This window comes from Patella vulgata, chromosome 7 (assembly GCF_932274485.2).
Source record: "Patella vulgata chromosome 7, xgPatVulg1.2, whole genome shotgun sequence".
In the NCBI taxonomy this organism is placed as follows: Eukaryota; Metazoa; Mollusca; class Gastropoda; family Patellidae; genus Patella; species Patella vulgata.
This window is the reverse complement of record NC_065885.2, coordinates 34,718,848-34,779,795: the sequence shown is the minus strand read 5'-3', so window position 1 is coordinate 34,779,795 and position 60,948 is coordinate 34,718,848. Positions and strand designations below refer to the sequence as shown.

Genomic DNA, 60,948 nt, shown 5'->3' with positions numbered 1-60,948 from the left:
ACACTAAATAGGTAATATTTTTATCTAGATAATTTAAAAAATTAAGAATTTAATTTGCAGAAGAAAAAAGGGTAGCTCCGATGCCATTCCTTTCAGTGCTAGTAGCGACCAAGCGATTATTTATTGCTGATCAATTTGAGCGTTAATTGTGTGACAAAGCTGTTGGTAGGCCTACGTTTATACTTGTCAAACTTCTTTGAAGCGATAGAGGTAGTACAGAAATCTTTTGTTTATAACACTGCCCTAAGAGTTTATTTTTTTTATAATTTTGAAGGAGAATAGTTCAGCATTAGACAGTACACTACTTACAGTGATGAACATCTTTTCTAAAAACTCCATCTCGTACCAACTCCTGAGCTAACGTGCATTTAGTAAAGGTCTTTCCTGATGCTGGAAGAAAAAAAAAACCCCACCATTATTAGGTGTTACTGTGCGTAATAATAGACTTCCATCTGATATTATGCTCATTAAATTCAGAATTCTCCAATAATTCATTTGGCCTGTGACCGATGAAATCAAAGTATTGGTCATGAAAAATGTATGGCACACCTTTTTGATAGCGCAGTGTAATAATATTAAATATTTTGGTAAATACGGTAATCTGTATAATAAAAGAGATGGTGGTTGACATACAAGCTGTTTAGTTTTTTAAAATATCGTGAAGCTAACTAACAAATTACCCCCCCCCCCCCAAAAAAAAAAAAAACCCTCAATTTTGAAAATAAATGCGGTTATATTTATGTCTCATGACTGTCTGGTGCGAAATATTACAAGATGACATATATAGTTCTGTTTATCAAAACGAATGCATATGAGGCTTCAAATAAAATTGATGCACAAAAAGTTTTGTGTCCTTTCTAATTAATACATTAACAATGACGTTATCAGTAAAAAAACCCCATCTCCTTTTGTGGTTAGGATTTGGAATATGTATTTTACAGTTATATATAGTTGTCACCGTCGTCCGCCATCCATTCACAATTTCCTCTGAACTTTCTACAGACATTTACGAATTTTTCCCCAAAAACGCAGTAACTGTTTATTGGCTCACAAAGAAGTCCCCTGTCAAAATTCACAATGGCACCGTGGTGGCTCAGTAAGTAAGATGTTGACTCACTATAGGTCACGTCTTTAATCACTGTGTTGTCTTAGAAAGTTCGTTGGTTATTACGGCGTGGTTCCCACGTGTCAGCGGCGCATGACGGGGAATCTGACAAAGCGCACTGTAGATGGGAGGAAAAAAAACGAGGTCCCGCGTACACATTGGCCGTAGTGCCGCGGTCCAGGCAAAATTTCCCTCACAGCACACTGTATGTCTTCATTTATATCCCAGTCGGCGTAGAAATACGTTAACCCTTATTTCATTTCGAAATTCATAAATTATAATTTTTTCGTTCGTAAATCATGGATTTATCTACCCACTTACGTTTAGATTTATGACATCGTGTTTATCGTGGCATAAAGAAGAAACCCCACTGAACTCAACAACTATCAGACCATTTAATGTCAAACGCGTTTCTCAGAGATAATATGCTGTTGATGCGATTAGATTAATGTCGAAGCGACCCCACCGTTTCGTTGAAGAATGGGATGACTTATTGTCGTTTTCCATTTATCTGATTGATTCTATCTGAGATAATTCTTTGTGGCAGTATATTATATAAATCAAAAACCCATCTCCCTGTATAATATGTAAAATATTGTTTTGAATGTAAACCTGACCTAATTGAAAATGCATGATATACTCTGAAATAAGGAATCAGCATGAAAAAATGTAATAGGTTATATTAGAAAATAAATCTTCATAGTGAAACTTTAACATCAATATATATTGTCACAGCTTACGCATTTTATATTTATCTATCTTGAGAATCCTACAAGATGGTCTGAACCAACTTTGAGTGAGGTCAAAACAAAGATTTGAATTGGGTCGATTTATGTCTTCATTTTTTAAATACAAATTTTTTCATCTCGTTACCACCAAAATGAATTTATCCGATCTGACCAAAGTAGAAAATAATTTGTTGTCAGAACAAAAAGTGACTGTTGAAATTTGCGTCAGTACTATAGTGTTCACCAGAGCCCTTTAATCTGACGTGCATTATATCATTATTGCTTATTGGCACAGACAGGTCAATTACCCGCATGCTTACGGGATGTGAAGCGAAGATAAGATTTGATCTTATACGAAGATAAGATTTGATGTTAAATGGATTTTGATGTAACAGACTCGGCCAATGACATCAAGTTTACTTAGTTAATCCCGGGGATCAATCTCTGACGCACCCAGTTCCTGGGGACTTTATTGCATTTAGAGTATGTGAATTGCATAACCCATTGCTGTTGATATAGCAGTGGAGTTATTGAAATTTATACACATAGATTTAGATCTCTACAGTTTTCCACGGTTTTATTTGTTTATGGATAGCGTGACAAAGACTGCTGTGTTATGAAAGACCAGCACTTGGAAATAGAGAATTATTTTATTTAATTGTTTACACTTCAAAAGTTGCCGCTATCTTTTTGATGACAACTAAGTTCATTAATTGAATTATTGAATGAAGATTTACCATAAGGTAGTACCGAAATTACCTAGTTTGTGTTGATTAAATGCGAAAGCAGGTAGCTAGTAGGGGTTTTACGCCCGTTTCCACCGCGGGTGATATCGCAGACAAGACGCTAAACCATTTAATGTTCAATACATTAGAATATGATATTATGGACAGATTGATTTAATTAAATTTATATTTAAAGACGTATTATATATATAACAAAAGAAAATGGGTAAAACACAAAATAAAAAAGTTCTTGTACATCAAAAAGTCACATTAAGACACAAATCCGCTTGCTATATGTGGAAGCCGAAGTTCACATAGCTGGAACCGTGGATTATTTACGTATTGAAAACTGAAATAAAATGAAATGGGTTTAACCTCCTAATGTTTTGCTCCGACTGGGCTAATGAAGACGGACATTCACCATACAGTGTGCTATGAGGGAAATATTGCCCGGACAGCGGCGGTACGGCCTACTGTTATATCGAATTTCAACTGACAAGGGGTCTTTTACGTGGACGCCAATGTGTACACGGGATCTCGGTTTTTGGTCCCATGCGAACGACTAGACAATAATAATTGTCCTTGTTAGGACCTCCGTCCTGCAACACTGACAAGGGGAAACCACGCCGGAAAAACCCAATGAACCAATGAACTTTCTCGACCAACAGCGGGAGCGAACCCGCGACCTCCAGACTAGCGAACCAGCGTCTATTACTGTTCGTCCAATTAGTTCCATATAGTTAGTTAAAAGTCCTTTAAAATGGTTCACAATTTCAGCGTTTAAAATTTATATGCACTGTCATTGTTAATAATGGTTGTGTAGGCCCCTATTGCTTTGTCATTATTTATCCCTAATATATTATTATATTAAATCATAAAGGCGACTGAACAGCCGTACTGCTCTACAACAATAGTTCCTGGCTTTGTAACTAAATATGTAGTTCCTAATTACCTTAATGTCAAGTTATTCTGATATTATTAAAGCATCCAGGTGGGCGGCATCCAGGTGGCTAAGCCGCCCACCTGGTTTACACAACAAGTTATCTTTCCATGACAAGTGCTCTTTTCTTCGCAACTAACATAACATTTTATTCCCGATTCTGCTATATGAATTTTGAGATCGCCTCATAAATCTTATATGACATATTCCGAAAGGGGAAATAACATATTTTGGAAGGTGAATTGAAGTTTGACATCTTCCATTAAACTTCTTACAGGGAGACTTTTCCAATTTATTGCAGGCAGTAACGACATGATTAAAGGTTAAAGCTGAACTCCGATTACAAAACTACAGAAATAATTAAATAAAAAAGGTAACGCCCAAAACAACCACCATACTTGTTTTCAATTTGTAGAACAACAATGACAATCGCTTTGGACAGACAAACGCATAGGCAGGCCACGCCCACTTCCAGTAAACGCCGTATCAAGCAAGGTGTTCACATCCGGTTACCTAGTCAACTACCAATTACCTCTTGACTGATTGAAGTTTTTTCACTATCAGCTCACAGAAAATATTATTGCTACACAATTATTATGCCTGATCAGGTACATATTATTTTACTAATTAGCCGAAATTAATCAACCACGTTGTACTTTTGCTCAAAAAAAAAGAAAGAAAAACTACCTTACCCCAAACAATAACAAATCTACCAGCACCATCCAATTGTCGGTTATTAAATCTTTAGTTTTCAGTCTTGTGATTAACCCACAAATTTTGCGCGACGGATGATTGACCCCCGTCTTTACAACCAAATCGTTATTTAATTTGGATCTAAAGGTATTTGCTCTGGCCAACCCAAATTTTCATTCTGATTTAATTTTAGTTTTAACAATGCTATCCATGTAAATTCTACGGCTTTATTCTTATTTCGGAGAGAATAAACACTTGCTCGAATATTTTGAACAATTTCTGGTCTAGAGGTTGTTTTGTTATATATTATTGACTCTATGTTGCTAAAGACATTTGACAATATGGCGGCTCTTTGAACGATGGAAGACAGAAGCCACCCAAGAGCTGTTGATATTGCCTTTAATTCTGCTGTATAGAGTAGGCAGCTAGCTGATGATTTGATGTATATCAAAATGAAGTAAAGTGGTTGATTTTATTTTATTTATCTACCGTAGGTATACTTTATCTACTTTAATATATATAGGCTGTTGCAATATATGGGGCGAGGGGTAGACAGTGCCTGATTAACCTATATTCATCATCCCCGGGTTTACACAATTGTGTTTAAAACACACTTTCATCTTTCTCTAGTCATGAGCGTGAGGGATTTGGACGAGCCTCATAAGTGGGATAGCATAGGACCCTTCTTCATCTATATCCGGTCGTAGTCAAGTGGTTTATATCCGTAAGATTTACCATACTGAAATCCTTGTGTGATCTTTCAAGGGTTTTGGAGAACCGTTTCAAATGTTCTCGTGATAAAAATGACAATGGCTATGCCTGTAAAGGATGCTTTTTAAAAACGTTTACAGGCAAAACTACTAAGCTATTTCGGGACTAAACAAGGCAACTCTATATTTCAGCTGTTTGTTATGTATACGTAAAGGGTTTTTCGGTAGTGGGGAAACACACAGGTTTATCATATTCTTTAGCAAGTCTTGGATCCTTCTTCCATTAAAACTTCAAAATGTTACGTGGAGGTCGAAGGAAACCAGTAGGCCCGAGAGCCCAGAGCTACCAAGCGCGGCCCCATGGGAGGAGATGTTATCTAAGCCGAATATAAAGACGACGTATAACTGCAAAAACAACACTTTATTAAAGAATTAATAAGAACATCCACTGAGATAACTGGCGGTGGTTCCGTTACAATGCGTCCTATAAGCATATCTGAAGAGAGATGAATACATTAGCTCAGTAATAAATAACATAAACTTGATAAACCTAGTTTCAGTTTATATTTAGCAACAGATAAGCCATGGAAAAGCGCGTGCGAAAAGCGCTTAAAAAGAACGAGGGAAAACACATTAATTATATTTTCGTATAAAGTTACCAGCAGCAACATCAACAGTAAGAAATGCGTTCAGAAAAATTATACTTCCTGCTATTTATTTATAGAAGGGCAATGAACTATGGAATACATTTCAATGTGAAGGCATCTCGACTATTTATTTAGAGAATTTAATCTAGCCTGGAAATAGGACACCTGTCACAAACAATGTCAGGCACAGATTAAGGCTTTGTCTGGCACAAAACCTCTGGTGCATGTCATTTTTTACTGATATTATTAATACATGTCCGACACTAAGTTGAAAATGTCAGGTACTATTTCATTATTGACTGACATTTTGTCAGGTACATCTAAAACCGTTATTTTCAAGCCTGCTTTTAATCTATTTCTCTGTATTGTATTCCCAAAATTATGACGACGTCGAATTTGGTTAACGCATGAAGGAGGTTGGAACCGAGCACAAGAAATCAAAGATGAAAGGTGTTACATTAATGTGTGGTATAATCTGTTTGAAAATTAGAGGCATTAAAGTATACAAATATTTTCCTAAAATGTCCAGATGGATCGTCCTTTTAAATAGTTTGCACCTGTTTTTTCCCCAATATCACATTCGCTGCATTAGATAAATCATATGAGCACTGGGTTATATAGTGACTGGAAATCCGCCGAAATTCACAAGGTTGGACTGCGACCACACTCCTTGTTTTATGGTTATGCGTATAACCGTGGGATGGAATTAAGCCTTTATAACAATAGCGTGTCAGCGTCATATAAGTCGAAACTACTTACAGAATTACAAACATTAAAAATTGAATGTAGCTTATGTAAATATTTTATTTATTTGATATGAATACTATTTACATTGTCATATTTTATTAAACAATGATAATCATATAATGTCTATAAAATTATTTTTAAAATATAACTTCATAACTTCAAACGTCTGAAATAAAGTGCTTTTTGGCGATATGTCGATAAAGACGAAAGGGTGTTAAGATCATAATCAGCACATTTATAACAGGCCAAATTTAAATCGATTAGGATATTGACCAATATATTGTTGCGGTAAAAAGTTCACTCTTAAATCTTAAAGGTCATAGAGCCGTTCCGAGAAGCTTTTTTATGATTTCTGTCATTGTAAAATACGATCGACAAAAGATTTATATTTCATAAATATCACGGTTGTCATGTTGAAAGTCTTCTTTATCAGTAATTGAAATTTGAAATGATTCTTCATATAGATGTTTTAATCGGTATACTGAAATATTTTATATATATCTATGGAGGATCATAATCATGATCTTATTACTGAATAAATCATTATCACCTTATGTGATATATTACAGTTACTGACATATTATGTAATAAATAATATCATTAATTGGCAATGATACTTTTCTGCACCAGACTATCTTTATAAAATTGCCGACAAGTTTTTATAATGATGAACTTACGAGTAACGAGTGAAGTCGCGGGGATGCCAGATCATTATCTGTTTGACACAAGCGACATCATCTTCCAAGTTAGAATCTTCGAAATCTGAAAATTAAGAATTTTATAATTCCCATTAAAGTACAAATTTGTACATTTATTTATTTTGTAGATCTTGATTGAAGAATCTTGACATTTACAGGTGGACGAGGCGATAGCAGGGGTTGATTTTTCATGAGACAACACACTTTTAAATTAATTACTTATCCTCATTTCGGGACAAACATATGATACAATGTTATTTCAATACTTCACTTGCGCGTAGGTGTCTTTAGAAGTGGGAGGTTACCGGAGATGGACATCCTCATTGGTCCTATAATCCGACACCCGTTTGTTTGATACATTTTAGTGCGATAGCCATTCACTCATTTTCGACATCGGTTCTTAAACAGCCGAATTATTTGACCTTAGGGTATCCGAGCTAGCGACGGTCAACTATGACCAGTCATAATACATAAATCCGAAATATGCAAAACTTACCAGAACAAGAGTGACCGCATGCGTTTTTGCTAACTCTACCATTGCTTGGTCTACAGCTCCAGTAATCGTTGATACGGAAGATTCCGTGATCAGCTGAACCATCAGTGTTTACATTGGAAGCTGTTGTTGACATACCAGATTCCGCTTGTGCCAGGCAAACCCCTTAAAAGAAACAGTAATTGTTATATTGAAAACTGTCACTGTAAACCATACTTTGAAAAAATATTTTATCATCTCTATGCTATCCGTGTTAATCCAATTACCACACGAAACATATTGTAATCACTACCAGTATTAGTCTACACTTCATATAAATATATTTTCCACTCAGTTACAAAACAAATGCTTTCTCTGTCAGTTAAACAGATAATGAATTGGAATGAGGTCAAAAGTCCTGTCTACATTTTCGTAATATAATACATATTCAAATTCCAACATTGTCAGAATGTAAATTCCAAGTATTATACGCGTGGGAAATTGGTCAGAAGAGCATTAATTATAGTATTGGTTTTTATGTCGACAAAAGCAGCAGCTGTATATGCCTTCACTCTTCCTGTCTTGCAAATTTCCACCATGTGATCATTTTTCATCTAAAGCGATTCTTATATGCTCCAGTATATAGACTGTGAATTAAATCGATGCTGTTTTGTCGGGGGTTTAGAATAGTGTGACATTGACACTTCATGGACCAATGGATGGACATCTGTAGAATGAAACTATTTGGATTACATTTTGTATCTTGATTCTGGCGTTTTATCCACCGACTTGGATTGGTATCTAGTAGGTTAGGGCAAATCTTGACATTGTCTATAGAAACCGGGGTATAGTCCGATTATTTCTATACTTGTACACGTAGTGAACGTAATGGAGCTAAATCTCTAATATTTAGGACCTAGAAATTGACACAAATGGGTCGTAACGCATAAAATAATGTAATATGAATGTTTATAAACTGATTTACACTCAATCGTTTCTGTTTAACTATAATGTCTAATCAGTTATGCCAGAAGTCTTAATGAAACGGCTAAGTGGGTAAGACGCGGCTCGCTAGTCTGGAGGTCCGGTGTTCGATCCCTGCGTTGGGCGAGAAAGTTCATCCAGATTTTCGGGCGTGGTTTTCCCTTGTCGGTGATGCAGGAAAGAGGGCCTGACAAGAACAGCTGTCTAGTCGTTCGGATGCGACGAAAAACCAAGGTCCCGTATACACATTGTCGTGCACGTAAAAGATCCCTTGACTGTTGGAATTCGATATAAGGGTAGACCGTAGTGTCACTGTCCGGGCAAAATTTTCCTCATAGCACACTGTATAGCGTATGTCCGTCTTGATTAGCCCAGTTCGGAGCAGAACAGTAGGACGTTAAACTCCATTTCATTTCATGTATTCCAGTCTACACCGATAGTATTTATTGCGCATGCTCTCAAGATAAGACTATAACGTCACCGTTTGACATTACTTGTGGAATATGTCTAGTGGCATTCTTCGAGTCCCTTGTTACAAATGGCGCCGAAGGGCAGTATGGTACACGATTCGTGTACCAATGGTAAAATGTTTATTTTGTCTTAAATATTGGATATCAGAAGCCCATCTTTTCCCGGTAAGATCACAACATCAATCTTAATTTAAAATGACAAATAATTCTTGATTTTAATGTCGAAGACTTTGGGTGGTACTGAGTTAGAGACTTAGCTACTTTAACTGTGGTATCTCCGTTACTTCGATCTCAGTTAACACTAGGGCATAGCTAATGTAGATTGGTACTACTTACTGAAGTCTATCGCGACGTACTGCACAATTAACCAAGTAAAAATAAGTACAAATTTTGGTCCTATATATTATGATTGTATCCCGGGTGGCCAGATGCACCGGTTAATTCACCCAGTGTTTCCACTTATCTATTTCCCGTAAAAAACGATATATGGTATTAAAAAATGACAAACCTACAAGTTAATAAGTATACCTACAGTGATGAACTTCTCCTCTAGATACACCATCACGAACCAATTCTTGGGCCAAGGAACATTTACTAAAGGTTTTGCCGTAGGCTGTAAAAAAAAAACCCAAAAAGGTGACATTTTATAATTTAAAACATGCAACATGAAACAGATTGCTTGTATCACACCGAACAAATTAAATAGAACTATTTCAAACAATTAGAGACGTGGCAATGTCGCGCTGTAACTGTTACGGCAGAAGTCCATATTAGCATCAATATTTGATCCAGATCCATAAATTAAACGCTAGGAATCCTAGTGCATAATTTGAACTATGTGAAACCACACCAACGCATAATGGGTGCCGCTAGAGCAGAAAAAGAAAACGCAACGATAAATTAACTAGTCTCTATCACCCAGAAAAATATTGTACGAATATTAATCTGGATGGGTTGTCAACATTTTAGAATAATAGGTCATTGGCTGTTGTTGTTGTTCTTACTGTTTAACGTTCGCTTCCACCGAAGGTGATGCCGCAGACAAGTCTTATTTTTCATTTTTATTATCTTAGAGCACGCGCATGGGTCTTTCCTGTTGGGGGAAACAGGAGTACCCGTAGTAAACCTACCAGGTTGAGAAGGCGCCACTATCTCCAAGCCACATACGCTAACACTAAGCATCGAAACCACAACCGCAAGCCAGAGGTGACCGGCCAGCTCGAAGCGCGGCACCCCACCCCACCCCCAGGTTATTGGCTAGATTATCCATCCTTTTATATTATCATGAACAAATTCTAAGGGAGGTAACTAGTCGTAAAACAAGATGTCGACGCCCATGAAATTAATTTAGGAATTTCCATTTCAGAAAATCCATTTGCATTGCCAATTAAATATTTTTTTAATGAATCCTAATTTGTCTTCACGATTTATGTTTGTTTATTAATAATGCATGAATTATAGGATTTATTTCGGAAAGGGGCGCAACTCTTACTTGACTTGGGCAAATAATATTGGATAATTAACCAAATATTGACAACGGTCCCAGACCCTCCGTACGTTGAAGACTAGGAGGTTCTGGATGACCAAGATTATAAATTAACGTCCCTAAGGCCCCTCACAAGTTGTAAGTGGATTTTATATTCTAGTGAATATGTTATAAGAAGTTGTAGAGCATTTTATGTCAAATTCATGTACTGATTATGATGATTCTAGACATTTAAATCAAGACTATTTCCGACGTTTCTTTGTAAGATTTGGCTACGTTCCAAATGAGGCAGCCGCAGGGTTTTGATAATGTTAGGATAATGTAATCGCATATTTTATTAAGCCAAAGGCTTTGGTTATCAGTTGGGTTTCAATCTTTGACTTACATTGTTCATTGTAATAGTGTTGTAATTAGGGTTCCACACTACATAACTTGTGTGAAACACTATTGTTTTTGTTAAACATACATTATGCAAGAGCTAAATCTGCCTATTGCAAGTCTTTAATTAGGCTTCAGATGTTATAGAAATTATTAATTAGACCTTTATTTACACGAAAAATTAAAATCAACTCTGTAGACCCAAGGATGACTTGGATACAGTTTGGATTTAAACAGCCTCGTCCTTTTAAAAATTAAATCAATAAATGGCGGACCAAGCTAACGTTTACCGTTACTCGCTGATGTCACAACCGGAAACTAGTGATGAAAAGTCTGCCAAGCGAGGTTACCATAGCCATTGAACATGTTACTTGATAATCGCGAATATGTAGGTGAAGTTATCGTTTGTCAATCAAACGATCGCCAATGCTCATAGACGGTGAAGACACAATTGATGCCTATTTCTAGTCCAAACTTCTAACAGTGACAATTCCGTTCAGAGCAAAGTAATTTGACTTAAATTTTCAACATTTTCTTTTTTTATCATCTATTTTTGAATTATTATAGCAAGAATGGCCAACTCTTTATAAAACTCTTAACTAATGTATCTGTAAGATTCTTCTTCTTCTTCTTCTTCTTCTTTTTCCCCCACTTGACTATATCTCAGAAACCACTTGTCGGATTGATTCGATGTCTTCGGTTTTCCTGGGATAGTGGGTGTGACTTGGCGTTTAAAGCTATTTCGAACTTTCTGCGACAATGCGAAATGTCCGAAATTACCAAGTTGTCGTTGTTTGAAATAGTGGCGTAATATTAACAATAATCATTGGATTTTAACATTTGATACATTTTGACATAGTCTGAGAGAAGGAAAATAGCTACGGTTCTTTAGATGTTTTATTTTCGACGAATCTTCGGAGACATTAGACGCCAATATTTGAAAATTTTAATTTTAACAAAAAACTTTTTTATTTATGAATAATTTTTTTTATGGCGTTTTACCCAGAATTAAAGGGACATGTGATTTGAGCAAAAATATGAACAATTTTTCTTTCGATAATTTTCCTTGGCCGCTATTGGCTAATTCAGTTTATGGTTTCTAGATTAATTATTTATTGTTCGATCTGTATAAAACAAAGTTCATATGCTCCGTGGTCCAAAATGTCATTTTTATTATTACCGGTGAAGTTTCCTTTCGGCACCGGAAGTGACGTAACAAAAACTACAATTTTGACAGTTCGGGGTCACAAAGAACAAAGGTGAATTTAGCAAGTTTACATTTTTATTGAAAGTGTGATTACTTCCGACCATTTTCAGCATCTTTACATAATACAAGAATGACTGCGCAATCACTTTTAGTGCAAATGAACCCATTTGACCATTGACGCCGAATATCTCGAAAAGGCCCCAACGGCGGACTGATTCCCACTCGGCATCGTATTCTACGCAAAATTTTACTCTAGAAAAGTTGGGTCTTGTTTTGTGCCCATTTGATGGACCCCCCCCCCCCCCCCAGCGCTGAGCCTCCAGACTATTAGTAAAATGTTTCAAGCTGTTAGAATGAACCCAAATGACTCTAGATTTCATCGTTAGGTTTTTCGTAAGAAACCTGAAGATCCTATAGACGTTTATGAATTGCCAACAGTTACGTTTGGAGATAAGCCTTCCCCAGCAGCAGCTATTATCGCTTTACGGCACGTCGCGGCTGAACATGCTCCTTTTGATACTGAAATTCAACGAATTGCCAACAACCAATTTTATGTTGATGACTTAACTGACTCACAAAGATCGTTAAATGTTGCCAAAAAATTTAAATCTAAACTTATATTGACCTTAGAGAAGGGAAACTTTAAAATTCGAAAATGGTTATCAAATGAGAAAAAACTTTGTGATCCCGAATATTATCCGGATGATAGTACGACAATGGTACTTGGAACGAAATGGAATCTTAACAAAGATACTCGGAGTGTGAAGGGAGTTCCCTTAAAGGATTTCACTCCCACAAAACGTAATATTTTGAGGATGACAGCCAGTTATTACGATGTTTATGGAATTTTATCTGGTATCTTGGTACGCCCAAAAATTCTATTACAACAGCTCTGGCAGTATGAAATGGACTGGGATGATCCGATTAGTCCATATAGTGATTTACATAAAACTTCAGAGACAATTAAACGTGATTTGCAGAATGTTAGTGCAATAGAAATTCAATGTTGTCTTGTACCTGAGAGGTTACGTGGAAAGCCCAATTTACCAAGTCCATCACTACATAGATTAAGCGACGCGTCAGAGGATGCCATGGGAATAGGAGTTTGGTTAAGATCGCCAGACAATGAAGATGAGGCAGATTTAACGTGTGTATGTACAAAAGCTCGACTTACACCGTTGAAACAGTCATGTTTTCCACGGAAAGAAGCAGTACTTCTGCTTTCAAGATTGATGATCACAATTAGAACCGCTTTACGACTTGAGATAAGTTACAGGGAGATCTGGACAGATAGTATCACAGCAATCAGTTGGTTGCGCGGACAGTCAATATCTTTTCCTTCATGTGTGTCGTATCGTGTTGGAGAGATTACATATGAGTTTAATCCCGTGAAAGACATTGCTATGTACCAAGTGATCAGCATATAATTGACTTTGTGTCCCGAGGAGTAAAAGCTAATGAACTAGGCACAGTAATTAACGGGCCAATAACCCCTAATGTTTTATTGATAGAGAAGATGCAGAACTTAAGAAATACCACGTCAGAAATGCCAAAATATTAGCAGCTCAACTTAATCAAGACATTCCATTCTTGGATCCTCGACGGTTCTCAAGTTGGACTCGTCTGGTAATCGTTACAGCAAGAATTTTATCGCTTAAGGATATCCCTAGGAATAAATCTTTAAAAGATTTAACGACGAATATTAGTTGTCCCTCTCGCAAAAGAAACAATGAAGCTGAATTATACTGGATTAGATATGCCCAAACCGATTTGAATTTCGATAACCGCCATATAATGAAACTAGAACCAATCTAGGACGATACAGATCAAGTATATAGAGTTGGAGGAAGAATTCACAAAGCACCAATATCGTACGATATTCGTCATCCGTATCTGCTGCTGAAGAAAAGTTATATTAGCCATCTTATAGCTTTATAGAGGCATATGTATTCACTACATGGAGGGCATCTAAGAACAGCAGCTGAAATACGCAAGACTTACTGGATTATTGGAGATATTAATTTATCACGCCAAATAGTTCGCCAATGTGTAATTAGGGTTTCACACTGCGTAGCTTATGTGAAACACTATTGTTTTTGTTCGGATTATTAGGGTTTGAAACACTATTGTTTTTGTTAAGATTATTCTTATTAGGGTTTCATACTGCGTAGCTTGTGTGAAACACTATTGTTTTTGTTCGGATTATTATTCTTATTATTATTTTTTTTTTTCCATTTTGATCATATCTCAGAAACTACTTGTCGGATTGATCCAATTTCTTCGGTTTCACTGGGAAAGTGAGTGTGACTTAGAGATTAAAGCTATTTTGAACGTTCTGTGACAATGCGAAATGTCCGAAATCACCGAAGTGGTTAATTTTTGAAATTTTGTCGTAACATTTACAATAATTGCCGGATTTTAACATTTGATACATTTTGACATAGGCAGAGACAAGGCACGTAGCTATGGTTCTTTAGATTGTTGATTTTCGATGAATCTTCGGAGATATTAGGCGCCAAATTTTGAAAATTTAAATTTTTACAAAAAAACTTTTTTATTAATGAATATTTTTTGATGATATTTTATCCAGGGCTAAAGGGTCGTCTGATTTGAGCGAAAATGTCAACAATTTTTATCTAAATAATTTTCCTTGGCCGCTATTGGCTAATTCAGTTTTACGCTTCTAGATTCATTAATGATCGTTCGATTTGTTTGAAACAAAGTTCATATGCTCCATTTTCCAAAATGTCATTTTTTTTGTTATCGATAAAGTTTCCTGTCGACACCGGAAGTGGCATAATTTCAACAAAAACTTTAATTTTGACAGTTCGGTACCACTTTTTGAAAGCAAATATTATTTTTTCAAAATTTGTTATTACCAAATCGATGCGCAATGCAAAGGCGCACAAAACATTGATCTCAGTTTTTTTAATTTCGATTTCGTTTTCGGGCTATTTCGATTAAAAGGTGAAAAAGGGTGTAAAATTAAGCTATTTACAACCCATTCAGCGTCTTAATATTTTAAAATATTTCTTCGTAACTTTCATAAACTCGTAGCAACAAAAACTATAATTTTGACAGTTCGGTACCACTTTTTGAAAGCAAATATTATTTTTTCAAAATTTGTTATTACCAAATCGATGCGCAATGCAAAGGCGCACAAAACATTGGACTCAGTTTTTTTAATTTCGATTTCGTTTTCGGGCTATTTCGATTAAAAGGTGAAAAAAGGTGTAAAATTAAGCTATTTACAACCCATTCACCGTCTTAATATTTTAAAATATTTCTTCGTAACTTTCATAAACTCGTAGCAACAATCCATACGAAGAGAATGTATGTGAAAATTAGTTTGTTATGTGAGCAGTTGCCGAGAAATGGGCAATTTTGCATGAGTGACTTTTTACGCTAGTTTGCCTGTAAAAGAGTCAATTATTATTGGATTTCCATAAAAGTGACACCATTTGATGCGTAATGTCAAGCCAATTGAACATTTTCAATGTCACCGGAAATGACGTAATTTGGGCAAAAACTGTATTTAGAGCCATTAAAACCAATAATTTATTCAAATGAGTCGTATTTGTTATTTGTTTAAATTTTTTATATTTGATTCCAATCAACTAATAGAATGAACCCATACGATCATATAGATATCACAAAATGGTTTCTAACTTTTTCAGTTGCCGAGAAACAGACGATTTTCAACAGGTAACTTTTCAAGGTTTTTGGTCCATAAAAGTGTCAATTATTATTCGATTTTCATAAAACTTTCAGTATGTGATACCTAATGCCATTTACGATTTCATACAAGTAATTTAAGATTTTCATTATCACCGGAAGTAACGTCATTTGGGCAAAAACTGTATTTTTAGCCTTCAAAACAGATATTTTATTCAAATGAGTCTGATTTTTAATATTCTTACAATTATGATATTTGATTCCAATAAACAAATAGATTGAAACCATACGATCATACAGATACCAAAAAATGGTTTCTAACTAGTACGGTTGCAGACAAAAAGACGATTTTCTACAAGTCACTTTTCAAGGTTTTTGGTCTATAAAAGTGGCATTTATTATTCGATTTACATAAAATTTTCACCATGTGATGCCTTATGCCATTTCTGATTTCATAAATCTAATTGAACATTTTCAATATCACCAGAATTACTGTACACTTACATGTAACAAATGTATAAAATGAATTGATATTGCTGGATTTGGTTGATTCGGCGTCCATTTTATTTAATCTGTGCAATGCTTATGTGGAAACCTGCTTAATGGTTTCATTGGTACCGGAAGTGACATATGTTTAGGGTAACGTGGCACCGGTGAAACCCGTCATTACTGCATCGCAGTTCTAGTTATTATTATTTTCTTTTTCCACTTGAGCATATCTCAGAAACTACTTGTCGGATCAATTCGATGTCCTCACTTTTAATGGGAAAGTGGGTGTGACTTAGAGATTAAAGCTATTTCGAACGTTCTGCGACTATGCGAACTGTCCGAAACGCCAAAGTTGTCGTTTTTTGAAATATTGCAGTAATATTAACAATAATCGTCGGATTTTAACATTGGATATATTTTGACATAGCCTGAGACATGGCACATAGCTACGGTAGTTTAGATTTTTGATTTTCGACGAATCTTCGGAGATATTAGGCGCAAAATTTTGACAAAAAACTTTTTTATTAATGAATATTTTTTTATGGCATTTTACCAAGTGTTAAGGGGTCGTCTGATTTGAGCAAAAATGTGAACATTTTTTGTCTCGATAATTTTTCTTGGCCGCTATTGGCTAATTCAGTTTATCGGTTCTAGGTTAATTATTTATTGCCCGATTTTTATAAAACAAAGTTCATATGCTCCATGGTGAAAATTCTCAATTTTTTTATTACCGGTCAAGTTTTCTATCGGCACCGGATGTGACGCAATTTTGCTAAAAACTCCAATTTTGTCAAGTCGGAACGTCTTTTCACTAGCAAATGTTAATTTTTGCAAATCTGATAGATCAAGATAAATGCCCCTACAAAAGGCGCACCAAATCTCGGACTCGCTTTTTTTAATTTTGGTTTTGTATTTGCGCCATTTCGATTTAAAGGTGAAAAAAGGTGTAAAAATGAGTTATTTACAACCCATTCAGGCTTTTCATATTTTAAAATATTTCTTCACAACTTTCATAAACTTGTAGCATTAATCCATACGAAGAGAATCTATGTCAAAATTAGTTTGTAATATGAGTATTTGCCGAGAAATGGTCAATTTTGCATGAGTCATTTTTTACGCTATTTGCCAGTAAAAGGGTCAATTATTATTGGATTTTCATAAAAATGACACCATTTGATGCGTAATGTCAATTTTGACTAGTTCAAACCTATTTAACATTTCCAATGTCACCGGAAATGGCGCCATTTGGGCAAAAAATGTATTTATAGCCTGCAAAACAGATATTTTATTCAAATGAGTCTGATTTGTAATGTTTTTAAATTTATGACATTTGATTGCAATCAACAAATAGAATGAACCAATACGATCATACAGATACCACAAAATGGTTCCTAACTTTTACGGTTGCAGAGAAATAGACGATTTTCTACAAGTCACTTTTCAAGGTTTTTGGTCTATAAAAGTGTCAATTATTATTTGATTTTCATAAACTGTTCACCATGTGATGTCTGATGCCATTTGTGATTTCATGGAACTAATTTAGCATTTTCTTTATCACCGGAAGTAATGTCGTTTTGGCAAAAACTGTATTTTTAGCCTTCAAAACATTTTTTTTTTATATTTATTAATCGTTTAACATCTGTTTAACGGTTTCATTGGTACCGAATGTGACATAAGTTCAAGGGTAACGAGGCACCGGAAGTGACATAAGTTCAAGGGTAACGTGGCACCAGTGAAACTCGTCATTACTGCGTCGCAGTTCTAGTTCTTCTTCTTCTTCTTTTTTTTTCCACTTGAGCATATCTCAGAAACTACTTGTCGGATCGATTCGATGTCTTCGGTTTTCCTAGGAAAGAGGGTGTGACTTAGAGATTAAAGCTATTTCGAACGTTACTCGAAAATGCGAAATGACCGAAATCGCCGGAGTTGTCGGTTTTTGAAATATTGCCGTAATATTAACAATAATCGTTAGATTTTAACATTTGACATAGCCAGAGACCAGGCAGATTACTACGATTCTTTAGATTTTTGACTTTTGACGAATCCTCGGAGGTATTAGGCGCCTTATTTTGAAAATTTAAATTTTGACAAATTTTTTTTTTTTATTAATGAAGATTCTTTTGTGGCATTTTACCCAGGGTTAAAGGGTCGTCTGATTTGAGCAAAAATGTGAACATTTTTTGTCTCGATAATTTTTCTTAGCCGCTATTGGCTAATTCAGTTTATCGGTTCTAGGTTAATTTTCAATGTCACCGGAAATGACGTAATTTGGGCAAATACTGTATTTATAGCCTTCGAAACAAATAATTTATTCAAATGAGTCGTATTTGTTATTTGTTTAAAATTTTGATAATTGATTCAAATCAACTAATAGAATGAACCCATACGATCATAATAGATATCACAAAATGGTTTCTACCTTGTTCAGTTGCGGAGAAATAGACGATTTTCAACAGGCAACTTTTCAAGGTTTTTGTTCCATAAAAGTGTCAATTATTATTCGATTTTCATAAAATTTTCACCGTGTGATACCTAATGCCATTTACGATTTAATTCAAGTAATTTAAGATTTTCATTATCAACGTAAGTAACGTCATTTTGGCAAAAACTGTATTTTTAGCCTAAAAAAAGATATTTTATGCAAATGAGTCTGATTTGTAATGTTTTTAAAATTATGATATTTGATTCCAATCAACAAATAGATTGAAACCATACGATCATACAGATTTGTTATTAGACATGGCAAGGTTTGGGGGCGTTTGGAAAAGTGAACAATGAAATATTTTTGAAACATTTTCTTTTTATTTCGCTGGAACAATAATAGTTTATCCTACCATCTTGTAAGATGTGGGGAAAATATATTCTACAAAATATATTAATCTGTGGTGTTTTTCACCACAAGAGTTCCACAAGATATTGAACTTAGAAAAAAAATCATTTTTTTTCCGCAAAAATTTCTTCTCAGACCTCCCTATGCGCCTGTGTGGTACCACATTCCACAAGATTGTCGACTTAGAATAATTTTGATAGAGTGTTTTGAGTCTGTGGTCTTTTTCACCACAAGAATTCCACAAGATTCTGGACACTCTACCATTATTATTTTAAGTCGAAAATCTTGTGGAATGTAGTACCACACAGGCACAGAGGGAGGTATGAGAAGACATTTTAGAAAAAAAATGATAGTTTTTCTAAGTCCAGAATCTTGTGGAATTCTTGTGGTGAAAAGCACCACAGACCCAAAACACTCTATCAAAATTATTTTAAGTCGAAAATCTTGTGGAATGTGGTACCCCACAGGCACATAGAAAGGTAAGAGAAGAAATTTTTGAAAAAATTGATATTTTTTTTAAGTCCAATATCTTGTGGAACTCTTGTGGTGAAAAACACCACAGACCCAAAACACTCTATCAAAATTGTTCTAAGTTGAAACTTTTGCGGAATGTAGTACCACACAGGCACATAAGGAGGTCTGAGAAGAAATTTTTCTAAGTCCAATCTCTTGTGGAACTCTTGTGGTGAAAAACACCACAGACCCAAAACAGTCTATGAATATTATTTTAAGTCGAAAGTCTTGGGGAATGTATTTATTTTCAGAAACCCAGTATCTTGTGGAACTCTTGTGGTGAAAAGTTCCACACAAATGCCCCCAAACCTTGCCATAGATGTTTGTTATCGTGAAAATACAGTACAGCAACGAATGAATGATTTGTCAGACTTTCGTATAAAGCCATGTTCTCCGGATTTTCAGACTACAATAGTGGATTATTTAGGGCCAGTAAAATATGTTAAACGTAATCGTAATACAGTAGCAAAAGGTTATTGTGCAGTTTTCACGTGTGTAGTGACAAGAGCAGTACATTTAGAATGTGTTCAGGATTTATCTACTGCAGCTTTTTTTAGAAGCGGTAGAACGTTTTGTTAGTATTCGTGGAGCATCAGGCCTTTTAATTAGTGATAACGGTACATGCCTCAGAGGGACAGACAGCGAAATATGCGAACTAGAGTTACGTTTGAATCAAGATGAAATACGCTCGAACTGTCAACGTTTTGATATTACATGGAAGTTCGGACCTCCTGGTGGACCGCATCACCAGGGAGCTGTGGAACGTATGGTACAGGAAATTAAGAAATCGATGAGACATTTAAATAAAGCAGACAAACTTTCTTTTGTTGAACGGGAAACATTTTTTGCTTAAATTAGTGGTTTATTGAATAGTCGCCCACTTTACCCCAAGTTCATCGTCACCTTTGGATGATCCGCCGATAACACAGACTCATTTTCTTATAGTTGTTCCGTGTGAAAAAAACACCGGGAATCTTTGTAAGCGAAGATAATTTTGTAATACAATGATAGACGGATTTTGGCGTAGATGGATGAATAATATTCAGAAACTTCCACTACGCGACAAATGGACAAACACCCGAAAAAAAACCAATAGAGGAGACATAGTTTTGGTCGTCGATGAAAATGTTAAACGTGGAAAATGGAAGTTAGCAGAGATTATAAACACTTATAACAGAGATGATAATTTAGTACGAATTGTGGATGTAAAATTTTCAGATGGGTATTTCTTGAAACGGCCTGTATCTAAACTAGATTTACACCAAAACACATACGTATGGAAAAACAGCTACTTATTTATTTGGGCAACGTTTCGAAGAGTATTCTCTCAACGTTATCAAGCTAATGCTCTTCGAAACGTCGCCCAAATAAATAAGTAGCTGTTTTTCCATAAGTATGTGTTTTTGTGTACTGCTCTATCCAGTTACTAAATGCCCCTAAAAGAATAAACTAGATTTATTGATGAAAAATGAAGAAAGACATGACTTGTGAAATCTTAAGCTTTAACTTGACTAAAATGATTTCAACGTTAAATTTTAATTTCAAACTTTATCGACAGTCCTATCGTTTGATGTCCCCCGGAATGTCGTAGAATGAACATTAATTCATTGAAAATATTTTATTTTACTAATTTTTCGTTTCGTTTTATTTTGGTGAATAATTTGTATATCAGATTATGCTGTATTCGCCACGATTGAAAAATTAATTGATGAATGAAGGTATGATGTTTTAATATATTTTGAATAATCAGAAGTTTCAATGAATGACTTTTGGTTTTTATTATTTCTATTGTTTCAATGTGGACCTAGTAAGTTTTTTTAGTCATTTAATCGTATTTTATGACATATTCCTTTATATTCTTTTGTTCGGCAAACCTCGGCTGATTCGGTGATCTTCATCTGGTCTTTAGCTCGTCTGTAGCTTATCTCTTTATATCCTTTAAATGTTAACAAGCAGCCCCAGTTTCATTCTGTCATGGCCATGAAGGGTTTAACTGAACATTTTTGAAAATAAATTGTTAATGTTATGTATAAGAACCATTGGGAATTAAGGGCAGTGACTATTTTAAAAGTTATCAAATCATAACCACTATATCTGTCAATCTGGGTTTGTTACTGCAGATAATTAATATTAATTCAGCAAAGAGATGTATACTTTTCAAGTACACGTCTGTAACATACGCAGGGTCCATGGCCAGAACAAAATCCAAGCTAACTGTGGGGCTGATGTCCCCCGTCGGAATCCCAAAATAAATAGATGTCACATATTAATTAATTAAATGTGCATCGTTTTGAAAAGGGTTTGAATTACACCAAGTTTCAGCCTTCTCAATTAGAACCAACGTTATCGTGCCTCAAAGCATCAACCAATCAAATTGTTACCTCTACTGAGCCTAAGCAGAAAATGCTTATCACCAAGTTTGAACATTCTACCTCAATTAGAAGAAGGGTTATTGTGACCCTGGGCAGAAAATGCTGATTATCGAACTTAATCAAGGTCTGGTGTAATCAGTCCCACAGTTATTGTGTCCCAAAGCATCAACCAATCAAATTGCTTATCTCTGCTTAGCCTAAAAATGCTCATATTCGACCTCCATCAAGGCATTCATCTAACAAACACCTACACCAAATTTGGACATTTTAGCTCAAATTTGTGACGGACAGAGGGACCCAGGCAATATTTGGGGCTTATGTTAACATAATATGATAAGACTTGCCATAAAAACATTATTCATCAACAATCGAAGTATGAATACCCTTTATTTCTGCATTTGTTTTGAATGAGGATACTCGATTGAACGTTCCGGAATTAGATTCTCTCGATTGCAAAAATAGTGTAAATCGAGTGAAAAGGAGAATTTCGGAGTACAACGCATGTGCTGGCTGCATAAAATATATCTCAACCAATCATGGCAGCTGAAACATATTTGCTATTTAAAATACGTCACAATTCTACTCACACCACCTCAGCTGTTGGGACTGGCAGACTTAATTCGGTATCACTTCATTGCGATTCTGTCAATTCGGGACGTTCCTGACTCACAATCGAGCACCCACATAGGCTCAAAAATGAAACGATCAAGGAATTTAACTCTTAGTGACAAAGCGAGTTAAAGTCCTTGGTCACATTTTAACTTACGCCGTGGAACGAATATTTATGTATCTCAGTCGGCTAACATCGTTTACTTTATTGCTGTGAAGTAACAGAATACACTCCCTAAGACGATTGAATTTAATATCTGACGCATGCGCAAACGCTTTGTCCCATTACAATATGTCCACGCCTTCAAATTTCTTAATATTATCTGTTTATAATACTACAGCGTCAATTAAAGTACACGTTTAGCTTGACGTGAAAAGATCGACTTTTGGTATGAATTGTTTATTTTAGCCTAATATTAAAGAGAGCTCATTAAATCTAATAATTTAACACCTTATTTTCTAGCCCCACAGATAAATATTTTGGGATGTACGATGTCTGTTATAAAAAAAACAACCTCAAAACAACCAGATTGCCCAATAAAGTACGAGGAAAATATTCTAGAATACAATAATGATCGTTACCGTTTTCTCTAAATCTCTTCGCGTCTTTTTGTACATTTAGAAAGTTAATTTTTAGTTACAGTTTGGACATCCATTAGGGAAAATTATGTTTATCAGGGTTAGTTTTAATGGATGCGAGAGTGCAATGCTTCTTAATCTATCAAGATGACTGAACACGCTTTCCAGAAATTTGTTGTGGGGTATGACAGAACCCAAACGTGATAGACTGTTGAAATAGTTCCGTCTTGGTCCAGCCACAGTAGTGGATCGTTCTAAGGACTTTCTTTGAGCAAGTTTTGTCAGTATTTGACGACAAAAAAATTACTGGCCTATAACTCCCTTAATTTCCAATTAAACTGACCCAAAATGCATAGCACATAGACTTTCGATCAACACCTAAGGCAAAAAAAACAAAACAAAAAAAAAAACAAAATAAATAAATTCTGACCCAAATTGTACAGCACATAGCTTAACATATAATGAACCAATTCCCATTGAAATAAAGGTGAAAACTTACCGCATAATTATCTGATTTGAATCCACCGGCTGCGCGATATTTCTGTCGTTTTTAAAATGGCCGCCAAACTAGAATTAGAACACGCACTCGAAAATGTAGAAAAAAACGTCCAGTAACTATTTCAGTGCTCTTCACTATTTGTAACATAATTACTTATTTCCATGCAAACAGTGATGATATGTGTTGAGAATTTTGCATTTGAAACTATTTTTACTTGCGCAAAGCCTCGAAGAGTGCATCATTTGTTGTTGTAGACAAGACAAGACGCTGTTACAATATTGCAGCTAAATAGACTTTCGATCAACACCTTACGCCAAAAATAAATAAACAAATAAATAAATTCTGACCCAAAATGTACAACACATAGCTTAACATATACCCCCCCCCCCCCCAAAAAAAAGTAACTATTTCAGTGTTCTTCACTATTTGTAACATAATTACTTATTTCCATGCAAACAGTGGTGACGTGTTGAGAATTTTGCATTTGAAACTATTTTTACTTGCTGTGTCGGTAAGTAAGGTCGAAACCAGTTGCTTTACTCATCTTCACACAGCGGAAACACCGCACCTATTACAATTCACTGTGACAGATAATGACAGTTATTTTGGCAATATCTGCGCGTGCAGGTCGTTTTTGTTGCGTTGACACCGAAGGAATACAACAGCAAAATCATGGTGATCGGTGTATTGTCCCTTGATGGATGAGTGTACTGACCCTTTAATGTACCCATTGGTTTGTGTGTGAGTTAGTTGTATTTTACGTCCACTTCCACCGAGGTGATATCGCAGCCAAGCTCATAGGTTTTGTTTAGAGTCTTTATATAGAGAGTCAGGCCAAACCGTGTCCCATTTGTGATTGGCTAATGATAGTCACGTGACACATGGACGCCATTATGTTACCCACCTGACGCGTTTTTAAACGACATAAATGGTCTGTTGTGTGGCCGTAAAATGCCACACAAGACATGGGCAAGGGATTCATATGCACAGGTTCCCCAAAAATACAGAAAAGCGTCGATTGTGGGAAGTGAAAGTAAAAAGAAGTGGATGGAAGCCTGGTAAAAATTCTTGAGTGAACATAAAAATACATTTGTCTTGATCTAAAACATATAACTCGGTCACACGCTGTACTGTGGTTTATCTGCAACGTTATAGTAAGTGCAGGGGGACTGCACCACACAAAATTTACACAAAAACAAATACTGGACAAGACATACTCAGAAAAACACAAACAAACAAACAATTAAAAAAAGGGTGAATGGATCCGAGGGATAGCCGTAAGCGTCCACTGAGCTGTACAGTCCCGGGTCTGTAGTGACACAGATTTCACTCAAATTTGAAAACAACAAGGAATGCAACCCAAAGGAACCAATGTGTAATACCAGCATGAGTCATGATCTGATGCCACAAGAAATACGAATGCAAGCATATGAAGTAAAATTCAAGTATACAAGTAACCACATCGGAGAAATGTACAAAATAGTCTAAATATAAATCAGTCAAGAAACGTTTCAGTATTCAATGAAATCGAGGTATATTGAATACATGATATAGGATACATGGTCCATCCGTCCCAAAAACAAAACTGAAAACAAAGAAGCGTGAGAAAATGTAGACTGTCCCGAAAGACAGCCGTCTGAAAACGACGTCATAACATAAAAGGCGATAAAAAATCACAATAAAAAGGGCGATAATCCAGATAAAATAACGTTAAAAGCTTAATAAACCTTAAGTTTTAGCGACCAATCGGAATTATTAAGTTATGTAATTGTACAATTTATAATATATTAATAAATTAATATCCCACACAAGAAATGCAAAACAGGTATGCTGAAGAAATCGTACTATGTAAGTGTATTTATAAAGGCATAACAATAACTCAGTCAGGGTTAGGTAACTACAGAAAATCAAGATAAAATTTGACTTGGATCATTATCCAATATGTAGTCGGTTATATACTTATAAGAAATCGATTGTCCACATCTATGATTCTCAACACATGTGGGGGGTTGAATGGCCGAATGGTTAGCACGTGCGCGCTATGTCATATGGTCTGTCATTGAGTTAACTAGCGTGGTTTCGATTCCCCGGCTGTGCATGGCTAGGAGTCCAACCTCGTGGGTTTTCTCCGGGTCCACCGGTTTTCCCCCACTGGTAGAGAAATGACCTAGTTTGTGTCGAGTGAACGTTAAACCCCATCTCCCTCTCTCGGTACATGCCCCCGAATAGACTGCCCAGTCTTCTAGAAAAGAATTTTGTTGCCGATTCGTTCAAACGGTAAGCTTATATGCTTAGGTATTTATTAAAATATAGTTTACACTTTCACATTTTAATTATAAGCAATATATATATCTTATACCAGTTTCCTCGGTTTTAATAAATGCTAATATTTCTATTGCAGGTGGGGAAATGAAATGAAGTTTATCTTCCTAGGCCAATGGAGGAAGGAAATTTACCCAGACGGTGGCTATTCAGCCTACTCCTGCGCGCCAAGTCCCATCCTAACGACTAGATGCTGTGCAGGCGAAGAGAAAAGAAAGAAAAGTAAACGTAGAACTAAAAGACAGTACAAGTGTATCACAGATAACTTTTTATTTGCCAGTAATATTACATTCAGATTCGGATATTATTAATTAATATGTGAATCTTTTTAATTGTGCATAGTAGAATATCGACGTAAACAATGTTTTGTCACATTATCTCTACCCATGTTGTATTATAAAATTAAGGTAGTACAATAAATTTGTAAACAGTGTTTAAATTATCATGCGAAATAATAAATCATTTTAGTCTATTTTAACCACTTTTAAAAATGTTTGTTAAAATTTCAGATAGTCTATCACAATAGAACATCCTGTATCTGCTTAGAACGCCCTGTTCCCATTGTGTGTGAAATTCTGAACGAACGGTGTTCAAAATATGATCACCGAACACCTTTGAGTGTTCAGTATCTGTATCATGCTGTTGAATACCTTATTGTATTCTAAAAAGAACACGTTTTACGCGTCCGATGTGTTGAAAGATCTAGGGAGAAACTTCGAAGTTATATATAGTGTTCTAAAAACAGAACACATTTTACGCGTCACAAGTGTTCTAAAACCCATAGGGAAAATATTTAAAACTCAACACATACTGTTCTGAAAGTAAACACACAATGTTCTGATAGAAGAAAGACGCGCCAGTGTTCAAAAAGTGTTTCAAAATACGTAGTTTTCTAAAATGGCGTATTTGGTGTTTTAAAAGCGGACGCAGGGTTTACAGTGTATACATATATCTGCTTTAATATTCATTTCAAATCAACAAAAAAAGCTTACCAATAGCAATTATCGCCATTACAAACACACAGAGACTCTTCATTTTGGATAGGTAGCGAAGGGACTAGATGCGATTGAAAAGATTATCTGTGCCGGTTATAAACTAACACTGTTTGGGAAATCCTAAATCTGTTGACTGTCAAAAATAGTATGGCATATGTGAATTCGATAACGTGGCCCGATTAAACTTAATTTATAACCTGACCTCATTTTTTCCGAAATGTTATTATCGGTCTATATTTAATTACATTGCGTTGGTTCTTAGGTTTACTGTTCAAGCTATTCGACACCGAATTGTTTATCTATATTAAATCATAAAGTCATTGAACTTGCTACATATTTGGAATGATGCCATTACATTTCCTGCTAACAGAATTGTTATCTTTGAACGAAGGGGTTGGGAGGCCGAATGGTTCAGAAGGTCTGTCAATAAGTCAAGTGGCATGGTTTCGATTGCCCGCTTGTATGTGGCTATAAATAGGATCGCCTGTCCAACCTGGTGTGATTTCTCCGAGTCCTCCGGTTTCCTCCCACTGCTAATGACCCCTATGCGCGAGCGACTTAATGAAATAAAATTGAACCTTATGTTAGTCTAAAAATGACCTAGTTTGTATCGAGTGGACAATATTGAATTGCTTCCCCTGATATAAAATTTGCTTGTATTTCGAAATGAACCCACGTATGTTTGCGTGTAGTGCGTTCCGCCTGCACTAAATATTACAGCTAATAGTTTGTTCTAATATGTAGGTTGGATGGCCGAATGGTTAGCGCGTGGGCGCTGCATCATAAGGCCTGTCATTGAGTCAACTGGCGTGGTTTCGATTCCCCGGTTGTACGTGCCAAGAAGTAGGGTCGCCTGTCCAACCTTGTGGGTTTTCTCCGGGTCCTCCCGTTTCCTTCCACTGCTAAAGACTCCTACGCGCAACCGAATTATTGAAATAAAATTGAATCAGATGTTAGTCTCAAATGACCTAGACGTTCAACCCCCTTTCTCTCGCTCTTGGATTCTGGATAATCAAATGCTAGTACAGCGAACTAACCATGTAACCTTGATTGACGAGGTGTCATGTGAGTCTTCCACGCAGGAGGCAAGATGACAATTTCAAAAGTCGAAACGAAATATATCAGATTACAATAGAGATTACTCAACGCTAAATAAGAAATTGTTACCAGAGCAGTGTTGGCTGCATGAGGTTCTGACTCGGTCAATACTTGGCCTACAAATCCCATATTCATTGACCTAAAATATACCATGGTTTGCTGAACCATCGGCGTGAATATTTACGGTACATATAAATAAATTACAATAAGATTAAATACACTGAAAGCTTGACTTTGCGTGCACTGAACAGGTCATTCTGCTGTCAGATGTTCTGGGACCAATTTATGACTGGTTGAGTGACTAGCATTTTTGACAATACAGAAACTTTAACTAAGGAATTGATTTTTTGATAAATTCTAATCTTTCGGTCGCTAAACTTCTGAGTCAGGTCAAGTTGGATAATTTAACTGGGGTAATCTGATGAGTTATTACCATGCAATGCATTTTTTATTTCGTAAGACTAAACGGAATTGATTATTTGTCCTAAGTAAAATACCTTCCGATCGTTAAACCTTGAGTTAGGTCAAGTAGGCTAGGGGCCAAGACCCGAGGTAGAACAAAACACTTTGGATATTAAAACTTTCTGATAGTCACATCACAAGAACTCAAAACTGATTCTTGGGCAAATTTTCAAATTCTTAGTTAAACTTCGGAATTCTTATTTTTAAAACACAGATTTTGAATTTGAATAAATTATTGTACTTGGGTATTCTGATGCGTTAATAGGATATAATGCATTTTTTGTTTCCTAAGACCAAGCGAAAGTTTGCGTGTTTACTAATTATAAATCGGTAAAATTTGAATCATGGCAGCATTTATAGACGTAGCAATTTCAAAGAAGAGCGGTTGTCTTTACATATTTCAACCCCAATGAAATCAAGAATTCTACTTTTGATACAAATAAAAGAATTCTAACCATTTTAAGCATAATTGTAATATTTACGTGTTTTGTGAGATCACTTTAAATTTACTTTAATGAAGACGGGCATACGCCATACAGTGTGCTATGAGGGAAATTTTACCCGGACAGCGGCGCTACAGCCTACTCTTATATCGAATTCCAACTGCCAAGGGATCTTTTACGTGCACGCCAATGTATACACGGGACCTAGGTTTTCGTCCACTGACAAGGGGAAAACACGCCGGAAAATCCCGATGAACTTTCTGGGCCAAACCCGAGACCCCAGACTCATTTAGCCACCGTGACTCCCGATAGCGTAGTCTAACAATATTAAATTTTTTGGTACATACGGTTATCTGTATAATAAAAGCCAAAAGTGATATTGTTTGACATACATGTTGTTTAGAATTTAAAAATATCGCGTCATCGGCGCAACACGGAGAGTCTGACAAGGGACAACGTATAGTCTTTCCGATGGGACGAAAAACCGAGGTCTCGCGTACACATTGGAGTGCATATAAAAGATCCATTGATAGTTGGAATTCGATATAAGAGTACAGGCCCTAGTGCCGCTGTCCAGGCTAAATTTCCCTCAAAGCACACTGCATGACTTACACCCGTCTTCATTATCCTAGTCGGCGTAGAAAAGACGTTAAACCTCATTTCAATTTAAAATTCTTATAATTTTTGGTCGGAAATCGGGGATTTAACTCCCCGCTTGCGTTCAGATTTATGACATCTTGTTTATCGTGGCATAAAGAAGAACCCCGCTGAATTTAACAACTATCAGGCCATAAATGTCGAACGCGTTTCTCAGAGATAATTTACTGTTGACATTTTGACTGGCGAGCCACGGTGGCTAAGTAGAGGTCGCAGGTTCGCTCCCGGTGTTGGCCGAGAACGTTCCTCGGGATTTTCCGGCGTGGTTTCCCCTTGTCAGTGGTGCAGGACGGAGCGGAGGGCCTGACAAGAACAGCTGTCTAGTCATTCGGATGGTAGAAAAACTGAGGTCCCGCATACAAATTTGCTTGCACGTTAAAGATCCCTTGGCAGTTGGAATTCGATATAAGAGCAGGTCGTAGCCCCGCTGTCCAGGCAGTATATTATATAAACCAAAAAGCCACCTCCCTGTATAATATGTAAAATATTGCTTTGAATGTAAACCTGACCCAATTGAAAGTTCATTAGTATATGATTTACGTGTAAATGAAACAAATTTCATAGGATATATTACAAACCTCATCCACTGCTAGTAAAAAAATCAGAAAATAGATCTTCAAAGTGGAACGCAGCCGTACAATTTCACTTTACCATTATTCGGGTCACAAGCTCCAGATCCGTGAACATTTCTTGGGGAACAAGGTTTGGCGATGGTTTCTGATAAGAGGAAGCCCAGTGAAGATATTTGTAGTTTGCTACCTCTGAAAAGTACGGGCTAAATCCGGGAGAACCGAAAATCCAAGACGGCGGCCAAACATGGTCTGAAGAAATTGGCCTTGACAAACATTGTTGGCGAAATGACCCGTGTAATATATCATTTTATATATCAACATTGGAGACAGAAATTTGTGTGACACTATCCTGTGTCACGGTACTAAACAAAACGATCGATGTGACACTACGTGGACAGATGTGACTTTAATCAGGAACTCCCAGAAAACGGCCGGTGATCCTAGGGTGACACTATGATCAATTCGGAACTAACTTTGACTTCACGTTGTGCATACCTACTTAGCATATTTCTCGTTGTCACCCATTTGTTTAACCAATTCAATATATTAAACAGAGCACCTTTCATAGAACTAAAATAAACCCAATAATTAAAACACGCTTCTTTGCAATGCGTTAAATAAGCACTGTCGCATTAACGCATATTACGTCACATGCAATAAATACAATACAATACTCTCGGAATGACATTTCAAATTTGACATTCCATGTCGCTAACAATCTTTAAATAATTACTAATAATAGTTACTAAAAACTTTTAGTGTGTCCTTTAAATATCTCAAGTCATACTTCGAAAATATCATTATACTGATAAACATGCTACAATAATATAAGTTCACTGATTCACTGTCAATATAAATACTCGATTATACGTTCCAACACAATAAGAAACGATGTTTCAATGTCAATAAGTTCACTGTTTCTAACACTACATAAATATTATGTCCTATTGTTCTGTTTCTTGCACTGTAAATTTGGTGATCCGTTAAGTTAACATTTCTGCAAATGGATCGAAAAGTATTCCTTTAATAGAACATACACATTATGTCGTTTCAGGGGTTGTGGGGGTGACAAACACGAATATGCCATTTCCAAGTTGACAGAACTAATTTGAAAGAAGATACATGTAGCATACAAAAATTAAGCATTTTCACGACTAAAGACCTACACATGTAATATTAAAAAACCATGATGCAAAATATAATAATGTATTCCGCAATATGACTCAAGAGTCTGGCTATTTTAAGTCATCTATCGGACTTGCGCCCTAAGATTGAGTAGTAATGGTTTTTTTGGGGGGAATTATCGACTGATTATATACTTTCCAGCCTTGTAAAGGATTTATTTCATCTGAGTTTACATAATTATATGAAATGTTTCTTGTCTCATATTTCTCAGTAGTAGGCCCTCTCTTGAGTATTGGATTGGCAGTGAAGAGGATGCTTTCTATATCATATACACCCGATGCTCTATGTCTAAGTCTTTAAAACAACTTCTCAGTCGATATCTCCCAAAATAACAATACCGACTATACATCATTAATGAATACATATTGTGACAGCTTAGGCGTTTTATATTTATCGCAATCTATCTTAAGAATACTACAAGATGGTCTGAGCCAATTTTGAGTTAGGTCAAAATAAAGATTTGAATTGTGTCGATTTATGTCTTCATTTTTAAATACAAATATTTATCAACTCGTTAAATAAATTTAACATGATTTACTGAAGAAAAAAATAGATCATACTAGAGGGGTCAAAAGGTACCAAAAATGGATTAATCCGATCTGACCAGAGTAGGAAATAATTTGTCAGAACAACCAGCGGGTGCCAGGCAGGATACGCCCACATTTTGCAAGAGATGGATAGCGAACAATCTAAACAAAAAGCGATTTTTCGTACAATCAAGGGCCATAATTCAGGAAGTTACCATCCGATATGCGCGAATATCGACAGGAACCAAGATCTTTGGGTTATAAAGGGATATTTCAAGTTTCATCAAAATCAGATGAAAATTGTGACCTCTAGAGTGACCACAAACTAAGAACGTGATTTTTGGTACAATCAGGGGCCATGATCCATGAATTTATGATACGATACATGCCAATATCGAAAGGAACCGAGATCTTTGGGAAATAGATCCATATTTCAAGTTTCATCAAAATCGGATAAAAATTGTGACCTGTAGAGTGTCGACAAATAAATTGTGGACGGGCGGACGGGCGGACGGACAGACGGACGGATAGAGGCGACGACAATATACGTCCACATACAAATTGTTAATACTTAAAATTTGCGTCAGTACTAGTGTTCACCAGAGCCCTTTAATCTGAAGTGCATTATATATTATTATTGTAATTGCTTATTGACAGACAGGTCAATTACCCGCATGCTTACGGGGTGTGTGATGAAGATAAGATTTGATGTTAATGACACTTGTTATAATGGATTTTGAAGTAACTCGACTAATTACATCAAGTATACTTAGTTAATCCCGGGCATCAATCTCTGAGGCACCCAGGTCCTGAGGACTTTATGGCTTTAAAGTATGTGAATTGCATAATCCATAGCTGTTGTCTTCTATGGTGAATGTAGTAGCAGTGAAGTTATTGAAATTTATGCACATAGCTTTATGCACATACCATTTTCCACAGTTTTATTTATTTATGAATAGTGTTATATATGTGTAGTGATATGTCCAAGTATAGATAGTAATACAGTGTATAAGCATGTCTGTAATGCATGATAATCAACCAGGCATTATTATGTAAGATTAAAAGATTTCCTGTTCAGCCATTACGTGTTGAGAGCCTACAAACATAACATGGTGTCAGAAGTGACTCTTTTCTAGGCAATCCTTTGCCATCCTAGTGTAAAAAGCTGGTGATAAATAGATAAGGCAGTGTAGATTGATTTGAGAAGCCAAAAGAATAAAACTATGGAAGATTCAAGTGGATCAAGTCCAAAATTAAATTGGGACAGCCGGGACCTGCTGGAGGCCTGGAAGAATTTTAGAACCCATGTGGAATTCATGTCTGGTGGCCCAGAGGCAGCATAATGCAACTATTTAATGATCTGGGTTGGTGAAAGAGGCAGAAATATTTTTTCTACCTGGGATATGGCTGGTGATAAGAAGAAGATTTTGAGATATTATTATGACAGGTTGCAAAACCAAGTAGCACCAATATCAAAGTATTTTCAAGATACCGATTTCAAGTTCAAGCCCCAGATGAGAAATTTGAGCAATTCTTTACAGAATTAAAAGTGCTTGTTAGAGACTGGTTATGTGAATCCAGATGAAATAGCCAGAGATAAAATAGTTTTTGGTACGAAGCATCCAAAAGTTAAGAGAAAATCTGATAGAAATAGGATCAAAATTACATTTAGAAAAAGCAACATATATTGACAGAACTTATGAAGTTTTTCAGCAACAGTTGAAGGCCATGGTTGGTGAAGATGTGAACTGTGTGAAACATTTTGAGATTCACAAGCAATTTAGTAATAAACAATATGAAAGCCATGCTCCTTCACAGCACAGAAAACAAACTCATCAACAACAAAGAAACCAAGCACCATCTCCGTGTTCAAGGTGTGGTTTTACGCATTCTACAAATGCCAGATATCCAGCTGTAGGAAGAAAATTTATAAGATATAACAGGTATGATCATTTTGCTAGTGTGTGTACAGCTCAAGAAAGAAAGAAAATGCCTACAGAGCCAAGAAACAAAAACAGATACTATAATAGAGGAAAGAAAGTGTATCAGATAGAAGATGATGAAGAGCAAGCTGAATTCAGTAATGAAGAAGAAGAAGAATTGTTTGTTGGAAAAATCGATGTTTTAGATGTTCACCAATGAGATTGGATGGTATACTTTACTCTGAATGATGAAGAAAGAGCAATCTCTTAGATAGATACAGATGCCATGTGTAATGTAATTCCAAAACCAATCCTAGTTAAAGTATTTAAACAATTTAAGACTTAGAACATATTCAGGTCACAAGTGGAAGGCTTAGCAACACTTCAGGTGTCCATAAATGGAGAAACATTTCCTGTGGTGTTCCATGTTGTCACTGTTGACTCTCCACCTATATTTAGAGCGAAGACCTGTTCTGAAATTGGATAAGTGCAAAGAATTTATACACTAGAGAACTTCAACCTTAAATCATATTTGAACTGTAAAAAGGTAGAAGATGAATTTCCAGCATCAAGTCGGTTGAAAACGCAACCCTACGTGTAGCTGTAGCTTTACGAGTTGAAGAAGAACTGAATAGGTTTGAAGCACAGGGTGTAGTAGTGAAACAGACAGAACCCACAGACTGGGTGAATAGTCTGGTAATGTTTGTAAAACCAAATAAGAAGATATAGACCCAAAAGATTTAAACAATTTAATAAGAAGAGGACATTACCCTTTAAAACTATCGAAGAAGTTGTATCTAACATGCCAAATGCCAAGGTATTATCAAAATTAGATGCAGTCACAGGATTCTGGCAGATCAACCTGGATGAAGAATCATCTAAACTATGCACAGTCAACACACCGTTTGGAAGGTATAGATTTACCATAATGCCTTTCGGAATAAAATCAGCGCCACAAGTATTCCAGAAAATTATATCACAGATGATGGAAGGTATTGACGGAGCACATGCCATAATATATGATATACTAGTTTATGGATCAAGTATCGAAGAACATCATATGAAAAAAGTGTTTGAAAGAGCACAATATTTTAACCTTAAGTCGAACAGAGCCAAATGTTCGTTCCGATAGAATCAAGTACGATATGTACTTTACTCAAGTCAGATTAATGCCAGACCCAGAAAAGGCCAGAGCTGTAAAAAAAAAGGAGAGACCAAAAGACAAAAAAAAGAATTAATAATATGTGTAGGTTTTATGCAATATCTTGGAAAATTCATTCCAGATATGTCCGATGTCAGTGAACCGTTAAGAAGATTGTCCTCTAAAGATATTGAATGGTACTGTGAGAAAGATCAGGAGACAAGCTTTCAGACCTTAACTTAAGAAAATTGGCCATAAACTCTCCTGTTTTAGAATATTATAAAAGTCATCTACCATTAAAGTTACTGGTTGATGCTAGCTCAAAAGGCCTAGGGGCTGTGTTAATTCAAAAAGACAAACCAGTAGCATATGCTTCACGTGCACTAACCGTTGCACAAACCAGATACGCATAAATTGAAAAGTAAACTTTAGCTATTGCTGGGATTTGAGAAATTTAATCAGTTTGTATTTGGTCGACAGGTAGATGTTGAAACAGATCACAAACCATTTCAGTATATATTCAAGAAACCATTATATGAAACTCCCTTACGACTGCAGAAACTGTTGATGACTCTTCGGAAACATGACATAAATGTTAAATATTGTCCAGGTAAAGAAATGTTTATAACAGACCATCTAAGCAGTTCCGTGCTGACATAAACTAAAGAAGAATTGATACCATGGCTTAGAAGTTGATTTATTGAATTATTTACCTGTGGCAGAAGATAAATTGAACGATTTCTGCCGAGAAACTGACAGTGATGGCACATTAAGAGTTGAAAGAACTTTCAATAAATGGATGGCCCTCAAACATATCAGATGTATCACTTGCAGTTAGAGAATATTGGACTTTACGCGATGAGATCTCCTGTACTGACGACTTGTTGTTTAAAGGTCACAAGTTATTAGTTCCAAAAACTTTAAGATCTGAGATGTTGACTAATTTTCATGAATCTCATCTTAGTGTAGTAAAGTGTAAACACGTAGCAAAAGAAACTCTATTTTGGCCAGGTATGTCGGTTAAAATTGAGAGAGAGAGAGAGAGAGAAATGGGGTTCAACGTCCACTCGACACAAACTAGGTCATTTCGGGACTAACATATGGTTTAATTTTATTTCAATAATTCGCTTGCGCGTAGGGGTCTTTAGCAGTGGGAGGAAACCGGAGGACCCGGAGAAAACCCACGAGGTTGGACAGGCGAACCTACTCCTTGTCACGTACAACCGGGGATTCGAAACAACGCCAGTTGACTCAATGACAGACTTTATGGTACAGTGCGCACGCGCTAACCATTCCGCCATCCAACCCCCCGGTTAAAATTGAAGACAGAATATCTAGATGTTTGCTGTGCACTCATCGCCATAAGTCAAATGCAGCAGAACAAGTAATACTTTCTGATGTACCTGATAGACCATGGGCAAAGATAGGAACAGACTTATTTTAGTATAAAAGTCAACAATATTTACTATCGGTAGACTACTTCTCTAAATGGCCTGAAAACGTACAATAAAATACTACCACTATTTTATCAATAATCAGTCAAGTAAAGAGTCAAATCGCCAAATATGGTATTCCAGAAGAAGTAATTAGTAACAACGGACCGCAGTATTCCAGTGGGCAGTTTAAGAATTTTTCTAAAGACTACAACTTTAAACACATTACATCAAGTCCTCGTTACCCACAGTCTAACGGTCAGTCAGAAAGAATGGTTCAGACCATCAAAAACCTCTTGAAGAAAGCTGAAGACCCTTACAAAGCCTTATTAGCCTACAGGAACAGCCCTTTGGATATATATACTTTGGATATAGTTGACCTGTCTCCTGCCCAGGTATTCCTAGGAAGAAGATTAAGACCAACTTTACCTACTTCAGCTCCTCTATTTAAATTCGGTGGTTCAACCCATACCAGAGAATTACTTCTACAAAAACCATTCAGGAAAAACAGAATTACCACCTTTCAACACTGGTACAACGGTTATGATGCATCACAGTGACAATTAAAAATGGTTACCAGCTACAGTAATACGAAAACATGGTACTCCTAGATCATATTTATTTCGTTCAGAGAATGGTAGAATATACAGAAGAAACAGTAGACATCTTAGATATGTAAATATGCCGCTGCCTAGTCAAAATCTTGAAAATTGCAATTTGGGTAAACCTAGCTTTATCAATTTGAACAACTAGTCCCACCATAAATGTCATCTACGAATCGGAATCAACCCAATGATGAGACAACAAGCATCCCTACCACTACAAGTCGTAGACACAGTGAAAGAACCATTATTCCACCTGCTACATTTAAAGACTATGAACTGTGAAAACTATGTGTATTATAACAGTTAATTATATGAACCATGTTTCCATGTTTGGAAAGAACTCATCCTTATTATAAATCTGAAATAAAGTTTTAAGTTTATTTGAATCAGTAAAAAAAACCGTAAAATGATTTTACGAGATTGCAGTAACAATATCCCCTGGGGTTAACACATTATAGAGTTCATAAGTAAGGTGTAAGTTGTCAGGTAATTTTCACAAATTGTTTGCTTAATATTATTATTATTCAGGGTTTTATACGCAACACACAATACCCTAGATTTCAATGCACCACGTCTTTAGAAATAATATATCAAATTTTGGAATCGGGCAAACAAAGTAGCCATCTAGAAATTTGCTTTAGGCAACAGTTGTGTTTACTTAAGCCTCCTTCATCATTATTGGTCGATTGTACTGGACGATTTCTTGACGCCACACAGCACCCCGCGCCCCAACCCAAGGGGCTTCGCAACAATTTTTATTTCCTCAGTAAATATATATTATTATGTAAGTCTGATAAGTTAAACGATGTGATTAATGTGTGCTTAAAAACATACATTTAGGTGTAATTTATCTAATTTCTAGATTCTAGACTGGCCATGGGTGCTCATTGGCACATATTTTTTTTTTATGTCATAGGCATCCGGTAAGATTCCTGTGAAGACTCACAATTTTCCCGCTCTATACATTTACAGCTTTAATTATTTTATCGATTCTTTCGAAACTGTGGCTCTCCATGTGAATGTTCATGATTCGAATGTGGGTTATGTAAAAATCAGTTTTGTAATTTTGTAATCTTTAAAAAATTGAAGGTTTATCAAACAACTGTCTGCAATCACAAATACTATTTTATAAAAAATATAAAATTTTGTCATATATACGGCAGTGGCAGTCAATGCCGGATTTACCTATATCCGTCAACGTCCTCGGTGTGCACAATTGTGTTTAAAACACAATTTCATCTTCCTGTGGGGTATTGGGATGGGCCTCGTAAGTGGAATAGCATAGGGCATACATCCGGCACAGATGGTAGTAAAGTAGTTGGTATCCTTATACGAAGATATTTCAGGCGTTTTGGAGTACCGTCTCGTGATCAAATTGCCAGTTGCTGTGATTGCATAGGATGCTTGGTGGCAATTTGACATATACTATTCAAAAAAAGTAGAGGATATTTGATTTTGGGGGCATAATACTAAAATATGCAAATGACTACGAAAAAAGTCACTATAGAACCTAACAGAAGAAACATTTCCAGTTACATGTGACGCCCAAACGCACCAATAGCTACCGCATGGAATGCAGGTGATGCTTGGGATCATCATGGGGGTCCAACCCAAGATTTGCACGACTCTGACTTTGAATGTTACAGTCATTGTGGCATTGAATTCCAGGGTGGAAACATCAGTTTAATTGTTTTAGTGACCAGAAAACAAATTTTGATATGCGTCGGCTTACCCAAAATGAAAGGTTACGTGCCCTTGGCATGCTACAGATCGGCACAACACAGGCGGTTGTGGCGCGGACGATGAATGTTTCTCAGTCTGTCATAAGCAGGCTATGGTCCAGATACCGTGATACACAATCTGTACAGGACAGACCACGCTCAGGTCGACCAAGGGCGACAACTCAAGCCCAGGATCGATTTATCCGTACCTTGGCCTTGAGAAATCGTGTCATCACAGCAAATCAGATCAGCGCTCGTCTTCAAACAGACACTGGTGTGAGAGTGAGTGGCCAGACGATTCGGAATCGACTGCATAGGGGTCACCTTCGCGCCCGACGTCCTCGCGTGATCCCTTGTTTGAGAGATCATCACATTCAGGCAAGACGTCGTTGGTGTAGGGATCGTCAACACTGGGATAATCGACGCTGGAGCAATGTGATGTTTTCAGATGAGTCAAGGTTCACTGTTGATTTTTTGGACAGACGTAGGAGGGTGTGGCGTCGTCGAAACGAGCGCTTCCAAGACGTTAACGTCATCAGACATGATCGATTTGGGGGTGGTTCTGTTATGGTGTGGGGAGGCATCACTGTTGCTGGAAGAACGGCTTTACATGTTGTTGCAGGGCGTGTTACAGGCCAGTACTACCGGGACAACATCTTGGCAGTCCATGTTGTGCCGTTCGCACGACGTCATGGCCGCCGTTTCATCTTCCAGGATGACAACGCAAGATGTCACAGGGCCAGGATCGTTACAGGTTACCTCCAACAACAGAACATCACCACATTACCTTGGCCAGCACTGAGTCCCGACCTCTCCCCCATCGAGCATGTCTGGGAAATGCTTGGACAGAGGTTACGTCAACGTCAACAACGTCCTGCCAATGTCCAAGAACTTGCTGCTGCGTTGCAACAGGAATGGGACAATCTGGACCAAAATGACCTTAGACGTCTCATTAGGAGTATGCCACGTCGGATCAATGCTTGTTTGGCAAACAGAGGAGGATTTACCCGTTACTGACTTGGTTGTGATGCTGTGGTAACTTTGCTGTTTGACCCCGGGTATCATTTTACCCTTATAATGGTCAGTCTGTGCCTTACTTAGTCTAACGATCATTTGGAATAAATCGATGAATGTGAACTTCATTTCATTTTGTCATTTGTTTCTTCGTCAGTTTCATTAGGTGACTTTAATAACACTTAAAAATCAAATATCCCCTACTTTTTTTGAATAGTATATTTCGGACATGTTTTAAAACTTTTACAGGCAACACTAGGGTAAATCTATATTTCAGTAGTTTGATGCGTAAACGTAAAGGGTTCTTTCCTAATGGTTAAGCTTACAAGTTTATCATTTTATCTTTTTTATACGTTCACATTCATAATGTATGTATGGGTGTGTGTTGGCTTCAGGGCGTAGTTCTTCATGGATTGTCTTGAAACTTTGCATACCTATGCCCATATTTTTGTATTTTTGTTGTCCCTCTCAGGCCAGAATTCTTAATGGATCATCTTGAAACTTTGCATACTTATTCCTTTTCGCTTTGTGTATCTGCGTGTCGCCTACAGGCCGCAATCCTTAATGGATCGTCTTGAAAACTTTTCATACTTATTCCTTATACCCTAAAAACGACCTCTATTATTATTGGTGCATACCTAACCCCCTGGGACAGAGCCATGCCCAATTTCATGTGACTTTGTGTTGGCTATAGGCCGTAATTCCTTTTTAAACTTTGCATATATATTCCTTATGCCCTAAGGGCGACCCCTATTGTTTTTGGTTAATTCCCGACCCCCAGGAGCTGAGCCACACCCATTTTTGCTTTGTGTGTCTGTGTGTTGCCTACAGGCCACAATTTTTAATGGATCGTCTTGGAACTTGGTATATTAATTCCTTATAGCCTAAGGACGACAACTATTGACACGACTCCCAGGGGCAGAGCCACGTCCATTTTTTGTTTTTATTGTACACTGGCCGCAATTCTGAATGGATCATCTTTAAACTTGGCCGCAATTCTGAATGGATCATCTTTAAACTCTGCACATGTATTCCCTATAGCCGAAGTGTGCCAACTATTGATTTTGGTGCATGTCCCGACCCCAGGGGCAGTGGTACGCCCAATTTTTGTGTTTAGCGTCTGAAGGCCACAATTCTGGATGGATTATCTTGGAACTTATACTTATTCATTATACCCTAAGGACGCCAAGTATTGATTTTAGTGCATGACCCCCCCCCCCCCCCGGAGGTGCCACACCCTATTTCTGTTGATATTTTGTCAAAATAATCTACATGTTGCAATTATTAATAGATTTGGATCTAATTCAATATGAGGGTTGTACCTATTTATATTGATCTATGTCCCAACACCCAGGGGTAAATTCTCGCCCAATTCTTGTGTTTTTATCTACAGGCTGGAATTCTGAATGGGTCATCTTGGAACTTGGCATATTTATTTATTATACCGTAAGGTGGCAAATATATTGATTTTGTTGCATGTCTCGATCCCCAGGGGGTGTCATACCACACCCACTTTTATGTTAATTTGTTCTGTAAATACTCTACAGGTTGCAATTATTAACAGATTGTGTTCAAATTCAGCATATCGATCATTTCAATAACATAGTTGTACCTATTTATATTGTTCCATATCCAACCCCCAGGGGTAGAGCCACGCCCATTTTTTGTGTTTATCGTCTTGGAACTTTACATATTTATTCCTTATATCGCAAAGACAGCAACTGTAAATTTGATAAAACAAACCCCAACGCCTAGCCTTCTTTGCCTCATGTCATATTACAGTGTAAGACTTTGGTCCTTAAGACAATATTGGGTCTTTGAAAAATTGTTGCTTCAATCTTTCTATAGAGTCAAATCCCACGCACTAATAAAAGCGGACATGTTTATATGTAAAAAACAGTGATATTTTGGTAAAATCCTAACCATTGTCAAAATCAAAATATCCATCAAATTCTATCTGTTTATTGACGTACGGTTGGCAGACCAAATAAAGTAATGTTCCCCCCCTGGTCTTTGGAAATGGGGCGGTTTATTCCAAATTTGGGATGGAAATTAACGTCAAGGTCAATCTAGGACGTGCAGAAATTAGGGGGTTATAGATATAGAGGAGGGTGTTGAGCGAGACTGGTCAGAGCTTAACCAGGTATTCCGAGCAGCTATTATTTATTGAGAACGAGGGACCTTCGAGAAACCAGTTAACCTGTAGTGTTATATATTACGGTCACGAAGAAAACAAACACAACAAGGAAGTCCGATAGTACTACAACAGTCATTGCAGCCATTTCATATTTCATGCCATTCATTTTAATAAAAGCACCTTATCAATCAAAACAGGAATGTGGACGTATATTGCAGCGGTGGCGGTGCTCTTGTCTTTAAGAAGTCTTGGATTCTACTTCCCTTGAAACATCAAAATGTTACGCGGAGGGTGAGGGTAAACGGTAGACCCGAGAGCCCAGAGCTAGTCAGCCCGCCCCTGTGAGAAGATATCTATTCAAAACCGAATATAAAGACCACTTATATATTAATTGAAAAACAACACTTTATTAAAGAATTAATAAGAACATCCACTGAGATAACTGGCGGTGGTTCCTTTACAGCGTGCTCTATAACCATATCTGAAGAGAGACGAATAAAATAACTCAGCAATCATTACTATAATTTTGATACACCCAGTTTACTTTTAGGAGTAGATAAGCCATGGAAAAACGAGAGAGAGAGAGAGAGAGAGAGAGATACAAGTAGTTTATGTTGTTGTTCCAAACAGGTGGTGTTTTCAAATACAATATGTCAGACGACCCAGATGCGCTTAAAAGAAACATAGGAATAAAACATATATCTTCGAATGAAGTTAACAGCAGCAGCAAGGCCGGCCGTAAGAAATACGTACAGATAAATTATACTTCCTGCTATTCAGTTTCTCTTGCAGCTAATACTATACATTTATAGAAATAAATGAAATCCAATGAAATGGAGTTTAACGTCCTACTGTTTTGCTCCGAACTGGACTAATGAAGACGGGCATACGCCATACAGTGTGCTTTGAGGGAAATTTTGCCCGGACAGCGGCACTACGGCCTACTCTTACATCGAATTCCAACTGTCAAGGGATCTTTTGCGTGCAAGCCATTGTGTACACGGGACCTCTGTTTTTCGTCTCATCCGAATGACTAGACAGTTGTCCTTGTCAGGCCCCCCATCCTGCATCACTGGCAAGGGGGAACCACGCCGGAAAATCTGGATGAACTTTCTCGGCCAATGCAGGGATCGAACACCCGACCTCCAGGCAAGCGAGCCAGCGTCTTACCCAACAGAAGGACAATGAAATGGACCATTGAAGGCATTTCAATGGGAAGACATCTCAGATATTTTCTTAAGAGCTTTTAATTTTTATTGACTTGAATAGACATTTCATCACTATTTTCTAAATCCATTTCTCTATTATTGCATCCCCAAAATTATGAAGACGTCGATTTTGGATAAAACATGGAGGAGATTGGACTCGAGCACATAATCAAAAGCTTAAAGGTGTTCCATAGCAAACTATTATGTGGAATAGACTGTTTACAATTTAGCGGCGGAAAGGTATACAATTTTTTGGTCCGAAAAATGTCCAGATGGATCGGCCTTTGAAATGTTTGACTTTGAGATAAAGGCAAGCTTCCACCTGCTCTTGCCCAATATCCCATTACCTACGTTAGATAAATGTATGAGCACAGGGTTATTTAGAAGTGGCTAGAAGTCGATGTACCACAAGTTTGGACATGCGACCATACTCCTCGTCTTGTGACGTATAACCGTGGGACGAAATCCACGCCTTTATGAACTACATAGTCCGATTAATAAGAGGTCTATATGGAGAATCGTTTCAATTATTGATAAAGAAGGCTTTTAACATGACAGCGTGCATGTTTATGAAATGTAAATCTTTTGTCGACCGTATTTTGAAATGAGAGAAATCATAAAACAGCTTCTCAGAACGGTTATATCATCTTATGTAAGTCATCCCACACAACCTAACTAGCCGATATATCAATTATTGATAAAGAAGGCTTTTAACATGACAGCGTGCATGTTTATGAAATGTAAATCTTTTGTCGACCGTATTTTGAAATGAGAGAAATCATAAAACAGCTTCTCAGAACGGTTATATCATCTTATGTAAGTCATCCCACACAACCTAACTAGCCGATATATTAAGTTTACAGACACCCGATTTTGTCTGTAGAATTGTCGACAAGTTGTCATAATGATGAACTTACGAGAAACCAGCAAAGTCGTGGTGATGCCAGATCAGGTTCTGTTTGATACAAGCGACATCGTCTCTCAAGTCAGTATTTTCGAAATCTGCAAATTAAGAATTTTATAAATCACTTTAGTGTACAAATGTGGGCATTTATTTATTTTGTAGATCTTGATTGAAGAATCCTGACATTTACAGGTGGACGGGGCGATAGCAGGGGTTAATCTCATTTGACTATCCACTTTTTGATTAATTAGTTATCTTCATTTAAAATATTTAGGTCATTTCGGGACTAACATATGGTACAATGGAGATGGACACATTCATTGGCCCTATAATTCACTCATTTTCCGACGTCGAGTCAACTATGACCAGTCATAATACATAAATCCGAAACAAATCTGCAAAACTTACCAGAACAAGAGTGATGGCATCCGTTTTTGCTAGCTCTACCATTGCTTGGTTTACAGTTCCAGTAATCGTTGATCTGGAAGATTCCGTGATCAGCTGAACCATCAGTGTTTACATTGGAAGCTGTTGTTGACATACCAGATTCCGCTTGTGCCATGCAAACCCCTTAAAAGAAACAGTAATTGTTATATTGAAAACTGTCAAGCCTTGTAAACCATACTTTGAAAATGTTTTATAATCTCTATGCTATCCGTGTTAATCCAATTACCACACGAAACATATTGTAATCACTACCAGTATTAGTCTACACTTCATATAAATATATTTTCCACTCAGTTACAAAACAAATGCTTTCTCTGTCAGTTAAACAGATAATGAAATGGAATGGGGTCAAAAGTCCTGTCTACATTTTCGTAATATAATATATATTCAAATTCCAACATTGTCAGAATGTAAATTCCCGGTATTACACGCCTGGACAATTAGTTAGAAGAGTATTAATTTTAGTAGTGGTTTTCACGTCAACAAAAACAGCAGCTATAGGCCAATCTGGATATTCAGAATAATAATGCACACATAAATATTATTGTGACCTTTGTATTGTACAAGTTCTCCAGTTTTTGTCCCATATCTATTGGGAGTTCATAAGGTATCATTGGTTCTTTAGATTTTTAAAATGACGATTACAAGCGTCACGTCGTGTATTCAATTTGAGCATTTAGGGTATCCGGTTTATGAATGATACTACTGAAATAACCCCGGAGTTTGTGTAGAATAAACAATTGACTGATCTATTTATGACTTTCGAATAATACATATTCGTAAACTGTTTCCTCTCTGTACATTTACCATATTATAATGTAGGCGTTGCATGTCTGAATATTACGCCTAATTTGACCATAGTGTTCAATTCCTTTTATGGGACGCGGTACTTTTTATTGGATATTTACCACCTGTATATACGTTAGGTAGGTTTTCAAAAGCCATGGACACACCAAAAAGACTTGTTTGTACTGGATGAGCTTTTGTGATCGTGGAGTTTTCCGTTTAGCTTGATTAAGGCTTAGTGTTTCAATCAAATGAGATATGCTTTTGCGTAATGATGTGTCTAGCTTAAACTAAATTTGTTGATTTTGCATGATTAATGCCTCTATCCAGTAGGTTAGGTTAAATCTTTACAGTGTCTATATGGAAACTCGAGCCTATTCCGATTATTTCTATACATATACACACGAGTTGGTAGTGACCTTATTTGTGATATCTCACTTATATCTCTGCCAACTTTGGGGGCACAGCTAATGTAGATTGGTACTGAAGTTTATCGCGGCGAGATTCGGACCTGGTACGACACTAATATCAAGGCGTACTGTAAAATTAACCAAGTACAAATTTTGGACCTAAATGTATCATTGTATAACATGTTGATGAAACAGGTAACCAAAGCGGGCTGGGAGAGTTTGGACTGGGTTTAAACAAACTTGTAATAATAATAATAGGTTACAGAATACCGTCTTCCTTTAGTAATATGGCCAGGGTCATTATTTAACATTGTATCCAGGATGGCCGGACGCACCAGCTAGTTCACCCTACGTTTAACCAAGCTTGTAATAATAATAGGTCACAGAATGTCGTCTTCCTTTATTAATGTGGTCAGGATCAGAATTCAAACATACATAATGCAAGAGCTAAATCTGCCTATTGTAGTAGGGGTGTGTGTTATTCAACAAATATTCTGGAAGCTTAAAATATGTGGAGGGGTATCAAAATCCATAATACAGAAAAACATTTGACCCCGGACCCCCATGTACATACCCCCTGAAAATGGGGTGCCTCAAATTAGCCAAAATATCAGTTTTTCTGTCATTTCACCACTAACAAGTTTGTTTAGAATGCCTTTCACAGGCTCAAATATAAATTTCTGTGGTCTGCAAGTCAGAATGTGACATGGAAAATGATCCACAAGAATCCAATATGGCGGAAATTCAATATGGCGGCCAAAATGGCGTCTCAAATATGTATTTTGTGCTTTTTGACCAAACATAGTCTTGTAATATGTCGAATACTATGTTTTCAAGGGCGTAGAATCCGAATTTGTGGTGATTTCGAACAAAAAATAAACAACAAACAACATATTTAGCATGTGTTGAAATATTCATCAATTCAAATACGATTACATAATATCAATATTTTGGCAAAGTTAAGCTATCTCGGACTGACTTCAAATCGCTCATCGTTACATCTGTTTTACAACTCAGATTGCTTAGGCAGGCCTTCAAATTGGCCCCATAAATAGATGCTGGCAATTTTTTTTATTGTCCTTTAATAAACGAAAAATGTTACTTTGTTTAGGTACCTATATGGATATATCTCGAGCATATTTTACTTCGTTCGATATACAGACGCTTTTGCTTGTCATCCTATGTCTAATCACTTTTCAAAAGTTCATCAACATTTTTTCATTTGTGAAAGGACTACCCTTTATTTCAGTTTAATCAAATGATTGTTTCGCCTTTTGTCAAGGAATAAGATTGCTATTTCCTTGACAGTTAGACCCTGTTGCTGCAAAAGCTTCTGTTTCTCGTCCCACGTTTTCTTTACTGTAGGAATTTCATACTTAGCGATATTACTATATCTGAAATGTGCATCCACTGTGCAATTGCAAGCCAGATCCCAGGACTTGATCGAATGACAATCTTCTGGTATGGTACCTTCCGAGGATATATTAATATCGCTAAGTATGAAATTCCTGCTGTAATGAAAACGTGGGACGAGAAACAGAAGCTTTTGCAGCAACAGGGTCTAGCTGTCAAGGAAAAAGCAAACTTATTCTGAGACAAAAGGCGAAACAATCATTTGATTATATCAAAGTAAGATATGCTCGAGATACAGCCTTATCAGTATCTAAACTAGGCTAACAAAGTGACAGATTCCGTTTTTTAAAGGACCATAAACAGTTGCCAGCATCTGTTTATGGGCCCAATCTGAAGGCCTACGTAAGCAATCTCAATTGTAAAGCAGATGTAACGATGAGTGATTTGAATTCAGTCCGAGATAGCTTAACTTCAAAGCCAAAAACAATGATATTATGTAATCATATTCGATTTGATGAATATTTCACCACATGATAAATATGTTGTTACTGGTTTCTTTTTTGTTTGAAATCACCACAAATTCGGATTCTACGCCCTTGAAAACACAGTAGTCGACATATTACAAAACTATGTTTGGTCGAAAGGCAAAAAATACATATTTGCGGTGCCGTTTTGGCCTCCATATTGGATTGCCGCCATATTGGATTGTCGCGGGTAATTTTCAACGCCATATTTAGACTTGCTGACCACGAAAACCTACGTATGAACCTGTGAAAGGCATTCTAAATAAACTTGTTACTGGTGAAATGACAGAAAATTTTGGCTAATTTAAGGGTACCCATATTCAGAGGGTATGTACATGGGGGTTAGGGGCGTCGGGGGTCAAAAATGTTTTTGTATTTTTAATTATGATACCACTCCACAAGTTTTTAACACCGTACCAAAGGAATCGACTATTAGCACCCCCCCCCCCCTAATTGTAGGTCTTTCCTTAGGCCAGAAATGTTATCTAAATTATTAATTAGACATAACTTATCCAGACCATAATCAACTCTCGATGTCAACGCTAGCCTGCGATATTATTGGATTATGATCCAATTTGCTGCTCAACTTTCATTCATGATTTAATCATGAAATGGATAATCGAGACTATTTTTTTTTTTATCGTATCGACTTTCGTAATGATAATCGAGGCTACGCCGAAATTTCAATCGCTTAATTCTTGGTTCATAGTGGATCAATTTGACTGAAATTTTCAGCATATTGCCTTTATATTATCTAGTTTTTAACTATTATAGTGAGAACTGCCAGCTCTTGATCTAATCTCCCATAATGCATCTTTAACATCATATGCCGGATGCACCAAACTAGTTCGCCCTTATCTTTTTCCCGTAAAAAGAGGAGTCGAATTAAAAAATGACAAACCTACAAGTTAATAAGTAGAATGATAAATAACCTACAGTGATGAACTTCTCCTCTAGATACACCATCACGAACCAATACTTGGGCCAACGAACATTTAGTAAAGGTTTTGCCGTAGGCTGTAATATAAAATAATTGTATAAACGGTGGCAAGTATAGTTTAAAACATGCAAAGTAAAACAGATAGCATGTATCACACCTAACAAGGTAAAGGGGAATATTTCAAACAATTGAAGATGTGACAATGTTGTGCTGTAACAATGTATCGGGTGCAAAAGCCAGAGCACATGAGGGAGTCCCCATTGCCTTCATGGTTACACAATGCCTTCTGAAGCGTTTACCCATACAATGCAAATAACGGGCTATACTATATACCGCAAAACCCCGGAAACAACCAGAAAACACCATATTATACTGAATACCGGAATACACTGGAAAACACTTAATATTGGAAAACGCACTAAATACCGGAAAACACCCTAAATAGGTAACCCGGAAAAGGGCTACACTATTAACCGGAAACTAACCCTAACCCAGGCACACAGAGGACCAGGCTCCGTGTTACCTATTTATGGTGCCAGTCTCCGGGTTACCTATTTATGGTATTTTCCGGTATTTAGTGTGTTTTCCGGTATTTAATGTTTCCGGTATTAAGTATAACATGGTGTTTTCCGGTAGTTTTTCGGTGTTTTCCGGTATATAGTATTGTCGCAAATAACTATATGGAATTTAAATAATTTACATGGCTTAGGCTTCTCTCCATATTCTTCAGTCGGTTTGTAGCGATGGGTGACGAAATACAGTTATATGGAGGTTGAAAGTGATAGAGTGCTGGTTCCGGACACGGACAGTGCTCATTTTTAGGTGATGCCTTGTAGGTTTAACATCCTCGTGGACAGGGGCGTACAACACGGGGTATTGGGGGATGCGCCCCCTCCCCTGAGCGTAGTCCAGATAGGTAAATGGGTCAATTTTTGTTGCCGAGTGGGCCGGCTTGTCGGAGACACTCGGACATTCAATCAAATGAAAAGTTCGTATTGTAAGGTATTGGGTGAAATTACTCCGTGATCATTTTTGTACTTTATTTTGGAAATACGAATTCTGAGATTATACGGGCGGCGAAGTTCTCTTTGTTGTTGTGTCGAAAAACGCTTCAAAATTGGGTGGCGTGTTATTGGTATGGTTGGCCGATTTGATTTTCTAGTGCTGAGTGCGCCGATTTTTTTTATGGTGCACCCCCCCCCCCCCTACCCCGCCAACCCTTGGGAGAATATCGATGGCTTGGAACACACCTGTACTATGTCCATTTTTAAGGTTTGAAAAAAAAACTTATTTTAAGATTTCAATAAGCTATAAAAAAGTAAGTTATCAGTGGATGTATATGGTTTCAGGAAAGATTATTGCTTGAATCAATTCAAATAGGCTGATAGAGACGCACTTCAACTTAAGCACAGCATACAGCTGATTTTTGGATAAATGTGATCCACAATGACTTATGTCCGTACTTTTTTGTCAGAATAATTGCACAAAAGACTTATGTCCGGACATGGACTATGTGTGTTCTAAAGAAATATGTGGGTAGTGCACAACAAATGACTTATGTCCGTACTTTTTTGTTCAAATTGATGTACAAATGACTTATGTCCGCACTTTTTTGCCAGAATAAATGCACAAAAGACTTATGTCCGGACATGGACTATGTGTGCTCTAAAGAAATATGTGGGTAGTACATAACACTTATGGTTATTGTGCCTTTTCGACAGCTTTAAATTGTCAGGGGACTTGTATCTTTTTACACAACTAGCGCCCTGGAATAAGGATTTTTAATATCTAAAAATCTTATTTTCACCAAAAATGGACATAGTACAGTTGTGCTCTAAGCCATCGATATGTTTGTGCGCCCCTGCTCGTGGATAATGATCGAACTACTGGATTTAACACAGTGGGTGAATACATTTGAAAAGGGGATTAATTCCATGGTAATCCATCCAAACTAATTTTGTGCTTGACGCAAGAAAATTGTTTTCCAGTACAAATGCATTTTTCTCCCAAGTCCGAAAATGGAATACTAATTGGTTCTTGTATTTTGTTTTCAATTGGAGAGGAAGTCGTAGGATTGACTAGCATGCACGGGCTTCGAATTGTTATACGAGTGGTTTCAATTGCTCGCCTCATTGCAGACCTCCGAGTAAACAATAGATTTTAGTTTCAGACACCCGTAATAAATACCAACACCATTAATACTTTAACTTGGCATTAAGATTATTTCTTATTTTACATGGTTCTTGCACTTCTTAACCTTTGTGTTATTTTACCCAACTGCATGTTTCGATCAACTGCCTGACATGAAAATGTGTTTCATAATTTATATGGATTTAATAGTACAAAATATCATGCAGTATGTTTTATTTAGTATTTTAATATTGGAAGAATGTTGAAAACTATATTTATTCAGAAATTGGACTCTTTTCCACGCTGCCCTGGAGCCCTGATAATATGGTGATAAAATCTAAATATTCAGATAATTTTGCAGAAGAGAATAGCCTTTAATGTTTAAAAATATCTTACTCAAAATGATGCACCTTTAAATGGATACCGCTGTCATAAAGTTAGAAAACTTGAACCAGTCTGAATGGAAGCTGTCTATTGGCCAATCACGCTATTTTACCGAGATTTCGCCTAATAGTTTGGATGCAGCTATGGCGGGTGTGGCGCCAGGCAGGGTAAACTTACTCTTCCGGACACCTGTTACCACTGTTTGTCGTGTATTTTGTACACGGCGAACATTCCATATGCTGATTACACTATTTTGCCTGATTACACTATACCGTTTTTTTAGGACTTCGAATTTTGTCTAATGGTTTGGATTGTTCGTACTTGGTTTTATTTTATTAATAATATAATCACACATTCCGCTATTGAAATGCATACCTGAAGGCAATATATATCACATTTACTTTAATAATGCTTAGCAAAGTAATTTAAGTCTTATTCGGAACAATAAACATTTTGGAAAATGTGAAATCCACAAAAAAAGCTTACCAATAGCAATAATCGCCACCAAAAATACGCACAGGGTCTTCATAATGTACTAGTAGTGAAGGGACTGAATGCGGTTAAAAATATTTTCTGGGCTTGTTATAAACTAACACTCCTTGGGAAATCTGAAATCTGCTGACAGTCAAATATAGTATGGCATACGTGAATCCGATAAGAGGATCCGATTGCTGATTAAATTAAACGTAATTCACGCGGTGACCTCATTTTTAATACGTTCACATGTATTATGCCGTCGCCCCTGTGTGTGTATCTGTGGGTTCGCCTATAGGGCGTAATTCTCAATCGATTGTCTTGAAACTTTGCTTACTTATTACTTATACCCTAAGGATGATCCCTATTGTTTTGGGTGGATGCCCGACCCTAATTTTTGTGTGTCTATTTGTCACATACAGACTGCATTTCTCAAGGGGTTATCTGGAAACTCTGCATACTTATTCCTTATACCCTAAGGACCATCCCTATTGTTTCTAGTACATGTCCAACCGCCAGGGGCAGAACCACGCCCATTTTCTCGTTGTGTGTCGCCAAGAAGCCGCAATTTTTAATGGATCGTCTTGAAAACTTTTCATACTTATCCGTTATACCCGTTTGTGGACACTCTACAAGTCACAATTTTTATCCTAGTCTGCCGGATTTAGATAATTTCCTGGAAAAAAGTCCCATCAAAGCAAACTTGGTCTCAAATGAAAGGTGGGGTCCCATCATGATCGCTTGGGGAAAATTTTTGGGTGGGGCCAAAGGTTAAGGTCGACCGATCAGAAAATAGAGGAAACCGGAGGACCTTGAGAAAAACCATGAGGTTGGACAGGTGACCCTAATCCTTATCACGCACAAGCCGGGAATCGAAACCACGACACTTGGCTCAATGACAGACCTCTTAACCATTCGCTGCCCCCCCCCCCCGCCTCCCAAAGTCACCAAACTACTAAGATGGCCACGTATTATTTATTATGCATGATCTTTGAATGTCTTAATATAACACAACACAGTTCTATAGATAAAAATCACTATCTGCTATTATCGTTGAATGTACATATCTATAACACTTTCGCTTTTTTCCTCCTTTGTAAATTTGTTTGCTTGATAACGACCAGTCGAAGCGTCGTGTTTTGTATTATTATACAGATTTATTATTTTATACTAATGGACTTAAATGCGAGTGTCTGGGCAAAGATCCACCATAGAAAAGATAACCTATGGGGTTGTCCCAAAATGACCAAGGTAATGTGTGGACGAAAGGTTTAACGCAATTATATTTTATTTTAAAAAATTTAATGGAGCATTAAGTCAGATTATAGTAAGGGAGCTATGAAAGACGTTGGCGAGGCTTTGGACACATGCTCCTTTATTCGCAGGGTTAGGGTCGTTTGAATTCACCAATGTAATATTCTCCACACATACACTTAATTTGTTAGACACAGCCTTTCAGGAAGGTAGGCTTTCTTAGGTTTGACTTTCCATTAGCATTTACTAACTCCTTAGTTATTAGTTGATGCGCCTTTGAGGAATGTGATTTCTATGCCTGCGTATGTTTTAAATAACCTTCTAAATTAGTGGGAATGGTGTAAAGACTCGTATTGGGGGTGTATGATTTTGGGTTTATCAAGTTTTGAAAGGTTGGATAATGTGGGGTTGATGAACTTGTTTACTATATGTTCTGAATAGTCGTTGTGTTGGATGAATACGTCTTTCAGGTGTTGTACTCCCAGGTTGAGGGATTCGGGGTCACAAATGGTTTTGGCTCTTTTAGTAAAGGTGGAGATCTCTCTTCTTACCATTACATTAAGAAATGGGAGGCTTCTGTTGGTTTCATTCTCCATTGAGAACTTCATTCTTGGATGTTGGTTGTTCAAGTGATTCAGGGGGCGACAGTATTATATTTGTGTAACCCGACGAAGGTGTTTTCCATCTTTTATGATCCAGAAAATAGGTTGAAAAATATCGGTTAGAATGCCTTCTTCTGGTGGCATCCTGTAAATTTCTGAAATCAGAGGGGATAAAGGATTTCCCATCAGTAAACTATGGATCTGTCCATAATAGATTCCAGGCATTGCTTGATCAAAGGAATAATGGTATCAACTTGTAGTGATGTATACAGTGGTGTAGAAAGTTGTCGAATACGGGTTTCAAGAACTCTGAAATCAAGACTTCTTCTCTTGACACGTTAGTGAATAGGTCGACAACACCGTACGAGAGCAATTTATTGGAGTTCTTAATGAAAATATCACTGTCTGGAAGATCTAGGAATATCATGAGTATGACATATCCTACAGATTGTATTTAGGTGAAACAGAATGGATGTCTGGAGCTTTTAGGGTCATCAACTAAATCAACTCCCTTCTCCGTGAGCCGAGCTAAATAAAACCTATAGAAGCCTATAATACGAAAGTCGAAAAGTAGAAGTTACGACAAAATGTCAAAATGTGAGGCGACAACACTCTATACAAGCCAAAATGAACTCGAAAATAGGTAATTAAGAAATAATACACTGCATTTGGCTTGTGTACTGTCTTGTCGACTTTCGACTTAGTCATATTTTTGTATTTATTGATGTCAGTAAGATGGCGCCAACACGCATGCCAAGCCATAATGCAACTCGAAAATTATGGAATAACACAACGCGCTATTAGCGACCTATCATTTTGGCTTGCTGTCGTACTGTCGACTTAAATCGCCAGTTTTGGCCATTTCACCCTGGCTCCCCGCTTTCTCGTCCTTATCCGAGATAGAAGGGGATCTCGCCCTCTTAAGTTAGTGTTATGTTCTAGTTAACCAATAGTGAAACTTAACAAAAAAATTAATGTTGTATACGCGGAAGTCGAATTGACTCCTTTCTCGGTGTTCTTAAGGGGGGAAGGGAGGGTCGGGGGTCTTCTTAAACAGTGTTTTTGGCGACATCTGAGATTGGTTGACATATGCACAAAAGTTGATTGCTGTTCGCTAAAGTCGAATTAAACTAGAAATATCGACGTTTTGTCGGACCCCATGGGAAGGGGACTCGCAACTTAACAATCAAGATTAGTGTATCGGGCACCTCTGTCCACTCATCTAGCACAGTAGAAATTTTGTACGCGATGTTGATAATACATTTATAGGGTCCAACACTGATAGTTTTTGAGATTGAGATATTTTCTGGGTTTTTTTTCTGATTGGTCATCCTTGACCTTTGACCCTGCCCCAAACATTTTTCCTTATCCGAGATAGAAAGGGATCTCGCCCTCTTAAGTTAGTGTTATGTTCTAGTGAACCAATAGTGAAACTTAACAAAAAAATTAATGTTGTATACGCGGAAGTCGAATTGACTCCTTTCTCGGTGTTCTTAAGGGGGGAAGGGAGGGTCGGGGGTCTTCTTAAACAGTGTTTTTGGCGACATCTGAGATTGGTTGACATATGCACAAAAGTTGATTGCTGTACGCTAAAGTCGAATTAAACTAGAAATATCGACGTTTTGTCGGACCCCATGGGAAGGGGACTCGCAACTTAACAATCAAGATTAGTGTATCGGGCACCTCTGTCCACTCATCTAGCACAGTAGAAATTTTGTACGCGATGTTAATAATACATTTATAGGGTCCAACATTGATAGTTTTTGAGATTGAGATATTTTCTGGGGTTTTTTTCTGATTGGTCATCCTTGACCTTTGACCCTGCCCCAAACATTTTTCCCCAACCGATCATGATGGGTCATTTTTTCTGGAGTACCTACGGACCCACCTTTTATTTGAGACCAAGTTTGCTTTGATGTGACTTTTTTCCAGGAAAACACATAAATCTGTGTTTATCCGGCAGACTATCCGATAGGTCTATCTGCCAAAAATCTCTGTTCCTTGTGATTGTACGAAAAATCGTGTTTTTAGCCTGTGGTCCCTCTAGAGGTCACAATTATTATCCGATTTAAAAAAAAAAACGTTCGACTTTTACACCGTAATGCTGGTTGAGGTTGAATGTTTTGACTATGGGACCAAAACTGCCGGAAAAATAGTGCAAATATATGGTATATCATGGTTGCTGACCCTCTATAGGTCATAATTTTTAAATAGGATAAAAATTGTGACCTCTAAATTTTGTTCATTGAAGGGCCATATTCAGGAAGTTACGATCCAACATGCGCAAATATCGAAAGGACCCAGGATATGTGGGTTATAAACATTTATTTTAAGTTTCATCAAAATCGGATCACAATTGTGACCTCTAGAGGGTCCACAACCTGGATATACGATGGGTGGCTATTTTGTCCTACAGTTTTTGGTCCGATTTTCACGGAATTCAAACTCAGATGTTTACACTATTTGCGTAGAGGGCCGGCCATTTTGTCTGGCAGTTTTCGTTCGATGTTCACAAAATTCGATCTCAACCAAAATTACGGTTAAATAAGATAATAATTGTGACCTCTAGAGGGACCACAAGCTAAAAACGCGATATGTGGGTTATAAACATTTATTTTAAGTTTCATCAAAATCGGATCACAATTGTGACCTCTAGAGGGTCCACAACCTGGATATACGATGGGTGGCTATTTTGTCCTACAGTTTTTGGTCCGATTTTCACGGAATTCAAACTCAGATGTTTACACTATTTGCGTAGAGGGCCGGCCATTTTGTCTGGCAGTTTTCGTTCGATGTTCACAAAATTCGATCTCAACCAAAATTACGGTTAAATAAGATAATAATTGTGACCTCTAGAGGGACCACAAGCTAAAAACGCGATTTTTCGTACAAACAGAGGCCATAATTCAGGAAGTTATACGATCCGATATGCGCGAATATCGAAAGGAACCAAGGTCGTTGGGTGAAAATTGTGACCTCTAAAGAGTCCACAATCTTGATATACCATATTTTTACACTATTAGCGTACAAGGGGCGGCCATTTTGTCCGGCAGTTTTGGTCCGATTTTCACGAAATCCGAACTCAACCGTCATTAAGGTGTAACAGTGATATATTCAAACGGTTGTTTAAATCGGAATAAAATTGTGACCTCCATAGGGTCCGCAAGCTAAAAAAAAACCCAGTGATTTTTCGTACAATCATGGGCCATAATTCAGGAAGTTACGGTCCGATATGCGCGAATATCAAAAGCTACCAAGACCTTTGGGTTATGAACTTACATTACAAATTTCAACTAAATCAGATAAAAATTGTGACCTCTATAGGATCCACAAGCCAAAAACGCGATCCATAATCCATGAAGTTACGGTCCGATACATGCCAATATCGAAAGGAACAGAGATCTCAGGCAGATAAACCAAAATTTCAAGTTTCGTTGAAATCGGATACAAATTGTGACTTGTAGAGTGTCCACAAACAACTGTGGACGTTCGGACGGACAAGGGCGACGACAATATACATGAAAATGTGGGCGTATAAAAATAATTATTTATCCATTGTGCATTTGAATGTAAGGAGTATCCGGGGTAAAATTGACTTGATCTCTTCAGAGTTAGATAGTTATGATATTCTCTCAATCTCTGAAACTTAGTTAAAACCAGATTTCCCTGATAGTTTAGTCTCCATTCCATCTTACCAAGCACCAATAAGGAAAGACCGCACAACTATAGCGGTATATTAGATTCAAAATCTATATAACGGGCTATCGTTATGTAACGGGCTGTTTATGTAAGTTTTAACTTCTATTCATGTAATTTCTAACTTCTATTCATGTAATTTCTAAATTAAGACGATGTATAATCCAATTTCTTCCTTTGTTCAGTGTAAATTTTAATTCTCTTTCATCTTATTTCTATTATTTAGACGAAAAGCGTCTTCTTCATTCATGCTTTACACGTTTAGCATGAACATCAACGAATTTAGAATTTGTACACTTCTGCCTAGCAACCATCATTTGGTGATTGCGAGCACGTGGGCGGGACCAGTATGTTGATATAAACGACTCACTCGCTCTTCGTCTGGCTGATGATTGGACGGAGTGCTGAAATTTAGAGAGAGAGAAATGGGGTTTAACCACCACTCGACACAAAGTAGGTCATCTCGGGACTAACAAATGGTTTGAATGTATTTCAATAATTCCCTTGCAATGGACTAGCAGTAGCAGTGGGAGAAGACCGGAGGACCCGGAGAAAACCCACGAGGCTGGAGGGCGGCCTGGGAATCCATGCTGAAATTGAAAACAACATCGAACATGATATGGTTGGCAAATACTATTTCAAATATAAGCTAAACAGCATTTATTCACTTTCAAGTGAAGGATTTGGAGAATCTTATTTGATTTATTTTACAGTTAAGCCAATATCAATATTTATACACTATTGATCTGTATTCTGTTGGTGCTCTAAAAAAACTGTCACGTTATAGACCAACAGTATATAAATATTAATCGGCTTAACTGTAAAAAAATCAAATAAGATTCTCCAAATCTTGCACTTGTCTTTAAAAAAACATACTCGCAGTGTTTCGTTTGATTAGACCTAATCCCACTCAAGCACTGCCGTAACGAAAGCAAATTTCTGTTCCAAATTATGACTGGTCATTATTCCGATTAACAATCAATGCTTAACTGCGTAACAATGGCATTCGGGTTTAAACAGAGCTTCACAGTGTTTAAATAACGTTACGTCATGACTCACGAATTATTTACGACGGGCTGCCATGTTGCTGTACTTGGAATAGATTTGATTGAACGGGAAGAATAGACACACTCCCCCAAAAGCTCAAGTACCATCAAGCAATCTCGGGCCATTGCTTCAGGAATATGTAAAAACAAATAAACAAATACTGTTTAGCTTATATTTGAATAATAGTATTTTTAAACCACATAAGGTTCGATGTTGTTTTCAATTTAAACACTCGGCCTAACCATTCAACCTGACGAAGAGCGAGTCGTTTGTATCAACATAATGGTCCCGATCAGGTGCCCAATCACCATGACGTCATGATGGTAGAAGTATCAAAATTCTAACATGTAAAGCGACAATGAAGAAGACATTTTTCGTCTTAATAATAGAAATAAGATGAAACAATTAAAATTAACAAATAAAGAAGTTGGAATATACATTGTTTTAATTTAGGAATTACATGAATAGAAGTTAGAATTACATGAATAGAAGTTAGAAATTACATGAATAGAAGTTAGAAATTAGACGATAACATGTTAAAATTTTGAATCTAATATACCGCCATACAAGGTTGGTGGTGTAGCAGTTTATGTTAGAAATACTCTGAAATAAAAGAGACGCTGTGATTTGGAAGTTGACAATACAGAGTGTATTTGGATAGAAATTCACACTAAAAACAATACATTTTTATTAGGTACATTTTATAGGTCTCCCAGTAGTTCTTCTCGGGTAAATTATTCTATTTTAAGTTGTATTAGTTTGGCTCTATTAGATGATATATTGAAATGTTTTATCATGGGAGATTTTAATATCTATTATTGCCAGGTAAAATATTCTTTTATTCGCGAAGTAGTCCACATTTTCAACTTAAAACAATTAACTCACCAACCAGATATAACGAACGCGGTAGAATTCATTACTTGATCTAATTTTAACTAATTGCCCAAATTTTGTTAAGACAATCGGTTGTTTGGATAATTTTTATAGCGATCACTGCCCTGTGTACTGCCAACTTTCATTTCACTCCCAGCCTAAACACACAGCTATAATATGGGAATATGCAAAAATGGATATAGAAGGACTGAATCATGATGTAACAAATACCGACTGGACCGTAATAATTGCAAGCGACACTATTGATAAAGCATGCTTCAGATTTACAAACAAGTTGATTAAAGATACATTATGGGAGATTAGATAAGCAGCTGGCACTTCTCACTATAATAGTTCAAAAATAGATAATGTCAAGGGAATTTGCTGAAAATTTCAGTCAAATTGATCCACTCTGAATCGAGATTTTAGCGATTGAATTTTCGGCCTAGCCTTGATTATCATTACTAAAATCGGTACGATAAAAAAAACATAGTCTCGATTATCCATTTCATGATTAAATTATGAATGGAAGTCGAACAGGAAATCGGAACCTAATCCAATAAACATCGCAGGCTAGCGATGACATAGGGAGTTGATTATGGTCTGGATCAGTAAATTAATGTCTAATTAATAATTTAGATAACATTTTAGGCCAAAAGAAAGACCTGCATTAGGCAGATTTAGCTCTTTAATAATGTATGTTTAATATTGCAAAAAATAATATCCCTATTAAGAATGTGACTATTACTCCTCGAGATAAACCCTGGATGAATAATGAAATTAGAAAAATGAGTAAACGGAAGAACAAAATTCACAGAAAAGCAAAAAATTCGGATTCAACAGAGCACTCGAATGATTACACTAAATTATAAACGAAACTATTACGAAAAAATAGATCAAAACATAAACAACGATTTAAATTTTGGCTCAAAATCCTGGTGGAAACTTGTCAGATTGCTTGTAAAAGAAAATGGGTCATCACATCACACTATCCCACCACTCAAGACTAACAACAACACAGCATTTACACCACACGATAAAGCAGAGGCGTTGAATGCATTTGTTTTGTAAACCATGCTGAATTTAACGATACTAATCACCCTCTGCATTGTCCTAGTCACAAAGAGAACTTAATTAATGAACTAACATTACACCCCCAGGAAGTTAAAGATATACTTAAGGCGTTTTTGTGAGTCGATTAGATTAGGTTTTGATTTGCTAGTACGATTTGGTATGATTTCGATTTGATTAGCTATGGTCCACAAATGTGATCAGAAAAAAAATTGTCTCTGCTAACATGACGAGTGGGGCGTGTGTTTCACGTGTAGTCCAAGTTACCTACAGATTACAGTGACACTGCTGGCACCCAGAGGGCCTAAAATTGCTTAGAGCCAGAGGTGATCTAACATTCTTGTGGACTATAAAGTTAACATTAAAGGAGCTAAATCGCTAACATTTGGGACCTAGAAATTGACAAAAGTGGGTCGCAATGCATATAATACTGTAATATGAATGTATATAAACTGATTTACATTCAATGGTTTCCGTTATGTTCGGCGAAATAAGCCAGCAGTCTCAAGCGAGTGCAAATTTCTAGCGTCTGGTTATTCCAGTTTACATACGCCGTTTGATTTGGTGCAATGTGTCTAGCCTCGTCCCTCGAGTCTCTTAATACAACTAGGGCCGAAGCACATTATGGTACACGATTCGTGTACCAATGGTAAAATGTTTATTTTGTCTTAAATATTGGATATCAAAAGCGCATCTTTTCCCGTTAAGATCACAACATGAATGTTGATATAATTTGACAAATAAATCGTGTTTTCAATGTTGAAGATTTTGGATGATATTGAGTTAGAGACTTAGCTACTTTAAACACATCAAATGCGTTTTAAAAAAACATTTTTTATGGAGAAAAACAACAATAAGCATTAAAAATTACTTACGATGTCGAACATTCCGCCATTTTGAAAACGTCAAATCTAATCGCCTAAACACCTCCTGGGACGATTAGGTCGATTTGCCTAATCAGTTGAGTTAAATCGTCTCACAAATGTAACGATTAGCATAATCAACTTGGTTCACAAATGCGTATAATAGCTGATCGGTCTAATCTAATCGGTTCA

The 60,948-nt window shown here is 36.9% G+C and overlaps 1 long non-coding RNA gene across 1 annotated transcript; it reads right to left on the bottom strand.

The window, feature by feature from the left end:
* Positions 1-5,331: 5,331 nt before the first annotated feature.
* Positions 5,332-26,973, bottom strand: LOC126827491 (uncharacterized). The gene is made up of 5 exons (XR_008788795.1): positions 26,871-26,973; positions 9,452-9,532; positions 7,490-7,651; positions 6,973-7,057; positions 5,332-5,397 (listed from the first exon to the last, which is right to left on the bottom strand). It is a non-coding gene; the product is annotated as an uncharacterized LOC126827491 (long non-coding RNA).
* Positions 26,974-60,948: the final 33,975 nt, after the last annotated feature.